Genomic DNA, 72,089 nt, shown 5'->3' with positions numbered 1-72,089 from the left:
TAAAAGGAAATTCCAATTTGCAATAGGCTTCAAGCGCTATATTAATTGATCTAAAGCAGGTACACATCAAGGGATGCAATATGTACTAATTTCTACAGCAAATACAAATGCCTTTAATTATTTAAGAAGATGAGTGTTAGGGATGTACGTATACCTTCAACCAAAGAACTGCCGTGGGGTTTGGATAACTTTATAATTAACCACTTAAACTTGTATATTAACTTAACAACGGCGTCATAGGGTGCGCTCAATGGCTGGTTCTTTTAACAATGCACTTAGTGTGTATAAATGTTTAAATATATTTATATCTGTGCATTTGAAGGATATTTTCTTACATTTAAGCAATTGAGTTGGTTTCTTACTCCATTGGAGTTAATATTATATAATAAGGCTGTTTTAGTTATTCTTTTGGTAAATAATATGTTATAATTAATAGAAAAATTAATTTTTGTTTCTCTGAACTATGATTTAGTAAACGTAAAATTTTAAATTTGAGCCAAAAGCCAAGAAAAATTATTAGTTTTTGGCCATTCTTTCGATTGGCATCATAAGAGTAGGGGTGTTTTTTTTTTACATTTAAGTCGGTTCGATTACCAGACGAGGCATGTCATTTTTAGAAAATCTTTGAATGCAGAAGTACTTACTTTTAAAAATAACATAAAGTCTTCTTTCAGTAAAATAGCCTATCTTCGATATTAAAGGTACTTTCCCTTCATGTCCCATAACTTTGGGACACCCTGTATATAACAAGTGTGGCCTTAATATTGTTACTACATAAAAACTTCTTTTAATTTCTTCTTTTAAATTCTTTTAATTTGGAACGCGTTATTTATTATAGAAACTTCGATCGTTTCTCACCTTTTCTCATATTTAGATGATAATAGAATAGGGTGTTATAGAAAACACAATTGCAGATTCGAACTGTCGGTCATTTTCAAGACTCTTCAAAATCTATCAATATGGTCGCACGTATTTAAAATATGTTTGTTACTAAAAAGAAAGATGTTATACGTCGATGAAGATGTCGTGTTCGAGTCAGGAGGTCTACTCGCAAAATCGACAACGATACATTCGGAACGATACGAGAATACTCCGAATATTTCGCAACTAACCTACTCTAACAAATGTTCGAATTCCTTATCGTTTATCGTTACCATAGACTAATATTTTGATTTTTTACGATGTTAGTGTGAATGTAATATGTTCAAACCTAAACAGTATCTGTGCTTTGTCGCTGTGAAGTGTCAAAAGTCAAAACATAGTTTAGGCGCTAAGGACCATGCCAGACTCCGCACCACCAATTTGGTATCATTTACACATAATGTAAATGTTAAAAAAATATGTAATGAATATAATATGACCATTTAAAATTCAATAAATAATACAAAACTCGCGGATAATAAAATGTAAAAAAAAGTAACTCAACCCTTCTCGTCGACTTCCTATTTCTCAGGCGGCCATTTGCATTATTTCTACGCATAAACGATCAACAAAACGATTTAAATAACTTAGTAGTAAACAAATCCTCTTGAATAGTAAATCACATATAATTATTTTAATAATATTTATTAACTCTGTATATTGTATGGCAAATATATCTATACAACTTGAAACTTGGTGTCGTTGAGATTATCGTAAAAGTGACGTTTGATTATTTGTGAAATTCAAATATTCGTCTCTGAAATTTTCAACTAAGAGTAGGGTTAGGACCGATAATATCGAATAATGTTTCGTTCGTTCAATCATCGTTTCGACATTGAACACGACGTAACTAAGAGTAGGATTCGACACGACTAATGCCACGATTTATCGAATATCGATTTCAGGAGTAGGCCCCCTGATTCGCACTTGTAAATCTATATTGAGACAATATTAACAGCTTATTAGTATTCATAATAATAATTATTATAATTCAATTCTTAATGGTAATTCAAGTAGCTACAATACAAAAAACTAATAATCAAATACAAAATACACGTTACTATTACTCCTAAGTAGACTTTTCTTTACAGGAATATTTTCTTTAGTGATCACGACAGTTCCAAATTGAAATTTTCTTAATATTTTATTCCTGTTCCAATTTCCTAAAAATAAAGTTGTATGTTCGTCATTTCAATTAGATTGAATGCGACCTTCTAATTGGATGCAGTTTACATGTCCACTATTATATTTGGTATCGTTAAATTGTTAATAATTACAAGTGGCTAACACATCGAACATCTGTTCATGTCCGGGATCGTGCATGTTCGTGGCGTGTAAGTGGTCGTGACATCTGATGGCACACGCCCCAACAGTCCCCTGACGCAAATCCAGTCATACTCGTACTGTAGGTACTTGCTGCAACTCACGGCCGCAACGCATTTGATACTTCTATCTATTCAATATATTCTTCACTGTATTCAATGTAGTCTGTAACAAAATGGTTTTATCTGTGATATTGAAGGATATATTTACTCAAAGCTATAATGACATTCCATACATATCTTAATCTTAATATATATAAATGACGTGACACGTTGTTTGTCCGCGATGGACTCCTAAACTAATGAACGGATTTTAATGGGGATTACTTCATGGAGAGCATTTTGGTCCAACTTGAGAGATAGGATAATTTTTATTTCGATTTGGGACCCATAATTATTTTTATTTTCAATATTTGTTTTGTATGGACATTTGATCTATGAGAGAATTTAGTGACGCATGGTTTGACAGTTCCGCTGTGAAAGAATTTCATAATAACAACAGGAGCATCTTTTACGAAATAATTCTTGATGTTTTGAAATATTATTGGCAAATTCCTATAAAACAGTATTTTTTTTATTATCTACAGAACAACGTCTGTCAAGTCAGCTAGTAGATATATAAAGCCGAAATATGGAATATGCCACAAATTACCCCAGTCCAGTTGCTGAAAATATTCTTTATCAATAAGCAGCAATGTATAACATTTGTTCAGTTCAGATTTGATTCGGACAGTGACATTTGATACAAGACTAACGAAAAAGGTGTGTATACAATGTCTTTAATTAAGCACACTTATGCCGTTCCGCTATCAGAATGCGAATTATATGTGCTTATATGTGTATAGAACGTTATTGGAAAGCTTATTTTTACGAAAATAACTTACTCATCTAATATTAAACGATTGTATAAAACATTGAAAATATTATGAAAAGTCGTAAACCTTACCAAACGACCTAAATTGGAATATACACCCCCGATCACATCTTACTGCGCTTGTCTGAAGCCTTTTAATCACACCAGTAACTACGACTTTCAAACTGGAACATTAGTACACCAGAACACCGTCGTTTCTTGACACAAACCGTTGTGGCTGAATGAATATGCACATTGCTAAGGTGCTAAATCTGTAATCAAAACAAATTCAGCTGCATACGCTCAGGGCTACCTACGCAATCGTAGTTTTTATCCTATTTTATGGAAAAGGAGGACAAACGAACTTACCCACCTGGTGTTAAGTGATCAATGTCAAGATCATTTTTGAAGGTACCATGTCGTCTCGGAAACACCGTACAAGAAAGCTCATTCCACAGCTATGAAGTACGTGGAAGAAAGCTACTTGAAAACGTGGGAATGATATCCTAATTTGTGAGGTGTCGTGCGAAGGTGGAATTCGGTTAGTTTTAGTTTTAGTTTCGCTACTTTATCGTTCGCTAAGCTTTCTATGTTCTAATTCCCCTTCCAATACTCCAGCGGTCGATGCTCTAGGGGATGCCTTTTGCAGATTGAATATCGCAGTAAATCTCGCAAAAACTGCGCCGATGTACGTTTGTACGCTAGCCCGAATGCACAAAACAGATTCGTGCAGTTAATATATTTCGCTATGCAACCCCTATTCTAGTGTGATAGTGCAAGTACCATTTATTCTCGGTTTTAAGGGTGCCGTCGATTATGAAATTCTTGGCTAATGAGACTTAACGACTTATGTCTCAAGGTAACGAGCGCGATTGTCCAAGATCCTGAGCGGCATTGCATCGTAATAGGCATATTGAATCAAAATCAATTTATTTATATTGGCCGAAGAAATTACACTTATGATTGTCAAAAGTTATTTTTTTATGACAAAAAGGGACGAGACGAGCAGGACGTTCAACTGATGGTAATTGCCCATTGCGTATACATACGGCCAGCCAGCATATAAAAAAATGGCTCTGTCGTAAATCCTATTACTCCACTGCTGAATATCTAAATGATTGGACAGCCTGGAACTAGATTGTGATTATTTTATAGCGTTAGAAATGACTGTACAATATTGTATATTTTTATTGCAAAGAGCGCAAAAAAAGAACGCTGGGAGAGTTTGCTCAGAGCGCCATTTGTTTCCGAAACGGTGGTAGTATCTAGTAGTATAAGAAATGACATCAAAAAGAATTCTAAAGGAATCAATTTTGAGAAAATAAATGCCTTTTATGCCTATACAATGCCGTGCAGTTGTAGTGGGCAAGGCATATCCCTTTTCATTATGTGTACATCTTGCAGTTTCAGTATAATATAATGTAGATATTAATTATATTAGTAATTAGACAAGTAATTTTTATCATTTATGTTCAAGTTGTATACATTAATACTTACCACTGACGACCACCTTGTCCTCGCGTCCTCTGCTGCCAATGTTGGCACGTTCTAGTAAGCAAACCTCATTATCAATGTCACTCTAACCTTTATGGAAATGTTTGAATCTGAATAGCTTTTGATCTTGACCACTGCTAAATAACCCAAGTTGCCTCTTGCATTGACAGTCTTGGTCCTGGGAATTACCTATTCTTTTTATGCCCCGGGAAAACACACGCTTGTGAAAGTGATAGTTTTAAGTTTTTTACTATTCGTCATTGTACTCCTGTTTCTTCCCTCTCTAAATAAATAATATACATAAAATATAATATTCTATACGTTAATGTGTGTCTAATAATATTTTAAATCAACTTCTGTTTACAGTTGTTATGTTTTGAGCACAAACATTTCCGACATTAATTTAGTCAAACTTGTCGCAAAATTGTTGCGGTTTGTTAAATAAAGTGACTAGTGAAGTTCGGTTATAAGTGAGGTGAGTCAACATTGAGAGAACTTGTAAAGTTTCCACTCGAAACTTTGATGGCATTGCTCTGATCAAATTATTACTCGAACTACCGCGTACTTCTACTCACAGAAATTTCAATCATTAGAGCGAGATGTTTGAGATACTTTGCTAGTTAAATTTTCTTTTTGTTACTATACATAGAGTTACGCAGGCCCAACACGGCTAAACCTGCATACGTTGCCACCCCGTACCCCGACGTAGTGCTGATCGAGCACCCATTGTCTTATAGATTTCTTCAGTGTAATTATAATATTGTTTAATCAGTCTTGTTCCAATTTTTCTGTGAGTAACATTAAATATTGTTAAATAAAGTGCTTTTTAAAAACTCAATTCCCGACGCCCGATACATAACTATAGTCATGTTTTTTTTATGAAAATAAAGGACGAGACGTAATAGGTGATTGATAGGCCCTGCCCATTACAATGCAGTGCCGCTCAGGATTCTTGAAAAACCCAAAAATTCTGAGCGGCTCTACAATTACTACATAAGATGTTAGGTCTCATTTGCCCAGTAATTTCACTAGCTACGGTACCCTTTAAACCGAAACATAGTTTACAAATTACTGTTTCACGGCATAAATCGGTGCAAAGAGATGTTTTCTAATTTGGGGGTTTTGCCATATTCGCCACGCTTGGCAGGCGGGTTGGCGATCTCAGTTGATGGTGGTGCTCTCTTAGAAAGATGCTGCTGCCTATCCTCCGTTCCTTGTATCCCTTATTCGCATTTTATGACACCCACGTTAGGAGCTGGGCTGGTGCTTTTCTAATGCCACACCACATGCACGGTCAAGATCGCCGGAATAGGTCGGATGAGGGCAGCGCAAGACCGATCGTGGTGGAGATCTTTGGGCTCCCCCAAGGACCAGCAGAGCGTCTGGTTGCATGAGAAATTTACGTCTTAGCACATAATACATATGGATATTTGCACGGTTTCATGCCAGAACATCAATTTTTAAATTTTAATGTCCGTGCGTCTGTAAATATTTTTGTTTGTGCTAACCGATCTCCAAAACTGATTTTGACAGGTCTTTTAATAATTTTTAAAAGAGTTACTCATACAGCTTTTATTTTAGAAAATAGATTAGCATTACGCACAAAAATGAAAGAATCCACAAAGCACACACGTTAACTATAGTGATTATTGAAAATGGATACAAGTATTAGCATTAGGTGGGACTTCGGTATTTCACGTGCGTGAACACACTCTATCATAACACTGTAAGACTAAAATCGCGACACAATATTCTAATATACAAACACAATATACAGCTGAAGATATGTTTCACCTGATTCCTGCCTCTGAATTCCACCTTCGCACAACACGCCACAAATTAGGATATCATTCCCACCACCCAGATGTGTGGCGTTTTCAAGGAACTTTCTATCACGTACAAGAAAGTTGTGCAATGAGCTTCCTTGTGCTTCCAGGACGATACGACCTGAGCACCGTCGTCAAAAAAAGCACATACACCTTCCTTAAGGGCCAGCAACGCTCCTGTGATACCTGTGATCACTTTACCAATCAGGTGACCCGTACGCTGGTATGTCCTCCACTTCCATAAAAAAAAACATAATAAATCTGACTGTATGTAGTTGTTATGAATAGACGTAAGTATAAGAATGTGTATAGGTTAATACATATTAATATCATATTCATGTATGACAGAATTTCATACAAATAAAATAAACCATTCTTATAATTTTCTAATCCCAACACACCTTTCATGACATTTGCTGAAATTGCCAATTACCAACACGTTTCTCCTCAAAAATATCTGATGGTGAATATTACTGAATTATATTATTTACTATAACCCTAAACATTCATAGAATAGAATATCGTTTCATTTTACTATAAATAAATTAGTTCAACTAAAACAAAGTTAACTGCAAAAATATTGACTAACAACATCAATAGAGTTTACTCAAAAGTTAATTTTAAGTCTGAAGCTACCTGGAGCTTAAAACCTGGACTTTATCTTACGTTTTTCATAATTTAATAAAATGAAAAACTGATATTCTAGTAAAACTTCTAAGTCCTATCTCGTATGAGGCTCCGCGAGCATATTCACCCGTCTTACCCAACTTCGTAAGAAATTTCCTATTTTAATATCAAAGCCGTCTATCGCCTTAAGCTTATCCGATATTAACGGTGACGGAAATGTCTTAATAAAACTGCGCTGTAACTAGACAGTGCAAAGCGAAACAATAAAACCAGTGCCTTTGAATTTCAAAGCTGTTAATAGTTCAAACAAGTCTAGTTGCGAGAAATAATCTTGTTAGGTAACAACCTGGAAAGGGCTCTCCGAGTGAAGTTAAGGCAATTCGCTTTACTTAGCAACTTTCGCACCCAGCGCCTTGCTACACGGAGAGCGCAATAGAATTAAGAACTGTCCTAATTGGCGCGCTTACAGTTTCTAAATCATTGAAATTTTACTGACCGTAATCTTATTGTTAATATTTATAAATAAACTTTAATATGACAAGACTGATATTGAAGATATGGGTTGAGCTGTATCAAAACTAGCTTTCGGTTCCTCCTGTATTTCGGCCCTAATTTTATTTTTCTGTTGCAGCTGCAATTAATGAATGAACTTTTAGCAAGCTTCTCTCATGATTAAAAGTCAAATGAGTGTACTCCGGTAAAAATATTAACTCATAATTTATAAGGATGATGTCTTTTCATTTAAGGCTAACATAGCTGGAGAATTTGAGCTTTTGTGCAAGGGTTATAGTTTGGGCGTCAAGCCGCTCCCTGTAACTATTCTTGACCTTAGTTATTTCTTCAAATCAAATCAAAAATATTTTATTTCGTAGGTAAATTGCATTACACTTGAAATATGTATTTTTTTTCATACAGCTTATTCGGAAGGCAGACTTCCTTAGAGAAGAACGAGCAAGAAACTCTAAGGTTCGCTCTTTTCACTTACTCTTCTTTCTTCTTCACTTCTCTCAATGTTAGCATTTCCAAACGTTTTGGAGATTTCAGCATAATAACATACCAAGATACAAAACTTGTCTTTCATGTAGATAAAATAATAATTAAAGTCAATCACATTATATTTACAAGGGACATTGTTTGGAGGATTGTGTTCTTTTGCATTTATATGATGCATTACAAGTGCCGCCCCATAGTTGAACACCGTACATCCATACAGTTCTCAGGACTGACTTGTACACTATAGTCTGACAACTTCGTGCGTGACCGTTCCACGGTGTGACAGACGGTAGCGGGGAAGGGGTACTAATGATGTCAGTGGATAGCGGATGGTGTTGCGGGGAAGGGCAATTTAAATCTGCCGTTGTCAGACTAAAGTAACTTGATATCTACTTACAAACTTGTCAGCAACCACTGGAAGCTTTTGTATTTTATATTTAGTTCATCTCGCTTCTTATTCCATGTCGTTTGCCCATCAAGATAGACCTATAGAGAAGACCAACGTATCTAAAGAAGATTTGGTGAGACGACCCTATTATGCATTTTTTTATGCTACTCGTACGAAATGCAGATATTCCTATCTATCTATGTAACTAACGTAAACATATAACAAAGACAATTAAAAAATATTCCACACCTTTGAAGATGGTGCCAAGTAAGTCGTGATGTTGCAGAGTTATTGTTGCATAATATATTATATTATATTAAAATAATTTCTGATATAATTGAGCTGTTTATTGTAATTTAAAAGAGGCAGTAAATTTATTTCTATGTATTTTCATTAAAGCAACTTTCTCCCAAGTGATGGTAATTGTCGTTATTTCACATAGATGAATAAATCAATTTTGATTTGGCTGATTTGATTTCACATAGTGAAGCTATGACAATATCAATGCTATTCGACATAATATGATAACATTGAACTGCATTCGTCAGTGGATTGAAAGATGGAATGTCTTAATTTACTGTAATAAGTATTCTATGTGTGACAACTATAAAATTGAAGAACTTCTCAGTATCAACTATAACATGTGCCAAATAGAAATAATAAGCATTGATGACATAAATAAACCAAATAAATCGAAGTGTAAGTCGACCAGTTTATTTATATAATTTATACAAAACTAAAACAGAACAATAAATTGATGAACTTTATGATACAAAAACCTTGTTTTGCCACATAAATGCGTACCGACATTTAAACGTAACATAAATTTAAATATGAGGTAACTTACTATTTGTAATGTAATGCATTCTATTATCTATACTTAATATTATAAAGCTGCAGTGTTTGTTTGTTTGTTTGTTTGAACGCGCTAATCTCTGGTACTACTGGTCCGATTTGAATGATTCTTTCAGTGTTGGGTAGTCCATTTATCGAGGAAGGCTATAGGCTATGTTTTTTTTTTCAAAATTAGGGATCCATAATAAAATTGCTATTTTGTAACACAAGGTGTAAAATCAAAAACCTATTTTTGCGTGCGCTGCAAAAACTATTGACAATAGAACAAAATGTAATATAGGCAATATTTTATTACTTATAAAACTATCGCGTGAATTATACTTTATATGGCAAAACAACGTTTGCCGGGTCAGCTAGTTTATCATATAAAGTTTTGAGCTCAATTGAAACAGTATTTTGTCAAAGATTGATGTCTTTGACAAAATACAAGACATCTTTTTTATTAGAAAGATTTTGGATTCCTCTTCTATTGTGTCTGTATACGTCTACTATTTCTGAAGTAAATACAATTTTGTTTTCAAAATTTAATTTATGTAATTAGTAATAGATGTTAGGATTCACTTTAAAAAATAACAAATTGTTTAGATTTGAACAAGATTTATGAACCTTAAGTCACTCGAACGGTTGGCTCAGTGGAAGAGCACTCGCACGGAACGCGAGAGGTTGGCGGTTTCGAGTCCCGTATGGTTCATAAATTTTGTTTTCAAATTAATTTGTGGGAAAAATATTCAGTTTCAAGTTTGAAAATGATGTTAGCTTACCAGGCATTCATACACAGGCAGGAGATAGATCTGCGAGAGGCGAGTGGGTCGTCAAACAAACAAACAAACAAAACTATATTAATTATTTCGTAGATGAATTGCATTACACTTGAAATATGACGTTTTTTTCTTACAGCTCGTTCGGAAGGCAGATTTCCTTAGAGAAGAACGAGCAAGAAACTCTAAACTTGCTCTTTTCAAAACGGAATGATATTACAGATTCTTATTTTCAAATTAATTTCAATTACAATATATGCAACAAAATATACAAACGTCAATTACTAAATGCCTTACACGAGTAAGTCAATAAAAAAAATGTAAATTAATAAGTTAAAACATAATTATGGTTATTGAGTACATACTTAAAGTACATTTCAGTAGATGCATTGATCCACACATACCGTTAATAAAATAAAGGCATTTTATTAGCTATTATATAAAAAAATATATAATAACTTTAAAAAAAAATATAGAAAAAATAAAAGAAAATGAAAAAACATAAAGGAGATTGATCCCTTACAAATAATAATTATTTCTCTCTAACTATATTGGACATAACTATGGATAGATAAGATCTTGTCATTAAACGGTGACAGCAATGTATCCGTAACTAGAGATACGTTATTGAAAGCCGTAAATTATTTATTTAAATATATTATATTTTTTCATTTTTTTTTTCATTTTTTTTTTCATTTTTTTTTTCATTTTTTTTTCAATTTTTTCATTTTCATTTTTCATTATCTCTCCTTTACCATCAAATTATGAAAAATATTTGTATATTGATTGATATATGTTTACATAATTTTTCTTGTCATTAATGTGTATTTAAACATTTTGCAGATTGGTTTCCATATTCAAATTGAAATTCAAATAGTTAATATTAATTCTCAAAATTAGTACAACTAGATCACTTATTTAAGTCACAATTTTAATCAGACACGAGTACGAGCTAGTAAATACAAAAATACTTTTCTTTTATAAAAATAAGGGATGAGACGAGCAGGACGTTCACCTGATGGTCATTGATACGCCCTGCCCATAACAATGCACTGCCGCTCAGGATTCTTGAAAAACCCCAAAAATTCTGAGCGGCTACAACTGCACTTGTCACCTTGAGACATAAGATGTTAAGTTTCATTTGTCCAGTAATTTCACTAGCTACGGCGCCCTTTAGACCAAAACACAGTAATGCTTACACATTACTGCTTCACGGCAGAAATAGGCGCCGTTGTGGTACCCATAATCTAATCGGCATCCTGTGATGCCACCTATGTCACCTTAAACATGTCACCAATTACAAAATAAGCCGTATGATTTTAAAACAACAGTTGTCTGGACTGAATTAATATCTTATTTAAATCAGATATCCATTGCGTACACATAACATATTATTATATACTAGTGCAGTATCTCACTGATAATAATGCTCAACAACTTTATAGGTTAGTGTAGGCACATAACATGAAATTTATTCAGCTCTACATCGGTTGGATAACAAATATTCGAATTGGTTCTACAATAATAATAGTAAAGTTAGTTAGAGTATTGTATTCCTGTTTGAAAAGCATTGAATTGAATGGTTACTACGGTTCAGATACTGCGACATAACAGTTATACAAAATTTATTAAGATTGTATAAGCGTGGATACTGACTATTGAAATCTTAACGGAACAATATGTTATGTTTTTAAAGTGATAACCCTCACTTCTACGATTAATACACAAACAAAATTTTATGAACGATGCGGGACTCGAACCCACGACCTCCGGCGTTCCGTGCCGGTGCTCTAACCAACTCAGCCAACCGTTCGAGTAACGTATCGTTATAAAATCCTGTTTGCTTTGTTCAACTCTCAGGTTGTGGCTTCATCTACAGGATCTACTTTACAGTTGATAACCTGCTTAACCCCAATATTTGCATATTAGGAAATTGACTTGAGATGTCGCTCTTGTACTTCTTATTGAAATCTGTAGATTGAGTAAATATGAAAAATAATAAAAAGAATGCTGGGAGAGTTTCTTGCGCCGCTTCTTCTCTCTCAGAGCGCCATTTGTTTCCGAAGCGGTAGTAGTATCTAGTAGTATAAGAAATGACATCAAAAAGAAATCTAAAGGAATCAATTTTGAGAAAATAAATGCCTTTTATGCCTTTTATGTTTTTGTAATTATTTTTCCTCTTTATTCAATAAGCGAGGAGCAAGAGGGAGGCTCGTTTGCACAGGATGCCAGCTAGATTATGGGTACCACAACGGCGCCGTATTTCTGCCGTGAAACAGTAATGTATAAGTATTATAGTGTGTCGGTCTGAAGGGCGCCGTAGCTAGTGGAATTACTGGGCAAATGAGACTTAACATCTTATGTCTCAAGGTGACGAGCGCAATTGTAGTGCCGCTCAGAATTTTTGGGTTCTTCATTAATCCTGAGAGGTATTTTATTGTAATTGGAAGGACGTATCAATAATCAGCTGAAAGTCCTGTTCGTCTCGTCTCTTATTGTCATAAAAAAAAATATAGTCTTTTTGATTGAATTTATTTCATGAGTGATTGATAGAATCTTCATTCTATAATTTGGTAATTGAGAACCTCTATATATTTTTAAGCTATTGCATAGCTTCTATCGCGGGCCCTGAGCGTGGAGACCGAATCCAGAAATTCCGTAACGAAAATAACCTAACACTTACTTACTGATGTATATAGATATTTCAGCACGGCCATTACAGTTGCAGTGGAACAGCGGTTATCACGTATGCTTTTTGTGCAGAAGATCCCAGGTTCGAGCCTGGGGTGCATCTTGATTTTTTTTAATTTATTTTTTTTTTTTATCACGTTTTTTTAATTTTAATTATTATGCCAAGCATTTTTATTTAGTTTCACCTGTCCCGTAGTCTCTCTGTAATCAAATCTTGCGAGTTAAATTATACTCACTTTCCGTTTGCTTTTTTTAAAATTAATTTTATCAAAAAAAAAGTATTTTTTATGCAGTACATAAAATAAAATAAATAAATAATAATAATTGCATTAATTGATAAAAAATGCTATGCGTTCATAAATAACAACTTACCACGGCAGTCCCCGAGTGCCACACATCTTTTTTTATATTACGTTGTGTGCCATATTAATACATTCAAAATTAACATTTTAAATCGCCGTGTTATTCTATAGTTATTCCATATAAATAGCCAAAAGTTGAAACTATTTCAATATTAAAGACATTGCATTAATGAGCTTGTTAGTATATTATTCGTAATGAATAACATGGAAATATTATTGGGTTTACTTGTAATGCTAGTTAGCTGTAACGTAAGTAACGAACGGCGGCGAAAGGAACCGAACTAACAAAAGAAAGAGTCTGTGTGGCGAGGCGAGTGAATGAGAATGGAGTCGACTCACCTGCGGTAAAGTTTATACTTAATACGTGAAACACATTAGAAACCACCAACTGAAAGTGACTTACAAAATGTTGGAAGGCCAAAAAGTCCTTGTGCAGATGACTTTGTACTTATAGCTGGAAAGGACTGGACTATTCACAGTAATGACAGAGAACTTTTTTTTATGAAACTAAGGGATGAGACGAGCAGGACCTTCAGTTGATGGTAATTGATATGAAGTTCCCATAACAATGAAATGCGCTCAGGATTCTTGAAAAACCCAAAAATTCTGAATGGCACCACAATTGCGCTCGTCACCTTAATACATAAGATGTTAAGTCTCATTTGCCCAGTAATTTCACTAGCTACGGTGCCCTAGTAATGTTTACACATTACTGCTTCACGGCAAAAATAGGCGCCATTATGTTACCCATAATCTAGCTGGCATCCTGTGCAAAGGAGCCTCCCACTGGTAACTGGAAGAGATTTAATATAATAGATAGTATAACATAAAAATATGTAGGATTAAAAGTAGAACATACGATAAAACTTAATCAAATAACGGAAAAATGTGTCAATAGTGATATGGAAAAAGATAAAAAAAGATTGTCATGAATCATAAAATTGCACTATCATTGTAACAGTCCGAATATATAAAAAGTTTACTCGGTAATCCAAGCAACAGTAATCCATTGTGTAAAAGTTTACCTAATAACCACAGCTACATAAAAATATTGTAATTTAAATAAAAGCTTCTAACAAACAAAGGTAAAGCCAACCACAGGCTATTTTTTTAAACAAGAACTATTAACCTTCACAAAAATAGTTCAACAAACGTTGAAAGACTCGTCAAATCAAATTAAAACACGTTTTTCTAACTCGTGCAGCGTTTTCTCTGTGGGAGCGGGTCATCAGTCAAGCTGAGAGCCACTCGAGCGTACTGACACAAGGGGATTGTGGTGCACTATGCACTTTTGCGACACACAATTCAAACAGAAAATTACATTCATACTGAAATATGCTAGATCTAGTTACGTGAGGTCATTCTCATAGAGAAGATAGTTGTAATGTATTGCAATGAAATTTATAACGCAGTTGTTATTTGAATTACTTTTACATTTTATATCTTTAAACGAGCAATTCTTGTATACGAGTATATACTAGCTGACCCAGCAAACGTTGTATTGCTGATATTAAAATCGCAATACAAAAGTAACTGTTGATCGTAGATGGGTGAAAATTTGAAGTTGTATGTATTTTTTAATGCTGACTCATAATCAAACAAAAATATCAAAAAAAAATAAAATTCGAGTGGACCACCCTTAACATTTAGGGGGATGAAAAATAGATGTTGTCCGATTCTCAGACCTACCCAATATGCATTCAAAATTTCATGAGAATCGGTCAAGCTGTTTCATGATGACACGAGAATTTTATATATTAGATTTTGTATATATATGTAATCTGAATCTCAGAGACGGCTCCAACGATTTTCATAAAATTTAGTATACAGGGGATTTCGGGGGCAAGAAATCGATCTAGCTAGGTTTGAATTAAAAAAAATGTAGTTTAATTCGTGTTTTAATAAGAAACAGCTACAATAACATTAGAATACAAAGGTAAATTTCGCCACTATACACAAGACTATAATAGCTCAGATGGGACATTGGGTGACCCTTAAAGCAGATGTCCTATTAGTTCTTTTTTTTATGTTACAGTTTTGTACATACTTAAAAAACCGAGCAAGGCGCGGTCGTCCGGATATTATATTATAAATTAGCAAGGTGTGTGATTTTAACGTGTATTAGAAATAAAGGATAGAGTCTATATACAAAAGCTTAACTTTGAAATTAGGACATTTAATACTGTAATACATAAAATGGCTAATGATATTTGTATACGAACAAATATCGGTTTCAGGTAGTAATTAATACTAATTTTTAGCAACAGAAATCTATACTAATAAATGGAGAGCTGTTTTTATTCTTCGTTTATGCTGTGAAAACTACTGAACCGATCGGAATAATACTCATATCATTAAATGCAACGTGTTTTTGAGAAGGTATATGTTTTAGTATATGTTATTATGTTATTGATTGCCCCTGCGTTATTACAGAAGATTACATTTAGGATACCTCGTATGTGTGAACGTAACATTAAAATAACCATTATTCTCAATTCCGATCAGTAGAATTTGCTTTACCCACAATATTTTCATAAGACGTGCCTGTCGACTTTATAATAATTCCTTTAATCATATTGATATATTTTGTAACTCCAAAAATAAGATACCTTAAAATGAAAACAAAAGTGATAAATTTAAATAAGTTACATACTTTCCTATAAGATATTATAGTATCTATACATATTTTATATACTTTATAAAATTCACCTTATTACACGTAAACTTTATGTATATAAATTCGCCATAACCTGTATATAACACAGGGAACTAAAGGTTTATATTAACTCATAGTTATTAAGATAGTTGTATGAAACTGTTTGTTCCTTATATAATTTTTTTTTTTTTTTTTATGGAATAGGAGGACAAACGAGCGTACGGGTCACCTGTTGTTAAGTGATCACCGCCGCCCATACTCTCTTGCAACACCAGAGGAATCACAGGAGCGTTGCCGGCCTTTAAGGAAGGTGTACGCGCTTTTTTTGAAGGTACCCATGTCGTATCGTCCCGGAAACACCGCACAAGGAAGTTCATTCCACAGCTTTGTAGTACGTGGAAGAAAGCTCCTTGTAAACCGCACTGTGGAGGGCCGCCACACATCCAGATGGTGAGGATGATATCCTAACTTGTGGCGTGTCGTGCGAAGGTGGAATTCGGCGGCAGGAATTAGGTAAAAATATATGTTTGTTGGTGATTAGTTGATCTAGATATTTTTTTACTTAGAAATATATTCGCAGTACATATAATTCAGTCAATGACATTTCATTACATATGACAATTCATACAATGAGCGGGTATTTAATTCATAAGGCAAAAATCGGATCAGCACTTGTTTAAAAGTATAGGTATACATATTATGTATATTCTCATAAATAGGTTAATGGAAAACTGGATCCCAAGCAATATGAGCAGCTCTACGTTGCAGGCAGTTAAATTCGGTTCGGACTAAAAATAATAGAACTGCAAATGAGAGAGAGAGAGAGCTTAGCTCTATTGATTCACTCTGATACGCAGTTTCTTCGAAACCAGTTTCACTATGCCTTCTAGATCCAGTATTTCGATTATTCACATATTATTTATTTATTTATTTCTTGGTGTAATGTATTAATGTTTATGATGAATGATTTAATAATTAACCAATTTTAAACATATCTTTTACCTATGCCAAGCTATATGCGAGAGGCACTGGCTATGGTATAGGGGCTCCTGTTTCCGCAATTAGACTACTAGCATGGGTCCAGCTACTCCAACCAGCCCAGCTCCTTCCAGAAGTTTAGAACATTCCTGGGGTGTTCGCAGACTTCAGGCACTGGCTGTATTTTTCTTAAAGTAAAGCAAGAGATCCTTACCAAAAGAACAATAATATTTAAAATATATACCAGCCAAAGTGATTTCTAATAATTAATAAATATATAAGCCTTGTGCTGAATTTCTAGCTGACATTCTCAAATAGATTATTCTCATATTGAAATTAATTTTCTAGAAATGTATTTTCCATATTCCCTCACTCCACCTAACGCGTCAACAACAAACAACTTATTATAATAATAATAACAGAAATATTCGAATTAAAATTAAAATATAATATAAATTATTGAAAGTCAAAAACTACCAACAATTCGAAAAAGTATGCATCAGACCTGAGAAGAACGGGCGCAAATATATTACAATAAAATTTATTTTTTAATAACATGAGGACAGTCGCTCCATTACCACTAAGAAAGTATCATTAAGAAAGTCATTTATGTTATTATTACATTTACCACACATTTTTTTTTAACAATTCTTTTGAATTTCGTTTTTTAAAGAAGTTTATGTCTGTTCTTGGTGCTAAGATTATGGTTATGACAGTTTCAACTTATGTGCCTGTATACATACATAAAATTATTAAAAATATATTGAGAGGCAATAGTTAAGATGTTTATTTCGTTAAATTTAGCTCTCAATGATTCTTACTGAATCTATGATAATTATTGAATCGTAAATATTTAAACTAAATATAAACACAGGAATATAACAATGCTTTGCTATCTCATTGTCGCTTCGTGTAACAAAAGAAATAAAAAAATATAATTTAACAGAAATTAAAACATCTCTCGAGGTGACCTAGTATCTCTTCTCTAAGAGATGTATTTAGAATATAATAAGAAGTGTATTTTAGTATTTCTGGGGATATCATTTGTCATGCTCTCGTGGCAGTGCCAAGAGGTCTGAATTTCGATTTAAATTCCACTTTATTTTTCAGTTTGCACCGACGATCCTGTATATGAATTGATAGTCAGAGAAGAATGAATGTAAATGAAATGCTTTCGATTTCATTTTTCTATATCTCTATGAATATTCAATAGAATTGAATCTTACTCCGACGTTGAGTGGTCGATTTTTTATCACACGAAATTACACTGGATACCTTGCAGTTTTTCCACATCAGGTCGATTCTTATGTTACTATATTTTTTCAATGGTTTACATTATGCTAAATGCCATGACGTGCGACTTTTACGTTACGGTCTTAGTTCTTCAACAACTTTATTTTAATATTTGATGGGAAAATCTTTAAATATAAAATTGTCGTGTTAAGTTCATTGCCCGCATTGAACTCCTAAACACTGAAACGATTTTAATAAGATTTTACAAATCGTGTGCAGTTTCATCCAACTTGAAATATCGGATAGTTTTTATTTCCATTTATCTTTTAAATATTTTTCTAATTTCCAATTTCATGAAATTCTGTTTAAATAAATTTCTGTCTAAATAAATTTATGAGATAAATTTTTGGAGCACGATTTGACAGTTCTGCCGTGGCATTATTTCATGACGAGAACAGAAAAAAGAAAATAATTATTATGATAATTGAACTTCTAAGATTTACGTAATCAACAAAAATATACATATTTTTTTTACGAAAATAAGTGGCGAGACGAGCGTGTCGTTCAGCTGGTGGTAATTGATACGCCCTGCCCATCACAATATAGTGCCGCTTAGGATTCTTGAAAAACCCAAAATTCTGAGCGGCACTACAATTGCGCTCGTCAACTTGAGACATAAGATGTTAATTCTCATTTGCCCAGAAATTTCCAAGCTACGGCGCACTCCAGACCGAACCACAATAATGTTTACACATTACTGCTTCACGGCAGGAATAGGCGCCGTTGTGGTACCAATAACCTAGCTGTCATCCAGTGCGTAGGAACCTCCCGTAACATTTCGTTACTGTAAACATAGAATTGTCTAGTGTGATTTGTTTTGTGTAGGAAACTTAACAAATTTCACATTATGTTTTAAATTTTGATATAAGATTTTGTATAATATATGCATTTTTGCACAGTTTAATATATTAACTTAGACTTAATTAAAAATAGACACACACACACACACACACGCACAAACACACACACGAATACACATACATCTTTTTCGTGAGTTTGCTAATAATCTATTAGCTTTCGGAAGGACCTAGCCTCTGCAACTCAAGGTATCCTACCGCAGAGAGTAGGGCACAAAACATTCTATACCATATATTTGTAGATTATTATTATTTGTTTAGTTGTGTCGAAGCACACCGGTCATCTGATATATGACCTATATTATGCCTATTAGATTTATGGAAGACGAGAACAAACGAACGTCAGGATTACAATCTCTTGCAACGTCAGAGGAAACACTAGAGCATTGCCGCCCTATTCATGTTCATTCACACATGTCGTATCGTCCGGGAGACACTACGCGAAGAAGCTCATTCCATAGTTCGGTTTTACGTGGAAGAATTAATGTCCATGAAAACCCCAAATTCAGGTGATGAGGACGATATAAGGGTTTCGTATAACTGAATTATAGCTATTCTCAGTTTAGCAAGAAGGTTCCTACGTAATAAGGGCCAATGGCACTTGTACAACGTTTCTAATGATTTTTATAATTTTTAGGTTCTAATAATAAAGATAATTAGATAGTCATGGTTAAAAAATGGATTACATTGCATTTTAATTCTAAAAAAAAAATGAAATAACCCGCAAAATATTTTGTTTTATTTTGGCAATTTTCAGTGGATCACAGAAATGAGTTGGTAGCTAAATCTATGAAAAATAAAAATAAAATGATTCAGAGATCCTTTCCAATAGAATATGGTACATGCTAGGTTTTAGTGGTAGTTTTTGGCTAATGTTGAATGAATGAATTGTGTCATTTAGGTTAGTCACATCGCTCTCGATTTAGCCTTAACTCTCTTCGCATAGCATTGAGAGTTGGTAGATATTATGTTTTATCGGAAAAATATCGAAGACTATATATGTATGTCGTAGTCAATAATGTCGAGCATACGAATCGAATATGAAGATGATTCGGTACTCGTCTTAGCTCGGGTGTAATCGGCTAGCGGTGCGAGTGCGGGCGAAAGCGGGCTTCAGGCGAGCGCTAAACAGGCAGTAAGGGAAGAACTGTCGAGCGAGGTGGTTGGGTCACATTCGCATGCCGGGAACACCACGTTCTTATTACATAATATTTTATTTTGTTATCATAGCTGTGAAGTTAGGTAAAAGCTTTATGAAGTAAAACGTTTCTTTCTGATTATTTTAAAACGTGTGTTTGTAAGACTGCGCCCTTTACTTGCTGTCATGTTAAATACCCACAACAATGGAAAACCACGATACTGAGCATGTGACCGGCCTTTCCCTCATGTTGATATTATTGTGTATAAATTACTTTGGTAAATTTTCCTCTCACTTGCTAGTCTACTCGAGCCAACTATCCAAGCGAGAGTTAAATATTTCAGCGACAGTTCAGTCTCATTTATGACCTAGTGCTCACCGAATATAAAGAAAAAAAATTGCTCATGTGAGATAAGATTGCATTTAAAAATTATCACGACAAGCTAAGATTATCAGATTACCTTTGCCAGAATAACAAAAAATACTACAGAGTGGAAATATTTGGAGAACTTTGCAATTAGAGCAAAGAGATAAAGATGTCTACGTCACGTCTCATAAAAAAATATGCTTACAAAGTAATTTTGTACAACTAAAATTAATTAAATAGACTTACAATATACAAGCGTATAAACAACCCAACAGCCTGATAATGCGTGTCAAGTCCTAGTCTAGTGTGCGTTAGGTAGTGGTTTTATATTTAAAAAACTAAGGAGGTAATGTCAAGTGTGGCTAACTGTATATTCGTATAACAGTAACAATATATTCTCTCACCTTTTATATCTTGCTGTATCTCCGTTAGAGATGATCTTCTGTATTGCACACTTTGTTTGACTATACGCTATATATATATATATATATATATATATATATATATAGCGTATAGTCAAACAAAAAAACAAATATATATATATATATAGTCAATTCATAACTCTCTAATTTAGTAAAGATAATGCTAATCAAAGTTATCTTTGTAAATTGTCTTTAATTTTATTCAAAATAGGATGTGATATCACTTATTGAAAGTTATAAACTACCACACATTCCAAAACGAATGCCTCAGACCTGAGAAGAATGGGCGCAACAAACTCAGCGCGCTTTTTTTTTTCATCATAAAAATATGTATACAATGTAATATCGTACAATTAAACTTATTATATAATAGCCTGAGGGCGGTCGCTCCATTCTCAATCTGTGGTATCATTAAGAAAGTCATTTATGTTATAGTAACATTTACCACACAAACGTTATTTAACAATTCTTTTGAATAACGTTATACTTTTGTTTTGAACATTTGCTCAAAGCTGAAGCTCACTGTTGGAAAGCGGGCAATGGAGAGGGCAATGTTCGGAGTATCCCTGCGAGATCGAATCAGAAATGTGGAGATCCGTAGGAGAACCAATGTCACTGACATAGCCCAGCTGATTGCGAAACTGTAGTGGCAGTGGGCAGGGCACATAGCTCGGCGTACAGATGGTCGTTGGGGCAGTAAGTTCCTCGAATGGCGACCACGTACCGGAAGGCGTAGTGTCGTAGTAGACCGACGATCTGGTCAAGATCGCCGGAGTAGGATGGATGAACGCAGCGCAGGACCGATCGTCATGGCGATATTTGTAGGCCTTTGTCCAGCAGTGGACGTCTTCCGACTGAAATGATGAGCAATTTCTGGGATCTTTTTGTAAAAGCATATTCATCGTCCCACAAAAGACTTAAACTCGACTTAGCCGAGTAGCACGCATTATAAGTTTATATCTGTTCCTGGTGTTAACATTAGAGTTATTAGAGTTTCTAGCAAAAAAAGGGCTTAAAAGTGAAGTAAAGTTTAGGTACAAACCTGCTACATGATTTAGAACTATTATAAAAATCACCCCTCATAAATAGCTATGAGAATGAAGATGGATCCGTTTGTCTAACAAAGCGCAGAGACCATCAGTCAGGCGTAGTGGAAAGCAAAGAAATGGATGGTGAAATTAATTACGGTGCTGGCGGCTGCCGATAAGATTCCTAACGTTAATATTACGTTAGAACAATTTTATTTTCTACTTATTGTTAAAGTAGTTATTATAAGTTTAGTTATTATAGAAGTTCGTAATGAAATTATTTATGTAAGGTGTATTTTTATGAAACAAATGAGAAAACTATAAAATAAATGACTTTCTGATACCACAGATTGGGAATGCAGCGACCGTAGGCTATTAAATGACAAATTTTATTGTACTATATTGAATTGTAACCATATTTTTATGAAAAAAAAAATAGCCCGCAGAGTTTTTGCGCCTGTTCTATTATTATATATAATGGGTGTTAGTTTTTGACTTTCAATAAGTGATATCATATCCTATTTTCAATAAAAATATTTGAAATTGATTTTAAAAAATGTGGTCGAATACGTTAATGCCCACCAAATTCAGCAAAAAATTTCATATTGTGTATTCGACTGGTATGTTAATTTTATCTTAAACGAATAAGTGCAATGCTTAAAAACGGTTTTTAATTCTATAATCAATGATCAAATGAACAACTTGAGATAGCATAATTATGTTTTGCATATTTTATTTGATATCAAATACTTTCATGTCTCAGTTATAAATGCTATAGTTCCGTAGCAAACTGAATTTACAGTTACCGTAATTCCTAACAAAAGTGCTAGTCTGATTTGCGCAGCAAGAGTACGGTATTGATGATAATATCAAAAACTAATACTGCTGTTTATTCGAAGTAAAATTATTTTAGCTTTTTTTATGTATGTAGGTAAAACTAAATGTAGGAAGAACGGTGGGATGATGGCTGAGAGTTTTGGATGAAGTTGGAGGAGGCCTTTACCCAATCTGGGCTCCATATTATCTCAAAATCGTAAAAAAATAAAAATTGTAATAACAACCTAGACTAAGCTAATAATAATAACAATAGTTATCTAAAATGAATATTTTTTAGAGATATGGCTATATTATTATTATGTATTAAGGTTTTGTTTCTTGCTGTTAATTTAGAATATCGTTCGTCTCCTGTATTTGTAATATTTAAAAAGTAATGATTTTCGTATTTCTTTTCTACAAAATGCCTTCATAGACTTTGTTGAGTAGAGTTTCACAAAATTTTACCTCAAGACAAAGGCATAAATTACCATCTTGTGAGGTAAACTTACTTCGTATAAATAAATATCGCACTTGGCTGATTTTCTATAGTCTATGCATAATCTGTTACTTAAGTCTGAGTTGTATTTTTGTTTACAATAAATTTTGAACAATAGTTTCTACAAGAATAGTTCGCTCTAACTGATACGATAGTCAAGATTAGGTTCCCTTGGGCCGTAATTTCGCAGCGATTTCAACCTTTTCAGACTTCATAGAGATAAGTTCTCCCTTGTTTCAAAGATATTCACTTTATTATTTTAACACCCAATACTGACGCCGGACGCATATAATATCATTTTTTAACATCAAATAATGTAAATAATTTGTTATTTTTTGAAGTGATAACCCTAACTTCTTAATATTTAATTTTTGTATTAATCCCAGAAGTGAGGGTTATCACTTTAAAACATAACAAATTGTTTAGAGAAAAAGGAATTTCCTAATATGCAAATATTGGGGTTGAGCAGGTTATCAACTGTAAAGTAGATCCTGTAGATGAAGCCACAACCTTAGAGCATTCGCACGGAACGCGAGAGGTCGTGGGTTCGAGACCCGTATCGTTCATAAAATTCTGTTTAAAAAAAAATATTTATGTATCAAATAATTTAATAACACCTGAATTCAATTAAATATTAAGCACTACAAGTTTAAATATTTTATTAATGTTAGTTTCGATAACACTTACAACTAACCTTGTTACAAACGCAAGAAAACTGCACTAAATTGATCGCTGAGCTAGTCTGAAGTTCATTCGCAAACTTCATCAAAAGAGTGATTGGGTCTCTGGTGTTGCAAGAGAATGTGGGCGGCGGAGATCACTTAATACCAGGTGACCCATACGCTCGTTTGTCCTCCTTTTTCATAAAAAAAGTGTGTGTGTACTTATGTATGCCAAAAACCATTAAAATTATTTATTCCTCGTGCTATTCTACGTTTTAGAAATAACAATTTTGTAAAAATATTGCAAAGCTTTGACAATTAATTATTAAATAATAAATACGGCTGTATGGGCGTGAACTCTTTGCCTGTCCTAATAATGGACGAAGATATAAACCAAAAAGAAATAACGAATTTTAGGAACCGACTTAAATCTCTTACTTTTGTGTTACAGTGATGCGCGCGTATTTTAAAATTTCACCATCATCATTTTTTCATAAATGTTTAAGCACGTATATTTAACGTGGTTGCAATGGTTGGAGCTTGAAAGCATAAAAATTGAAGTTAATATGCCTAACATTGTAAATGGTTCTGGCACGATATTATTACTGAGTCGGATGTCGTTTCATTCGCAAAGCAAATGTTCCAATTATCATAGCTAATGTGCCGAGATGAGCCCATGTACGTGGTCCCCGCAAATTCAACGGAACTTCTTAACATAATATCGTCTGCATACTGAATTCGAGCGGTTTAATTTTAGTAGATATTAGGCAGAGTTAAAACAATTTGATGTGTGTGTGATTTCTGTTTCGACCTGGATTACTTATACATTTTTCTTTTATGGAAAAGGAGAACAAAGGAGCGTATGTGGGTCACCTGGTGTTAAGTGATCACCACCTTCAACATAGTTCTTACAACACCAGGGGAATCACAGGAGCGTTGCCGGCCTTTAAGGAAGGTGTACGCGCTTTTTTTGAAGGTACCCTTATAGGTATAATAATAAGTACCCAGCTCCTTATAATGTATACAAATATGCTGAGTTTTCTTTTTTAATATATTTGAATTATTTAACCTTTATGGACACGCGTTCGTTATGGTAACGTTCCGTCATGCGTGGGGTCCACAAGTATCCCCATAAATATTTTATTTATATAAGGTATTTTTAAAAATTTCTAAAACGTATTTATTATTCGCAAAACAATCAGAATTTAGATGGATTGGGACATTTAAAAACAAACTTTTCGTACATATATAAATCTTGGGTACTTAACTAATGTATTAAAATATAACAAAAGTATCAACTTCTGACTAACATAATTATTAATTTCTTATAGAAATTGAATCAAAAATATGAAATTATAATAAAAATTAAGAATATTGAAAACACTAAAAAATAGACAATGTCTCAAATTACTCTAGTAATTTGATCTATAGATCATCTAGTACTATATATAATTGCAACGAAATAAGGCTTACATATAGTTTCTTTTTTGAATGATTTACAAACAATTGTATTCTTTTTAAGTACTCGTTTCATGGTCACTTAAATCACCTATCTCTTCCACGATGTTCTCTTTAGATATGTCTCGAATTTCTTCACTTTCAGAACCACTAACATCCTTCAGTATTTATGTGCAATGGCGTTGTCTTATAGATGGCGACTCATTATTCCAATTACACTACACTACTTCTGAAAAAGAAACAAATAAAAATAATAAAAAAGTAAACAAGTATCGAGTATCACGGGTGGGGTATACAGATAACCCCACATACGTGAAACAAGTACTTAGGTGCCTTAGCGAAAGCGCGATGCACGTCCATTTTTTTCTTACGTCGAGAGGATCTTTGGTGCACTGTGATGAGCTGCAAGTGCAAAATCGTAGCTAGTTAATTAAAAAAAATATTGATAAAAGCAACGTGTGGGGTCTGCTTAGACCCCGTCCGTGACGTTAAAAATAACAAATAAATTGGTTTGTATTGAATTTTAATAAAAGAGAGGTTTTTGTATTCAAAGCACAAGTGTTAATTTAATTTGTATATTGTATAGACTTAATAAAAATCCAAGAAGCGATGTCATCTCTAGCAAAGCAAATCTAATAAAATAACTTTGGCATCGTGACAAAATTCCTAAACAAGTATTTTCTGTAATCTCTTTATCTTAAATAAGAATTCGCGTATCTTAAAATTTCATGTTCAATTGAGTTTAAATACTGGCACGATATTTTATATCTTAACAATCCCGAGATAAAAATGTTAGGGGAAGGAAGAATTTCCCAGTTTCCGTCCAATAGTTTAGTAGGGTTGGACGTCGAGTGACAATAAAATTAGATAAGTGCAGGCTACTCCCGGCCTGTCGTCCGTCTTGCGGATGGAATCAATCCCAGTAAACATGCTACAAAGGAACTGGCACATCCAATAAAGGAGGAAAACATCTTCGAAAATAAGCCTTATGCTTTCGCAGTAAGATTTGAGTTATACACGAAATTGAGTTTGCTGATAGATAATATAAACTGATTTAGTTGCTGTTTTACATCTAAATTAATTCCAACATTGTAATAAAAAAGATGTGTGGCACTCGGGGACTGCCGCGGTAAAGCTATTGCATAGCATTTTTTATCAACTTATGCAATTATAATTATCTATTTATTTTATTTATGCGGTATTTTTTTTTGATAAAATTAATTTTAAAAAAATTTGCACGGGAAGTGAGTAAAATTTAACTTTCAAGATTTGATTACAGACAGACAACGGGACAGGTGAAAAATGCTTGTCATAATAATAAAAATTAAAAAAACGTGATAAAAAAAAATAAAGAAATTAAAAAAAATCAAGATGTACCCCAGGCTCGAACCTGGGACTTTCTGCACAAAAAGCACACGTGATAACCGCTGTTCCACGGCAACTGTAATGACCGTGCCGAAATATCTATATACATCAAGTAAGTAAGTGTTAGGTTATTTTCGTTACGGAATTTCTGGATTCGGTCTCCACGCTCAAGGCCCGCGATAAAAGCTATAATAGCTTAACAACATATCATTAGACAAATTCAATTTGTACCGAAATTCATGGACCACATACCAACTGAGCCAACCGTCCGAGAGACGCATCGATGAAACTTTTGTCTTTTTCAACTCTCAGGTTGTGGCTACATCTACAGGATCTACTTTACAGTGGATAACCTGCTCAACCCCAATAATTGCATAGTTGGAAATTCGCTTGAAATGTCGCTGGCAAATCTAAACAGTTTTTATTTTTACGTGATATTCCTCACTTCTGGGTCTAAATATACAAATTTAATACATATTATTCTTATATAAATATAAACATGCAACAATATCTGATTGCAGTATCTATAGAACAAACAAGTCAATACACATGAATGGTTTTGCACTTTTTAAATAATACCAATTTTAGTCGCGGATAAACGTCTGGAATGATATTGGTGGAACTCTATGGCAGATAAATTATATGTAACATATGCTCGTTATGTTTGAATAAATAGTTTTGGATAACGCAAAACATTCAATTCTGATATTGCCACATAAACAAATGTACGATTCAAAAACCGCAGGATATTCCATGTATTAAATAAGATTTCGTAGCAGGAAATCAATGCAATCAGTATTGCTGTCATCTCTGGTCTGGCGCACCCCAGTATCAGCTCGATCCATTTGACCGCGTGCAACGCAGAGCAGCTCGAATTGTCGGGGACTTGTGCTCTGCGAACGGCTGGATCACTTGGCGTTGCGTAGAGACGTCGCTTCATTGTGTGTCTTCTACCGCATTTATCACGGGGAGTGTTCCGAAGAGCTGTTTAACCTGATTCCAGCCGCCGAATTACACCTTCGCACGACACGCCACAAGTTAGGATATCATCCCCACCATCTGGATGTGTGGCGGTCCTCTACAGTGCGGTTTTCAAGGAGCTTTATTCCTCGTACTACAACGCTGTGGAATGAGCTTCCTTGTGCGGTGTTTCCGGGACGATACGACATGGGTACGTTCAAAAAAAGCGCGTACACCTTCCTTAAAGGCCGGCAACGCTCTTGTGATTGCTCTGGTGTTGCAAGAGAATGTGGGCGGCGGTGATCACTTAACACCAGGTGACCCGTACGCTCGTTTGTCCTCCTATTCCATAAAAAAAAAGATATCTGATGCCTGCCACCCTCCTATAAAAAAAGTACTAGATACAGCGTCTCTGACACCGATGGCACCTAGCACCGACCATGTCGGTCCCTCTCGGAAAACATTCGACCACTACCGTAAGGAAGAAACTTATATCTTCTATCAAGTCCTATTTGTAACTGGAATACTAAGTCTGGTTATCACGAGCCATTGCCGGAAGTCACCTGGAAGGTAAAGTCTAACTGCGCAAAAATAGAAAAAAAGCTTCAAGACGGATGTTCTAGCGCATTCGAGTGGACATGGAGTATTGTTGTCATCTCTGGTCAGGTACACCCCAGTACCAGCTCAAACCACGTAAAAGTACCACGTGCATCACAGAACTCCTCGCAGAAAAGAGACAAAATACGTTCACTAGACTACTAACTTCCGTATTTTGTTGGTATCGTAAGGGACGAGACGAGCAGGACGTTCAGCTGATGGTAATTGATACGACCTGCCCATTACACTGCAGTGCTGCTCAGGATTCTAGAACCCACAAATTCCGAGCGGCGCTACAATTGCGCTCGTCACCTGGAGACATAAGATGTTAAGTCTCATTTGCCCAGTCATATCACTAGCTATAGCACCCTTCAGACCGAAACACAATAATGCTCACACATTACTATAATGCTTATACTTTACTTCACGGCAAAAACAGGCGCCGTTGTGGTACCCATAGTCTAGCCAGCATCCTGTGTAAAGGAGCCTCCCACTGGGATTTAAGTTTGCATTAATATAAAATATCACGCGTGTGAAAAAGACAGGATATTTGCTTGTATTATGTTGAACATCGATCGAACAGCGATACATATTGGAGACTTAGAGGAAAAAGAACAATAAGAATTGAGGAAACTTGAGTTACTGTTCACACACAATGCATGAGGGAATTAGAACATTTAGGGTCCTACGACTGTTTGTTTTTGTGGATTATATTATGATCACACATAGCAGCTTTGACTTTGTTTGTTTATAATCAATCGTAATTTATTTAGCTGCACAACGGGCCTGTTAAGCGTATTTTTTTTATGAAAATCAGGGACGAGACGAGCAGGTTGCTCAGCTAATGGTAATTGATACGCCCTGCCCATTACAATGCAGGATTATTGAAACACCCAAAAATTGTGAGAGGCACTACAACTGCGCTGGTCAACTTGAGATAAAAGATGTCAAGTCTCATTTGCCCAGTAATTTCACTAGCTACGGCGCCCTTCAAACCGAAACACAGTAGTGACTGCTTCACAGCAGAAATATGCACCATTGTGGTACCCATAATCTAGCCGGCATCCGGTGCAAAGGAGCCTCACACTGTAAAATGTTATTATATTAGGGGTATTTTACTCTTAGCCAAGAATTGTTTGAAACTTAAAACTTTGAAATAAGGAGGTTTTTAGGAGTTAATAATCGTATTATTGCAAGAAAAATATTCAACACTCTTATTTATCTTTTAAGGATTTTTCTTCCATCCTAAAATCATTCAAACGGCGCGTATTGGTTGCATGTTTAGTTACTGTTACATGTCTTTGAAAGGTACAATATAATAATAATAATAATAATAATAATATTGACACACTTTTTACACAAATTATCTTGCCCCAAGTTAAGCATATAAGCCTGTGTTATGGTTTACAAGACAATGATATATTTAATACAATATACTTACTTAAACATACATAAATTCATATAACATACATATAAATATACATAATATAGAATGCTTACATGTTTTAATCCTTATTACATTATTATTTTTAATCAAAAAATTAATACATAATTGAAATAATAAATAATAATAATAAAATTAAAGGAAACAGAAAGGGGGAAGCAATGGTTTCTTTAAATTTAAAAATATAAATATATATTTAATTCTCCAAGTCTGGCTTCTACGGTGTCTATAAAATGACAGTGTTGAGAAGAAAAATTCCCAGCATAATGCTGACTAGACACCATTTTGGTTTCTTAAAGTCCATATTGTTATTAGTTATAAGATTTCTGTAAACTTATTGAACCAAATAAACCTCTTAATTATTATTATTATTACATTTTAGAGAAAAAAAAAACAATATTTTAATAATAGTAATATTGAAACACTTTTACACAAAATATCTTGCCCCAAACTAGGCATAGCCTGTAAACATACATAAATACATATAAACATCCATGACTCGGAAACAAACATTCATATTCATCGTATAAATGATTACACCTACCGGGATTCGAACCCGGGACTTCTAAGCTTAGTAGGCAGGGTCACTAACCACTGGGCTATAGGGATCGTCTACCATATAGCCTATATTAAAATACTGGCAAAACCAACATTTTCTAATAATTTTTATTGAGCTTGTAATGCTTGCAGTAACAATGGGTTTGTTAATAAGCGATTTCCAAAGAATCATAAAATAACTTCAATTTACTAAATAAACCTTAAAGAAATAATGAGAAGCCTCCCCTCTAATAACGTCAAACAAATTTCAGTTAACGCGAAAATCTTTCGGTTTCAATCGCCATAACATTAATGCACGTGTCGAAAAATGAAATTGATTTTGCTCTCGCTTCCGCCTGCGTGCCGTATCGCCCGACCTCAACGACTCGAGTGGTAGGGGTGCCTCCGCTAATAACTACCACAGAGATGTTTATTTAATGGTACCTATACAAGTAGAGACACTCTAATGGGGATCCTCCGCCGTATCTACCATCGACAACGCAAATTATTTTTCAGCAAAAGCTCTATAAGTGGAACAGACAGCGTATCGGCGTGGCTGTTCTATAATTTATGGCTATATGTTATCTTGTTTACTTATCATAATTATATTCAAGCACGCTTCTTAAGTCAACATTGTTAAACAATATTTGTCTTTAATCAAGCCATATATATATATATATATATACCTACCAATAAGTATATTATGTTCCAGTTAGTGTTTAATCATATGAATGAATATATTATTTGGTTAATAAACAGAATACTTCCACTGCTTGACAATGGTTCTTCTTTTTGGTTATATTAAAATTCAAAACCTTTTTACTGTAAGATACATTAATAAAAAGTCATGGTACAGTATAGATTAAGTAAAATAAATAAATAAAATGTATGTAATACGTAATAAGGGGTATCTATGGATAAGTCTACAAATATGATAATGAGGTTTCTTCTAATAAGTATCATTTTTTTCTTAACCCCTGTAACATCTAAAATAAGAGATTGATAAAACTAAATAACTTATATTCAAATTCAAATATTTTTTCTTTATTTATTCAAAATAGGATTTAAAATCACTTATGAACGGCAAAAACTACCACTCATTCAAAAGAGCCTGCCTCAGACCTGAGAATAATGGGCGCAAGAAACTCAGCGGGCTTTTTTTTTTCATATAAAATATGGATTACAATGTGATATCGTACAATAAACATTTATAATTAAAGAGCCTGAGGGTGTAGGCTTTATTCCCAGTACGTGGTGTCATTAAGAAAATCTATTATGCTATAATAATCTTTCCCACACAAACGTTTTTTAACAATTCTTTTAAATTTCGTAACACATTTGTTTTGTATATTTTCTGGGATCATATTGTAGAAGCATATACATCGCCCAACTGAAGACTTACTAACTCGACCCAACCGGATAGTAGGCAAAACAAGTTTGTTTGCTCCTCGTGTTAATATTATGAATGTCACAGTTTCTAGAAAATTCCTCAATGTGTGAACATACAAAACATTATCAAAAATGTATTGAGAAGCAACAGTCAAAATGTTTATTTCTTTAAATTTTTTTCTTAAATATTCTTTAGGACCTAATCGCGCGAATAGCCCGTAATCTTCTGCAGCACAAAGATGGTATTAATATCGGCCGATGCTGGTGTATGATTTACATACATTACCATGCAAACTTCCATTGAAAATTGGTTTGAACGAGATCTAGTAAGTAGTTTTTTATAATACGTATAAAATATTGTTTAAAAAAATTAGGTTTTTTTGCCTTTTATATTTGAATAATTTAATATCTTTTTCCTTTTATACTTTTATATTATGTTACTTTCTTGCTACGGAACCGTTATGGGCGAGTCCGACTCGCACTTGGCCGTTTTTTATTTCTCTTATATTATGTAGGATTGAATATAAGTCCGAATATTTTTAACAAACTTACATGCTTCTAAGCTGTAAATATAATAGTAAAATTAGTTAGTTTTTTGTTTTGTAAAAATAAAACTCACACATTACAATAAATATTATATCCATTAATGGAATATGGAATATTATATTCAGGAAATGGATTTAATTGATATTAATTTCAATCAACTAGCGTGAAAGATTAAGCGATATTTCGTTTGCACGTTTGAATTTTTCAAATAAATGTATATAAAATTTAAAATAATAAATCAATTTCAAATTATTAACGTTTAAATTGTTAAAATTTAACAACACAAGTCGCTTGACTTATATATTCAAATGGTTTTATTAGTCTTTATGTTGTGTTTTGGACTAATTATCTACTAGGAAGTTACTATCCATGAGTATTTTAAGTAATATTATCATTGTTTGTGGTTATATATATCATACTTATATACAAAAAAAAACAAGGGAACCGGATAGGTGCTGTTGAGCCAGAACGTTGAAGGAATAACAAAAAATTCAAATAAAAAAAATTCGTTGGAGTAAGATTTTAAAGTTAATGACATCCCAAATCATCCCTAGAACGGCATACGCCAAAAGTTTCATGAATTTTAGCCGTTTATGAGAAGTTATGTTGCGAACATTTACATATACCTGTATGAACATTTACATGTACCTACGTAAAGATTTGCATGTATAATTGTTTTAAAACAGACTAATTCAAAAGTAATATAACAGACGTAATTATTCTTAATAATACTGGTTTATTACTTGAGGAAATTAGATTTTTATCACAAGGTTTCATGTTATTCTTATCTCTGTAATTGTCTTTTGTGGCAATCTTTACATTTCTTCCCCCGCTGACGGCTGGTGTTTTAAAGTTAATGCATGTTATTCCTCAAATCGCTTTTTTCTCCCTTTTTGTTCTTTGTTCAGGGGTCGTAATCGCGATTATTATACTTAATACTTTAATTAAGAAGAGTCCCAAAGGACTGTTGCGTAAAGATTAAAAATTCGGGTAAATGTTGTTCTTGCTGGAACGAATTTTCGGAAGAATTATCAATATTAAAATCATAATTTTTTGATACAATCTACAGGATTCAACAAATTTATGTACAGTTATGGCTTTGATCGATTCTACGATTCGTCCCTTAGATTATATATTTCATATTCTTCTGAAAGACAAAAATCTCGATTACTTATTTTTAATAACTATAAATCTGTACAATCTCTCTCTGCGTATTTATCAGAAACATTTTCCTTTAATAATTCTATGAAAAATGGACATTGATAATGGAAAATAATGAAGTTTCTCCTAAAATATACCAAAATAAACATATCCAAACTACAACACAAATACAGGCTTATAACGAGATATTCATATTTTCTTTAATTGCTTTTTAATTCATATTTCTTGCATGCAGAAGGAAACCATTATAATAGTTTATTAATTGTCAAAATTTCTCAAAACAGATTGAGACAGCGAACTCACAACACTCGCTGTGATAATGGACTCCCGAATGGTCCTAAACTAGTCGAAACCATCTCAGACAAACCATAAAAGCTGTTTTAGACAAATAAAGTAAACTTTATAAATAAGTCTTATTTAATGTCTTAATACTTATAACATTATATAGAAACTTGTGCACCCACCTTCGTCTCGATAGCCCTCAAATTGAGTCCATGGCGATAAAAATAAATCATGCTAATACAGGTTTTGAATTTAGGACAAAATTGACCTATTTGACCACTCGTCCAGTCTAAATCTATTTAATCGGTAATATCCTTATCACTATAATTAATCTGTACACAATGAATACTTTTTAAGATTTACACTACCAAAAACATCGTTTTAGAGACGACTTAAAGACACAGAATCAATGTACAGAATGTTTTTTTGTTTTCATGTATATCTTTTATTTGTGACAATACCTAATGCTACTCGAACTTGATACAACACAAAAGCACGCCCAGAAAAACAGACAAACATACTTAAAACATTATGACTATTGATGAAAAATATTTTTTCCCAAAAAACTTCAATTATATTTATCAGTAAGTAATTAAAGTTTATAATATATTTAAAAGCATAAATAAAAATACAAAGACACAATTAGCATATTTTTTCAGTAGGTTTTAGAAGTCCGGGCACAAATAATGGTGTCGTTATATTAATCTACATAAAAGATGCTAAAACACAAACATTTTATGAGATCTTCCCAACCTACATCGTTCGTGCATACTTTTGTCAAACGGGCGACTTTTTATATTATCTCTATAAAACTATTTTATTAGCTTCTAACAAAGTTGCGCACATTTACTACATACTGAAAGCTACCAATATGTTTCATAAATACATTTAACACTGTGAATGTATTTATGAGTGTATATAATGGAAAGAGTCTTTTATAGTCACTCTTTTATTGCAAATAAGTAATTGTGAAAAAATAAAATTTTCGTTTACGAAACTGTTAATTTTGTCGTGTTCACCTTCAAAGAAGACTTGGATAGAAATACTGTTTTTTGTTTTCAGTATTTTGACAAGAATACTGTTGCAGGGATGACGAATTACCTCGCAACCCTTATGATGAATATACCGTAGATTATTGGCTTTACAATCAAAATAAATTCTTACGTGTCTCATAATAGATTTTAGCTATGTACTTACCAGCATTAACTTACTTCCGCTATCCTTAATTACGGTCGAGAAAGATTCATACGCGTCGCAATTTTATTAAATTTCTCATAAAATGTGCATCGTGTTACAACTTTAATAGTAGAAATAGCTAAATATTTGGCAATTTTGAAATGCGCATAAATTCCAACGTCATTTGTTAAAGGAATATGAGCCAATTGATTCGGGAACGGTTACTGCATTCGATTCCTACAGAGCATGTGTATGAAAGTTGCAAATACAATTTTGTGTACATCGAAGCAAAAGAGCTTTCTAAATTTTATCTTCCGGATTGCTGGTTGAGGAGAAATGAAAGTATCGAGAAAATGAGAATTGTGCTGAAATTGATTTTGCCTCTGGCTAAAGACGACGACCTTTCATTACCTTTATTTCAAATACAATATACCTTTATTTATATCCGAACCTAATAAACTAATTGCATGATAAACTACTAAATATAAATTGTTTATTTGATGTTTTGATAAATGAATCGAAGCGAACGTTCAATTTAGGATTTTGATTTGATAAATGAATTTCGCGCAAGTCCTCAGTTCTTACGCGCCGTTTGCGTAGATTATTATTTTCCGTTGTGATTAATTATTATATTCATAACCTTCCTTTGGAAACGATAACGTTGATTAAATAATGACAAAGTTTATAATTCTGTTAATGTTTTGTAGCTAAATTGGTAGAAACCATTTGATGAAAATTCATTTGTTACTAGAAATACAATAAACATATTGCGAGCGAATATTGTATTTCAAAACAAGTGGAATAAAAAGAGCTGCTATAATGAAATGTCACTTTTTGAGGCGAGTATATAATAAGTTAGCTTAGATAGAAAGTTATTAAATTTTTGTAGTAATACCAAAGAATATGTATTAGTACAAATACAGAAGGCTCACTCCGTAAAATCAAATAATGAAATAGGGATTCTTGCGGCGATATAATAAGGTGCAATTCACATCACACAGAGCTATTAACTTACTTTTTATTCACCTAGAAGTTGCCTCTCTTTTAATCGCGTGACTCTGTCCTCTTCTGACGTCGTTAGGGTTGTCTTATTTACCAAAAAACTGTACCTACGTACGTAAGGTTGTTTTATAAAAATAGCTCAGTTTTTTCCATTGTATAAATAGACACGTAATCGTACTTTGTAGTATAGTGTGAAGTGATATCTATATTCAAGATATTTATTCCGGTATTTCTATTCACATAACAGGTGTTTTATATGAATAACAATAAAAACTAAATATTTTTGTGATTATAAGTAATAAAACTCGTCTATATCAATTTTATATGATCGGGAATATCCGGAAATAAAGGGAACATGCAACGGCAGGATGTCCCCAAACGGTGACACATGGTAAAGGGTGAAAGGTTTGGAGTGTCACGTATCTCCTCAAAGAAGGAAAGGAAAATAATCGGGCTACCTTTTGGCTTGGCCAAATTGGCTGTCTCATATAACTTACGTCTTCATTATATGGTCGAACGAAGCTAGCCAGAATACAACTGTAGATGGTTTAAATACAGATTTGCCTGTATAGTAGTTATCGAGGCTATGGCGTTCAGGTAAAGAGATTCAGTTGCTGCATAGCCTATCACTTTTCCTACTGTTCATACAGAATGAGGTGAAGGGGACTATACGGTGGACATTATGGCACCTTAGAAGGCTAAGTATTGCTAGACAACCACAAATAATACTACGTAAAATCAATTACATCAAAGAATAAGTTGTGGAATTATCTTCTAGGGATGACTGTAGGACGAGTCTTCTTGAAGAATACGCCTCTAAATATTCACCAATGGGTTCAAAATGGAAAATCAATTAGCTGTGGAGTCTTTTGAGAACGCATTAGTTCTTATTTAAGTTCAGAACATACCTGGGGAGTTTTGCCTCTATCTTCCAGGGAGAGTTAAACTCCTATACAGAAAGTGCAGAAACAAATATCCAAAAAGGCTACTTTAAGCAATGTACATTCTCTCTGATCTGATTCACCCTGAGAAGACTGAGCATTTCTAGAACACATCATACTATTAGGTATGATATCTGATCAAATGAGCCTACAAATTACTCTATCTCAAATCAATTACATCAAATATTACGTTATTGTGGAACTACTTTCTAGGGATGACTGTAGGACCATAGAGTCTCCTGACGGGCGCCTCTTATGGCTTACCAATGGCTTCCAAATGGAAAATGAATCCATGGGATCTATGGAGACCGCCCCAGGTTTAGGTCTAGTACACACCTGGGGAGTATTGCCTCCATCATCGAGGCAGAGGTAGTTATTATTGCGTCATTACGGAATGTGCGGAAACCAATATCCAAAAAGACTACTTCAAACAATGGACATATACTCACAGTCAAGCTCCCTTTTGACGCAGATTTGACGGCTAATTAGTTAAAAACTGAATTGACAGTCTAAAGACTCTAGACCGCAAGTAATGTTTGCAGTACTCACGGCGAGAAGATCGTACTGCGGTTCGTGAATTCCACAGGGCTTGATGATGAGCTAAGAGGACGAGAGGCAATCACAATTATTCAATTTAAGACGCGGTGTTACTAGAAGTGTTTGTATTACTTTAAATAAACCTTTAATTATTAAATAAATGTAAAATTTGCACGGAGAATGATGTATTTTGCACTGCCAAAGAAGTATTTTTTCTTAGATGCGTACATACATAAATGAATACACACTTTTATGTTCTGAATTTTACTCTTAAAGTAAGTTGTATATATTATATTTGGATACTTAATTGAATATATCTTTATGCTTTATACAATCTGTATACTTACTTTACATTATATTGCATGTTATACTAACTAATTAGTCGTTCTCTCACTGCTGAGGATCTTGACTCACTTAGTCACATGGTCAACGAGGTGTCTCCATCTGTTTCGCTCCGTCCGCGTCGCCTGGTGGAGTGCGGGATTACAGGGATCTTCAGATTTTCAGCGATTTGGCCACCCACGGCTTGGGACTACGTTCCCCGTCACCATCAAACTCCCGTGGTTGTCTTCTCCTCTGCGTGCAACATGGCCAAAGTATCGCACAATGCGCTATAAGCAAACCTTGTACAGATACTGAGCATCCTTGAACTGCTTTAAGGCGAGGCATTCCCAACACTTTAGGCGAAAAGCGCTCGAACGTATGTCTATAACATTCAATAGATACGCATTGACGCGGGCATGGCGGAGACACGAACCGAGCGATGCGGGTCAACGACCCCCACCTCGGTAGCTCCACGTAATATTACGAATACTCTGATATATTTTATGCATTTTTGAAGCGAAACTTCTTTATCTACGTATGAGAGAAATTTTATAGCAAATCGTCACGGTTTTCGGTTACGCGCCATTTTGTATTTTTAAAAACAAATAAAAAAAGCTACCGCGCAAAATCATGATTTCCACAATATTGATATAGAATCGATGTAGATGTTTGTGCGACAACCTCTGCAATTCTGGAGCAAGTTTCAAATCAACTGTTCGGATCTTATTAACCTGTCTAGCGGGAATTCAAACATAAACCAAATGAAATTGTCATTTATTATTCTTATCACAGATCAATGCATTTTGATCTATGTATATTGAAATTGCGTCAATCAATTCAGGATAAATATTACAAAAAGTTTATATTATTTTTAATAGATTGTTAATTTGAATTGTTTTAAATTTAATAATATGTTTTAAAACGTTGATATTTTAACACTATTAACTAATACTATAAGACTTATTTTATCTTGTAAGTATACATAGTTAGTATACATTATATTGGACAACCCCTAATAGCCCAGTGGTTAGTGACCCTACTGAGCTAGAGGTCCCGGGTTCGAATCCCTGTGCGTGCAATCATTTATATGATGAATATGAATATTTGTTTCCGGGTCAATGATGTTTATTTATATTTATGTATGTTAAAATAAGTATATTGTATTAAATATATCGTTGTCTTGCACTCATATGCCTATGCCTAGTTTGGGGCAAGATACTTTGTGTAAGAGTGTGCCAATATTATAATTATTTATTATTTATCTACCAGAAAGGTAATATTATTTTATTTTTAATGTAGTTGCTGATTAGTACTGAATAGCTGATAGTACAATAACCCTTATAATCTGATTGAATCGTGATATTCTTCGGAAAGTTCAATTGAAGTTGTTCACGACCGCAATGGCCTTTACTTATGTAGGCCTAACAAATTCACCAGGTGATTGTATAAAGTAGTCTTTTAACCGTATGCGGCTCGCGTGTGCCTAGTTTATTCAGGTTACCTTTATTTCCAAACTGGGATAAAGACGTTTTGGAATTTGAACCTTACTACATATACTTAAAGATGTTTACAAATGAACCGACAGCGGGAGCGATTTCTTCGTCTCTTGTCACGACCCGTAACCCACAGCTTGTTGATTACAAAATGCTGAATCTTAAAGTAAGACACGTTTTTGAAGTATTTTGTTATATATTTTATTGTAAACTAATTTGCTTTTATAAAAATTCTATTTGTAACTAAAATTTGAATGTATAAATGAAAACTTTATTTGCTATTTGGTTCTACTGTTCAGAATATAGGTACATATATATTAAAATAATAGCAATATTAGAAATATTAGCAACAGAAACAAACTAAAAGTTTGATCCCATTATGTATTATTAATAAGATATATCTAAAAATATAAGAAATATAAGGACACAATTCGTCAGCATTTATGAACGATGCTGATCTCGAACCCGCGACCTCACGGGTTCCGTCCGAGCGCTCTTACCAACTGAGCCAACCTTTCGAGCGACGGTACCCGAGATGTTACTGTATAATTGATGATTAATTATACAAATTAAATTTGGGATTAATCCCAAAAGTGAGGGATATCACTTTAAAAATAACAAATTATTTTGCTTAAACCGGCAATCATATTTTCATTATGTATAACATTATATGTATGAAATTTTGTAATTATTATTTTTAACTAAGCACCACATCAAAATATTATAGAACAAAATATTATTTCATTTTATCTATCGTTAAATATATTCTTATTTGATAGTTTTGTCTATCTTCAATTTTCTATGGAGAAAAAGCATCTCGATGGCCATTTAAGATAGTATTTTATTCATCAATATAATACTCAGACGATAATATATTTCCTATTTTGTACTTTTTGATGCAAATACAATCTAATCAAATCAAATCAAAATCACTTTATTCATGTAGTTCAAGGGAATGACACTTATAAACGTCAAGTTTTCTTTTCTTATTACATATACCGCCACTTCGAGAAAACCTTTCTCGAAGCTTCTAACTTTAATGAGAAGAAGGGGCACGAAACTCATCGCCACTATTTGAAATCAACAATTACAGCTTCATCGGTTTACAAATAATTTTGACCACAATATAAGTTAAGTGACGCAACAAAAATATTTAAACGTAAATAGTCAATGCCTTACACTTCAAAAACTAAAATGTGAATCTATGTTCTATAATGTGTTGCAAGTTTTAAAATACACAGAGTAATATTTAACAGAGAACACCTTATGTAGACGTATTTTATGAGCGTTTTGTTTATCAGCCAGTATTTATGATGTTGAGTATTATCTCCGACACACTCACTATGTCACACCTCTGCAATTCTGGAGCAAGTTTCAAATCAACTGTTCGGATCTTATAAACCTGTCTAGCGGGAATTCAAACATTAACCAAATGAAATTCACATTTATTATTCTTATCACAGATCAATGCATTTTGATCTATGTATATTTAAATTGCGTCGATCAATTCAGGATACTTATAACAAGAAGTTTATATTATTTTAAATATATTGTTCCAAAGGGTTTTTTTTTAATTTAAAATACTGGGTTATTTATCTGCAATCAATTGTTTATTTTCAGAAATGAGTTACTGGTTTTTGTAAGAAAACCTTGAACATGTAAAAATAATAATACTTACCATAAGTATGTGAATTTCGTATTATATCGTTGTTTTGATTTTCTTTCTGCGCAAAATACCGAACTAAAACATATATTTTTTGATTAACTGTCTTTTTTTAACATCAAGTGACACCCAGGTTCGTTTGTTATTTTACTCTATTAAACAGGAAACTGTCGTTAGCGGTTATTTTGCTTTATCACTACATAATATTATAAAACAAAGTACTCAGTCGCATCTACCTGTCTGTCTGTTCGCGATAAACTAAAAACTACTGCACCGATTTTCATGCTGTTGTCACCAATATACATTTTTGTATGCATTAACGATATTTGTTAGAGGTGTCGGAAAAAATTTGCCATCTGGGAGCTTTCAATGAAAAGACTGTACACGTTGAGATATATTCTAACAAAATAATGTATGGTGGAATTGTGTACTTTACTTGAAGATTTGAAATCTACAGAAAAGTACGCGATGGCATATTATGTCTATCTCTTAAGGATAACATACTATATCCGATTTTAACCGACTTCGAAAAAGGAGGAGGTTCTCAAATCGTCGGTTTTATTTTGTTTGTTACCTCAAAAATTTCCACGGGGTGATTTTGATAATTCTTTTTTTATTTCATGGCTGGTGCTTCTCGTGTGGTCCCATTGTAATTTGGTCCAAATCTGATAATGGCATCCATGAGAAAACCATAAAAGTCTTAAATTTGCTATATGTAAGTGGTCGACAAATTTACGAATAACTCAATATCGAGCCAACTGATGACAATCTAATTAATTAATCTAATTCTCGTTACGATAACTTCTGGAGTTGGTGTCAGCCGAGGTGCGTGTGTAACTACATACATAGTTATGGGTGAGATGTGCTTGAGTCGCTCGCGCGACGTGAGGGGCGGGAGGCGAGAGCGGTCGCGGCGGAAGGACATAGACACCGTTCCAAAAATAACAATGATAATAAAAAACACGCATTAAGATTGTTAAGGCCTTAAATTATAAATTGTAATAACTATGCACTAATGTATATTATTTTAATACCTTTATTTATAGTTTACCACTTTTGTTAAATATTAGTATTTTTTTAAATTTTTTATTTCTTTCTTATTATTGTTGGAAAATGTGACCCCTGTAATAGTAATAGTAGTGTATATCTAATAATGTGTCTTTGTATAGATTTAGATATTATTTTTTTTGCATGAAACAACTTTTGGTAGTCCTTATTAAATATAAATAAATAAATAAATATAAATAATAGTCAATAGAATTATATTCATTAATCAGATTGTATAAAAATACGCAATTCTTTTTATACTTCTTAGTGCATATTATATTATCTATTGTTTTGGAATAGTGTTTTTGAAGTCGGTTGTTTTTGTGTAAATGTTTTAAATACATAAAAAAAATTGGTACAAATGATTTAAGTTTTCTTTAGTTTGTTTGAGTCTCGTGCCAGATTTTGGCGAGACAACACGTTCTGAGGATGCCTCGTGTAGAGGCGAAACACGTGTCGAATTGTTTAAAAACAAATATTGGCGGAATTAACACTAAAGAAAACTTAAATCATTTGTATAATTATGGATTTCCGCAAAATAACGCCTACTTCAATATTGTTTTTTTTTTATTTGCCTTAATAAGGCGGTTATATAAGAGCTGTTGACACAAAAACGATATTAATCCTGATATTTTTTTTACTACTATATACTTAATATAAATACATTCAGATATACGTTTTTGTGTCATTTATAACTCATCAACTAAGATAATACATTCCCGACGGCTTTAGACTACATTATTCCCAAATACTTACATGTTTTTTTATCTATTGACAGAACAGCGTCTGTCGGGTCAGCTAGTTTTGTAATAAAAGCTTGTATGTTTGAAGATTTGAAATTTTTGTCACTGTTTTATATTCGAGGGATGTATTAAAAGTAGTTTATTTAAGATATTTCTTGTAAGCCAGTAGAGACACGCCATGTTAGAGCTTAAGCAGCGTCATCTTCTTTTTTTTTATGAAAATAAGGGACGAGACGAGCAGGAAGTACAGCTGATGGAAATTGATACGCCCTACCCATTACAATGCAGTGCCGCTCAGGATTATTGAAAAACCCAAAAATTCTGAGCGGCACTACAATTGCGGTCGTCACCTTGAGACATAAGATGTTAAGTCTCATTTGCCCAGTAATTTCACTAGCTACGGCGCCCTTCAGACCGAAACACAGTAATGCTTACATATTACTGCTTCACGGCAGAAATAGGCGCCGTTGTGGTACCCATAATCTAGCCGCCATCCGGTGCAAATGAGCCTCCCACTGGTAAAAAAGTTAATAAAAATGTATTCTTCTAGAAATGATGTACAAATATCAAGCAAACGTATTATGTCTTAATCTCATTTGAAATTATATACTTGTCTTTGAAACAATAAAAACGACAAAAAAAATATTCATCGTACTATTTTACGTTTGTAGAAAAAACAATATTGTAATAAAATAGATATTAAATACAACCAATGAAAATATTATTATATCGCATAATCTAGTTAAGAAACATATTGTAATTACTTAAATATCATTAAATTATTTTATACAATTGGAGAGAAATATTTTTTTTAATTTAAAACTTGTATTTAAACTGAAATTGTATTGAAATTTATTTAATTTTCGTCTGTTATTTGTGGTTCAGTAGACAGGCATATTATGAGTTGAAAGACGCTTGTTAGCTGAAGTATGATATATATGGTCTAGTTGACCGGCTAACGTCAGGGTTTGGAATTTGCGTGACGGTGGTCGCATCGTAAAAAATACTGCGATATTTATTCCCTAACTCTCCAAAAGATATAATATTTCAATAAATTATTATATTATTTGATCCCAGTTCATCATGCAACGAAGCGCGCATTTTAATTCTGTAATATAAAGTTGAATTTATTTCAGTTCACAACGTAACATCAAAGAATACAAATGTACCTACATTTATTTATTCGCCAGATATGAGCAAGTACCCTGAATTTAGTGTCGCCGATCTAACGCCGCACCTTCCACGTGTAAACTATTTCTCAGCGTGATAAGATAGTAGCTCCCTCTATGAATAATTCCCGCTAGAGCTGCACACAAATACTTTCTGCAATATTACTATGTAATCTGCGAAAGTAAAAGGATCATGTCAGATTATTTGTGTTTGTTATGACAAGACACCCCTTGGCGCCTGCAGTTGTTCACTGGAATCTAGTTTACGTATACGCCAATAGCATTCCACGGCCGCCATTTTGTTTGTGCTGTGATTATGAATCATATTACTTTTATGATTATTAAATTAATTTTAGCTTTATTTAATCCGGTTATAGGGGTTGGGGCATAGAATTAGAATATGCTTAGGTTTAAAGATATTTATTTCTCATTAAAAACATAATATTGTCACTTACATGGGAACATAAAAATATGATGTAATAATTTATCCGCCGTTCTTTAGATGTTCAGTACATACATATTACACATTATAGTACTTATTCTTCTTCACAAAATTTAAGATTACACACTTTTACAGGGCACTGTCACATAACAAACAATTTCAGACATGTGTTTTATAAAAACTTTGAAACAATATAGTCTGATAGCTCAAGTTTAAATGTTTTTAGTGACTTAATCTTTTTGAGAGATGAAGGTAGACTATTAAAAAGTTGTGCGCCCTCGTAAACAAACATACGCTTGCCGTAATTTGTTCCTTTGCGTATGTCGACCTGACAGTTGGATTATGCGTGAAAAATTTTGGTTTTTTCGAAGCGTGTGTTAGCTAGTGTTTCATAATCATCATCATCAGCTGGAAGACGTCCTCTGCTGGAAAAAGGCCTCCCCCAAAGATTTTCACGACGATCGGTCCTGCGCTGGCCTCATCCAACGTATTCCGGCGATGTTGACCAAATCGTCGGTCCATCTTGTGTGGGACCTACCAACACTGCGTCTTCCGGTACGTGGTCGGCATTCTAGGACTTTACTGTCCCAACGCCCATCTGTCCGTCGAACTATGTGCCCCGCCCCTTCAGTTTCGCAATTATTTTGAATTTCATGTTTTTATTGCAGAAGATCGAGTTTATATTTCTGTAAGAAAACAGACACCAGGACTATGAAAGGCGGATATGTCTAATGAGTGAGAGAAGCAGTGGGAAGCACCTTTGCACAGGATGCCGCCTAAATTATGGGTACCACAACGGCGCCTATTTCTGCCGTGAAGGGGTAATGTGTAAACATTACTGTGTGTGAAGGGCGCCGTAGCTAGTGAAATTACTGGGCAAATGAGACTTAACATCTTATGTCTCAAGGTGTCGAGCGCAGTTGTAGTACTGCTCAGAATTTTTGGGTATTTCAAGAATCTTGAGCGGCACCATCAGCTTTACGTCCTGCTTGTCTCGTTCCTTATTGTCATTAAAAAAAACTAGCGAACTTTCACCTCACCATTACTTTGAATGGATTCTTCCTACCAAAACATCATGTTCAACTATGCCTTTAAGCAACATAAGGTTACGCAAAGATTTTGATCTCAAGCAAGAAGCAACTGATGAATGGGTAAGAAACGACACATTTGTTCTTGGTATAGACTACTTAACGAAGTGAAATACTATGCAAGAGCGTTTATAGAATTGATTACGCTATTGAAATTACAAGTATTTTTGTGCCAAAAAAAATATAACCGCTAATACTGCGAAAACTACTAAACCGAATGGAATAATACTTCTACCATAAGATGTAGCGTATTTCGGTGAAGGTTTTAGTATGTTTGTTGATGATTACTTATCCGGAACATTTTTATTACTTAGAAATAATTATATAATTCAGTCAATAATATTTCATTATAAATGACGTTTTGAAGTGAAACTTCTTTACGCGCATGAGGGTAATTTTCATATATGGATATCGAATCCGAGGTTCTCGAGTGTGCAGAGAACGAATTTGGGATCATATTTGAAATCCAAGATGGCCGCCGCGCAAATTTATGATTTCAACAATATATAATATCTACATACATACATACTGACAGCTCACCATTTCATCGCTATTGTCGTGTCGCTTAGGCAAGTCTTTTTTTATAAAAATACGGGACGAGACGAGCAGGACGTTCAGCTGTTGGTAATTGATACGCCCTGCCCATTACAATGCATTTCCATTCAGGATTCTTGAAAAGCCCAAAAATACTGACTAGAATCACCTTGAAGCATAAGGTGGAGAAGGGAAGAGAATACCAAACGCAGTTTTTATACCATCATCAGCAAACATCAATTATAATATAAATTCGTTAATCATTGATATCTAATACAAAATTATTTGTAAAGTTATACAACTTCGGCAAGACTGCTTAATATTCACTAACAACTAATTTAATGTAATAGTTTCTGAGGCACAATATCCAAACAATGGTTAATAGCATTGAAATTGACAGCGAAATAATGTTACACGGTAATATAGAGTAATTTAGTTTATGTATTATATTGTTTTGTAATTAGTGATTAGCGTTTGATTATTATTAATGTTTTAGACTTAATCAAGGCTCCTTTTTTGTTTTATGGAAGAAGAGGGCGAACAAGAGTACGGGTCATTTGGTGTTAAGGCGAAGAGTAAGCAGAAAACACGCAAACATGATTTTTTTTTTATGGAATAGGAGGACAAACGAGCGTACGGGTCACCTGTTGTTAAGTGATCACCGCCGCCCACAATCTCTTGCAACACCAGAGGAATCACAGGAGCGTTGCCGGCCTTTAAGGAAGCTGTACGCGCTTTTTTTGATGGTGTTGATGTTGTTTTTAGACAAGTTTTGTGGCGAAAATATAGCATTTCGAGCTATGAACACTATTTAATCCTGTTACACATATCCTTAAGTCTTATTTGTAGGTTGCTAATGCTTGCTGTTGGTTATAGTTAACACTGCCGAGCCTTTTAGAACTACCAGTTTTCTTTGAAGTTAAACAAGTTTTTTGGCATGGCGTGACGCATTTTTTGGTACTTCTCTCAGAAAAGTTATTCTTATAGCTTGTACTTTTTTGTGTAGGTTCATTTATTCAGATTAGTAGTGAATAACGAGGATTGTAAGCATATAAACTGGTTTCCACGCAAGAATTTTGAAAATATTGGCTTTGTTACATAGATGGCGGGCCGGCAGCCGTGAACTCATATCGCTCAAGGTCGCTGGCCTTTGTCACCTTAAGTGATCACCGCCGCCCACGTTCTCTTGCAACAACAGAGGATGTTTATTTGTATTTATGTATGTTTAAGTTAGTATATCGTATTAACTTAAACATTGTCTTGCAACCCGTATCACAGGCTATGCCCATTTTGGGGCAAGATAATTTGTGTAATAGTGTGTCAATATTATATTATTACTAGCTGACCCAGCAAACGTCGTATTGCCATATAACATATTAAAAAAATCAATTATTAAAATTTTGATGCAACCGATTCTCAGACCTACTACTACAATTATTGTATTCGATTGCCATCTTGCAACCCTATATCGGTTTGGTGGATGGAACAGAATAATATAAAAATCGTGATACAAAAATAGTTGTAGATCGTAGAAGGGCCAAAATTTAAATTTGTGTGTATTTTTCAATGCTGAATCATGATAAAATAAAAAAAAATTGTCAAAAATTAAAAAAACAATTTTTGGTTACCCTTAACATTTATTGGGATGAAAAATAGATAGTAGCCGATTCTCAGACCTACTGAATATGCATATAAAATTTAGTAACAATCTCTAAAGCCGTTTCGGAGGAGTAAGGTAACTAACATTGTGACACGCGAATTTTATATATAATTTATATATAAGATTAATAATTATTATTCTGTATTTTACTGTTTTTATCACGAACAATGTACCGAAGAGCTGTTCAAACTGTTACTTGACGTGGGATTTCGAATCTTTACCATCAGGATCTGCGGCTGGAGGCGTTTCTCCATAGCACGGCTTACAAAAAACATTCTTTGACATGTGACGTCATATCGTAGTCTTAACTTCATACTTTCGTACGCTTTTTTTAATGTAGATAAAAGTAGGATATATTCAAGCATTTGTATATATTCCATAAAAAAAGGGAGCGTTGCTGAGGTTAAAGGTATAGGCCAACCTTTAGGCTCGCTTTAGCTCAGCTTAGATACCACAAACATGAGACATAAAACGTTAAGTCTCATTTGCCCAGTAATTCCACTAGCTATGGCGCCGTTCAGACCTAAACACAATAATGTTTACACCATAATCTAGCTGGCATCCTCTGCAATGAAGCCTCCCACTGATCCTGGGACTTCCCTTTTCTTTTTATGCCCCAGGGAAGCACAGGCTGTACACCAGTGGGAGGCTCCTTTGCACAGGAAGCCGGCTAGATTATGGGATTATTACCACAACGGCGCCTATTTCAGCAGTGAAGCAGTAATGTGTAAGCATTACTGTGTTTCGGTCTGAAGGGCGCCGTAGCTAGTGAAATTACTGGCCTACAGCCTCATTTGGCTTAACAACTTATGTCTCAAGGTGACGAGCGCAATTCTAGTGCCGCTCAGAATTTTTGGGTTTTTTGAGAATCCTGAGCGGCACTGCATTGAAATGGGCATGGCATATCAATAACCATCAGCTGAACGTCCTGCTCGTCTCGTCCCTTATTATCCCTTATTATAAAAAAAAAAAGCAAAAGGTTTCCTGCAAAACGCGTGGGTACGGATTGTCAGACATTTATAATTATGATACAGGAAAATACTCTTTATTTTTTCTACACAAAACAACTATTATGTTACCTTCCAATATCAGAGTGTATTCAAGTCATTCTCATTGTTAAAATTCTGCAATGGTCTTGGATGTTGAGCTTTGTCTGTACAAGTGGAATATTCCCAAGACTCCTCTAAAAGAACTGCCAAGGAATGACTCGCATATCAAGTACTTGAGCTGTATTCGGTTTGATTCTGTTTGCAACTTGTCTTTTGGGAACTTCAAATAAGATTGTTATAAAACCCGGCCTTTGGAAAATAAATTGAACTAATAGCGAATATAGTCCATTCATCATTTCCGTGTTTTATTTTTATGTGGCTAGACTTCGTTCGTTTTATTTGTGAATTATTTAATACTGAATAAGATAGTTGGTTCAAAATCATAATATTATGTAATTTCTTGAAGGTAATTTGTTTAATTTTGATCTGTTTTTATTGTGATTCATTTATAAACATTAATCGTGAAATTATTGAATTCGTGTTACAAATTTTAAAGCTCATCTAATGTCGCTCTCGGATTATTTCATGGCGAAAATAAGAAAAAATGTTTGTTATATAATTAATATAAATCAAGTTATAAATAAAAAAAATATCTTGACAGCGCACCTACCGGGTACATAACAAAAACTTTTTCGCAAGACAAGACGCAGAACCACAAAAATACTAGTCTAAAAAAAAATTAGTAGTAATAATAATCTAGTATTATATAAATAACATTGATACGATATCAAAATTATATCGCTTATTAATCATACTTAACAATTCGATACAATATAATAACAATTATTATGTTAAGTGCAGACATGGGTATAATAACCTGTTATTGTCAATTAAATGAATATGAATTTAATTTTCAACGCTATTAGTATCGTTTCCGTGGTGTAGCGGTTATCACATCTGCCTAACACGCAGAAGGCCCCCGGTTCGATCCCGGGCGGAAACATACTTTTGAAGTTTTAAAATAAACCCTTTAATTTATTTATTTACTTGAAATTTATTATTACAAGCGGGCTCCCACGAGTTTTCTTGCTTAACTTTTGTCGTATTATGACTTACTCATATTTCTTATTTTTGTATAGTTTAGTATAACTTGTTGGTGTGTCCTATTATAAATAATTTTGTTTCCAGTAATGGGTAAATTAATTTATTTGGATAAAAAAATATATTTCGTTGGTAGCTTGGTAGGTACCTCCTACGTCAGCATTGCAATTTTATCATCTTTCTAATGCGGCCATGTTTCGTAATTTTGTTCTGCTTTTCACCCTGATTAGTGGGATTTGATGATGAATTGAAAATATTACAATAATAGTATCTTTTTATTCAGATCCGATTATCAATATTACAATATAAACAATTTGTTTTTTTTTAATAACAAATTGTTTAAATTTTGAAGAGCGACATTTTAAGTCAATTTCCTAATATCAACTATAAAGTAGATCCTGTAGAATGTAGATAAAAGGCATAAAAGGCATTTATTTTCTCAGAGGCATTTATTATCTCAAAATTGATTCCTTTAGAATTCTTTTTGATGTCATTTCTTATACTACTATATACTACTACCGCTTTGGAAACAAATGACGCTCTGAGAGAGAAGAAGCGGCGCAAGAAACTCTTCCAGCATTCTTTTTTTTTGCGCTCTTTTCAATAAAAATATACAATATTGTACAGTCATTTCTATCGCTATAAAATAATCACAATCTAGTCCCAATGAAGCCACAGCGAGAGTGAGAGTCGATCAAGAGATACAAGATTTATGAACGATATGTCACTCGGACGGTTGGCTCTGTGGCAGAGTGCTCGCATGGAACGCGAGAAGTCGCTGGTTCGAGTTCCGCATAGTTCATAAATTTTGTTTTCAACCCCAGAAACCCTCACGATTATCACTTTAAAAAATTACAAATTAATTATTCTGAAATATTATTTTTTTTTCAGATGTGTTTGCCAGTCGGCGAAGGCCTCCTCTAACCTCTTCCATTCCTGCCTTTCATTTACGACTGTATTCCACGTTACCCATGCCTCTTGCCTGATATAATACTCATCCCATCTTTTTTGTGTTCTTACCTTTCCGTTTACTTCTCTTGGGTACCTACCATCTTGTACTAATTTTGCTCTATTTATCTTGTCCTCTTACCATGTGCCTTTAAGTTTTCTGATTTTAGAGGTTATATTATCCTGTATATGTCCCAGACATTTGATATTCTTCTCTGTACTGCTTTGCGTACAGGATCCTAAGTAAAAATTGAAAATATTAATAATTTTATAAGATGAACGTAGAACAGTCTGGGCTAGTCATAGTTATTGTTTGATCTACTTGATTAAACAATAACTGGCGCTGTTATAGAATAACACTTTTTTTTTAATTCTATCAGTACTTGGGCGCTTATTTGCATGCGATGACGGCTAGGTGAGCACCTCAGTGCAGCAGTGGCGCCTTTTTCTGCATTAGTGTATTAACTGTTTTAATCAATGACGTTCTATACATATATATACTTAAGGACATATCATTCGCAAGCTGATAGTGGAAAGGAAAAAGTTTGGTTAAGGACAATGTAAGCACACTTTTCTCTTTAGTCCTGTGTCAACAATCATTGCAAGAATTAAATTTGAACTGAATAAATGTTTTACATTGCTGCTTATTGATCAAGAATATTTTAAACAACTGGAGTAAATGTGGCAATGTATAGATATAGCAGTCGAAGCTTATTATGGTGTCATTTGTGGCATGTTTCATATTTTACATTTTTATAATATAATAATAATAAAACCTATTTATTTCCAATCTACTATTAAATTATTTTACATTCATTACAGTTATATTATAGTTATATTTATGATTACATCTATTATAATAAATATTTCTTATTGGTACCATTATTTACATAGACAAGAAAAAAATATATATATAATTTTCATTTGTATAATTGACTATTGTTATGTACTGTCTTCATCATTATTGATTGGAACCCCTTCTTGGGTATAGGCCTCCTCCAGCTTGTTCCATGCCCCTCTGTCCATTGCTATCTTCTTCCATAAGTATCCTGCTGTCGCTTGAATGTCTTCTATCCACCTTTCCCTAGGACGTCCTATTCTCCTTTTTCCTACTGGCCCTTCCCACATAGATGCCTCTGAGGTCCATCTATTGTCTCTACATCTTGCTATATGTCCAGCCCACTTACACTTCTGTTTCAGAGCGTAATGTGGCACAGTTCGATTCAGGCAGGCAACGCGAGCACACGTGCCGCGTTATCTGTCCTCCTTCGAATATTTTTATTACCTGCGTTATCGCACTATCTGCTCAGGCCACCTGGGCTAGCTATTGTTATCGCGCGCTATTGTTCGGGACTCTTTGAGTCTCGCACCTGTTACGTTCCTTCGCGGAACGTAGCTTAGTGATTATAAGTGTTAATTACCCGGTTTTACGATCGTGTTAGTTAGCACCTGTGCTGTGTTTCGTGATTCTGCACGCTAATCGTGTGTGTTGTGAGTGTTGCAGATCGTGCCGTGTGTGTCTTCTCCGTGGGGGCCTGCACAGCGTACATCGGGGTTCCGGCCCGGCCAGTCTACATCCAGCAAAGCTAAGTCTTAGGCTTAATTATTATTATTAATTTCTTTTAATTTTTGTATATTTCATTATTATTAATAGTATTTTATTAATGTGCAAGTGTACAACAAAAGTATAGTTGTCCACTTTATCATTATATTCCCCCTCTGCCTGACTCGGGCAGCGGGGGTTGTCACCCGCTTAACTTATAATAACAACCATGGCTTCACCAATGGTTCCCGACGAGGGCTTCTTCAGCGCTCTCTTAGATAGATTATTCACGGAGAAGATCGCTCCGTTAATGAAGGAATCTATAAATGAGACAGTGGATGCCGCTATTAAAGCGAAATCCAAAAAATACAAATCGACAACTGACGTTTCGAGTTCCGACGGGGAATCCGAAATGGAGATAGGCAATGCGTCCGACGCAAGCTCCGTGGCCTCGGTCAAACCGAGGAAAGTGATCACCCGATCAGCCCGTCCGCCTGTCCTTCAGGCGTACTTTGACTCGCAGGCGACCCCTAAGGTCCCCGCGGTCAGTCCTGACCGCACGGTAGCCCCTCAGGCTTCCAGTGCTTCACCGGCCCGGCCGGAAACCGCTCTACCGTCGAGAGCGGAGAGTGTCGCGTCGGATGCTGACGGCTTCATCACCGTCAGTCGCAAGAAGAAGCGCGGTCGTGAATCGCCTTCTCTGGATAGCACACCCGCGAAGAAAGCCGCGGCCACGACTGGCTCCGCTCCCGCGTCCGCGCCCGCGCCCGCTAAAGCCCGCGTACCGCCTCCGACCAAGCGCCCGCCTCCTATTTTTATAGGGGACCGAGGCCGATGGTTAACCGTCAAAGACAGGATCCCGAAGACGCTCTCCTTCCAGGCGAGGGCGTACCAATCTCTAATCAAACTAGAGACCAGAGAGGTAGCGGACCACCGCGCCCTGACATCTCTTCTTAGAGAGCTGAGTGTGGGTTTCCACACGTACGCCCTGCCTGAGGAGAAGCGTCTGAGGGTCGTTATTAGAAACGTCCCCAAAGAGCTAGACGAGGCCGACATTCTGTCGGACCTCAAAGAACAGGGTTACCCTGCACACGAGGTGCACCGTATGCGCGGAACCAACAATAAACAACCATTTAACATGGTTCTCGTAGTCCTCGACCTCACGCAAGAGGGAAAGGAAATCTTCAACATAAAATCGGTTTGTTCCCTTCAGGGCATCCGTACCGAAGCTCCTCGCAACCGCGGGGGGCCCGGTCAGTGCCACAGATGCCAACTATACGGGCACTCGGCACGAAATTGCGAACACACCCCGAGGTGTGTGAAGTGCCTCGGGAAACACGGCACGCCAGAGTGCCCTCGACCAGCGCAATGCGCGGAGCCCCCGGCCTGCGTCTTGTGCGGGGAGAAGGGGCACCCCGCGAGCTATCGCGGGTGTCCCAAGGCACCCAAACACAAGCGTCACCCAGGGCGCCGCCAGCCGCAAGGCAGAGCAGAGAAGGTGGAGTTCACTCCAACCTTCAAACCTGCGCCGCCTCCGAAGGTAAACGCCTGGGCGAGGTCTCCTCCGGCTGCCAACACTGCCACAGAGGCCACTCTCGCGGCCCCCGCGCCCCTCCGGCCTCCGCTAGCGTCCCGCCCGGCGGCGTCGGTCCCGCGACCGAGGCCACCGGCGCCCGCGTCCGCGGCAACAGGTAGTAAAGGCGGCAGCACCTTTGCGTTCATGTTCGAACTGTCAGAGATGTTCGACATTGACGAAATAACAGCCCTGGCCAGCAGGCTCGATACTGTCCGGGAAGACCCGCCGTCGCTCCTGCAAGTTATGGCAGACAACGGCAAAATATTCCGTGCCCTCACCGATATAGGGCTTAAGTATAAAAACAACATTCGCGATGCCTAATTACGTAAGCGGACGGGTAAAACCACATACGCTCCGTATAGCGTATTTTAACGCCCAAGGCCTTAAGCCTCAACTAGACTTGGTGAAGGAGTTCGCTCACGAACATCAATTAGACCTATTCTTAGTGCAAGAGACATTTTTAAAACCACGTATACGCGATCCGCGTATCGCTAATTATAACTTAGTTAGGAATGATCGCACCACCCGTATGGGCGGCACCCTCATTTATTTTAAAAGGTCTCTACACTGTATACCTATAGATCCTCCAGTCCTCACTAACATCGAGGCCTCTGCCATCCGGGTCAGTATGGCGAATCACCAGCCGATCACTGTTATTTCAGCTTATCTTCCGCCGAACAAACAAATATTAGACACAGATATAGAAGCATTACTCGGCCACGGGGCCGCAGTCATAGTGGGCGGCGATCTTAACGCTAAACACTCTAGCTGGAACAGTAGAGCCACAAATAGAAACGGAATTTTATTAGACTCTCTCACAGACACGCGGAACTTTTCAGTAATAGCACCCGACGAACCAACACGTTATCCGGATAACGTCGCGCACCGACCCGACATTCTAGACGTTGCGTTACTTAAAAACGTAACGCTCAATGTAAATTCAATCGAGGTTCTTCACGAATTAGAGTCAGACCACCGGCCCGTCGTCCTAAATCTAGGCCCACCGGTTAACTTTCAACCACCGACGAAAACAGTGATCGACTGGCAACGGCTGGAAAAGGATCTCGAGTCTATCAAGTCCGACGACCTTGACCGTATACCGGACGTCATCGACTCGGTCGATACGGCTCACAGTGCTATCTCTCATGTGACGTCACACATACAGAGTAGGATCAAGGCCTGCTCCAGGCAGGTTCCGACGATGCAACCGCATCGCCTAAACCTGCCTCCAGAGGTCAGGAACTTACTCACACAGAAGCACAGAGCCACTAGACTCTACGACAGGTATCCGTCGGTCGAGAATAGGCGCCACCTCCGCTACCTACAGCGGGTGGTACGGGAACGTATCGCGGAACTCCGCGGCGAACGTTGGGACCGCTTGCTCGGCAACCTTAAGCCATCACATGTGGCTTTCTGGAAGCTGCCTCGCGCGTTCAAACAGGAGCCGCCCACTGTCATGCCTCCTTTGGACAGACCGGGACTGCAGCCGGCGCTCGATGACGATGAGAAGGCTGAATGCCTCGCCGATAGTCTCGAGAGTCAGTGCTCTCCAAATGCAGCAGCCGACCCGACACACGTTGACGAAGTTGATCGTGAAGTTGAACGTCGCTCCGCTCTGAGCCCTTCAGGCGACGTAATAAAACCCACCTCTTACGAAGAGGTGAAACTAATCATTAAGGAGCTTCACTCCAAGAAGGCCCCGGGGCCCGACACTATAAACAATAGGGTTCTTAAAATCCTACCCTCGACCCTTATTACTTTATTGGTTACCATTTTTAATATTCTATTGTCTAATAGCGCGTTCCCCGAACAATGGAAGGATTCCATTGTTATTGGTATCCCAAAACCCAATAAACCTAAAGCTAATCCGAGTAGCTATAGGCCTATTAGTTTAATTAACTCGATCGGGAAACTTTACGAAAGATTAATTCTCGCGCGTCTTAATCATTACATCGCGGAGCTTAACCTGATACCCGACATACAGTTCGGATTCAGAACCGCTCACTCGTGTCCCCAGCAGGCTCACCGACTCACCGAGTACATTCTCATACGGCGTCAATTTCACGCTACCACGGCAGCCGTGTTTTTCGATGTCGCGAAGGCCTTCGACAAGGTATGGCACAACGGCTTAGTATTCAAGCTGTATCAACTGGGAGTGCCAGACAGGCTCGTGCGCATCATTCGAGCCTACCTTACCGATCGCTCCTTCCAATATCGAGTAGAGGGCACCCTATCCTCACCCAGACCCATCAGGTCTGGCGTGCCACAGGGCTCGGTCCTCTCTCCCACTCTTTTCTCGCTCTTCACGAGCGACATTCCCAAGTTTCCGAGTGTCCAGCTCGCTCAGTACGCTGACGACACGGCACTCTACTTCGGCTCCAACCGCTCAACCTTGAGCAAGAACATTAAAGTGCTTCAAGCCGCCGTCGATGAACTAGGCAACTGGTTCAGAAAATGGCGGATTGAAGTGAACCCCACCAAGAGTGCAGCGGTACTCTTCGGTAACGCGAATAGCATCCGCGCTAAAAAACAACCGACTGACGTTATTAAACTGTATGAAACACCCATACCGTGGGTGAAGGATTACAAATACTTAGGAGTCACGTTCAACAGCAATATGAACTTCAAGAAACATATTGATACGGTATGCAATAGAGCCAGATTTGTCCTCAGTCGCCTTTATCCACTTGTGTGTGGGCGAAGCAAACTTCCGCTCAAACACAAAGTGACGCTGTACAAAACCATCGTACGGCCCATACTGTCATACGCAAGCGTCGTTTTCGCGCACACCCGACCGAGCTACTTACGTCGTTTGCAAGTAGTTCAAAATAAATTCACGCGCATGGCAACCGGAGCCCCGTGGTTCATCCGAAACGTTGACCTTCACCGCGACCTAGAGCTTCCGACAATAGCTCAACACTTTAAAGAGATCTCGCGACGCTTCTTTGACAAGGCGCCTAACCATCCCAACATCTTGGTTAGGAAGGCATGCGGGTACACCCCCCTTCACCATAGTCTCAACCCAATAAGACGTCCCAGACACGTAACGGTAGACCCGGATGACGACATCACCATCGCGAACGCGACACCCACACAAACACCGACACAGACACGCACACACCGCCTTCGCAGGCGTAGGCGCGGTCAACCACCGCAAACCACTGGCACTCGTCACTCTGACGATGGCCAGCGGCCCGCACCCTAGATACACCACACATTCCTTTGATACCCGACGAGACGTTAGTCCTCGTCCTGTAATCGCTTCACTACACTCACTCACACACGGAATGACTGACGGACTGACATACACCACTTACACAATCACAAACACACTCAACAAACAGACACAAACACAAACATACATGCACACAAACATTTACACTACGTACATACATACAAACACACATACTTGCAATCATAAACACATACATACACACTTACATACATTACACAAAACATCACCACACTCGCCGGCGAGTGTGCTCTTATCACCTTTTCATCTTTCATCTTCATTTCATCTTCATGTTCATTCTCTCTCCTTCCCACAAGCACACAGCCGGTCTGAGGTTCGAGTCTCCTTAGACGCCCCGCGACTGTTATTGCATAGTCTTTGCGGCCTCCACGGCCCACGTCCTACTTCGCTGTGAAAGCCAGAGCTGCTAACAGCACAGAGGAGGTTTTAGTCGGTATGGGGTGTCCGCTTACGCGGACACTCGAGTCCGACATATTACGCCCCGTTGCGGGGCGTAAATACGTAACAGTATTTCCTCCTCTCAAAAAAAAAAAAAAAAAAAAAAAAAAAAAAAAAAAAAAAAAAAAAAAAAAAAAAAAAAAAAAAAAAAAAAAAAAAAAAAAAAAAAAAGAGCGTAATGTAAGGCATCTACAACCTTTGTTTTTCTTCATATCCCTTCACTATTTATTTTATGTATTCTTTTTATTTTTAGTACGCTCCTTTCCATTGCTTTCTGGCATGAAACAACAATTTCGATAATATGCAACAAATTAATTGGATACATTGGACTGCCTTTGTGTGTAATTGTTGTTGCAATCTAATTTATAATTTAAGATATTATAATTCATTAGTAAACTTTGTACTGAGCTTACTCAAACAAAAATACCACAATATAGCCACGCTAACAAAATACATAACAAATTCAAATCACCAACATTTTTGCGAATGCAAACTCAATTCATTACTAATGAGCGCTGAAACGGACTAAAATCGAATTATTTGCACGAACACAAATTATTCACAATAGACGTGCTTCAGCAAACTGTAGCTCGTTGCGATTTCAAATAAATGTAACATTACCTTTACGTTAATTCGATTAATTGTGATAAATCAATGGTAAAAGTAAACTTCAATTTGTGGCTCACAGCTTCCTATAGTGATGTGACGTGCAAACAGACGCTACTAACGAACCTGCCGCGCCCTGCGAATTTGCAATTACGATTGGCATGCCTTATACCAGTATATAGCTTCAGAGTAGACTTAGTAATTACTAAGAACATCAAATTTCAACGAATAATCGCAAATTTTAACGAAAATTATAATTATTGTGTAGCCAGATAGTAGGACAGTTATTGAAAAAATTGCAGGAAAATTGTTATTTTTTTATTTGTTTTCTTGATTACAGTTACTTTTTATCTAATTTATAAATCACAAATTTATTAGTTTTAGTAAGTTAATTAATATCTACCTTAAAAAATTAAATAAAAGCTGAGATATAGCGAGAGAAAGAGTGAGCAAAGGAAAAAGTAGCATGGAAATGTCATAAAGTTTTTCCCTTAATCACGAAAATTAATGAATTTACCATCAACCCATGCATATTAATTTACATTCGAAGTTGATGAAAACTTGACACTCATTCCTGACAGGGATCCCTCTATAGCAATATTATTTACGGGATTGGATGACAAAGATCTGCTGGTCATTTCAACTCGAAGATCCGCGGGAAGAAGTTAATTCCATTGTTCGGTTTCATCTGGAAGAAAGTTTATTGAGATACGATGCGAAATCCTTCCAAAAGTAATGATGATAATCTACAAATAATTTTAAAATTTTAATTTATATAAGTATCCAAATCTTTCCAAATTTACGACTATTCATCACTTAGATTGGTTTTAATTAACTGACTTAAAAAAAGGAGGAGGTTCTCAATTCGTCGGTATTTACAGAAATTTCGACTGGGTGAACCGATTTTGATAATTCTTTTTTTATTTGCTTCCCGTGTAGTCACATTGTAATTTCTGATCTGACTATGGCATCTATGAAAATACCATAAAAGTCTTATATTTGCTATAAGAATGTGCGCGACAAATTAATAACTCTTAATAATAATAATTAACTCAATATCGCGCAAACCGATATAACTATTTTATTGGAAAAAATATTCTTCAAAGGTAGGTTGGTGAGAGTTTGATTCGATTCTAATTATGGGATCTATGAGAAAGTAACGGAACTCTTCAGCTCTTAGGAGCAAATTAACGATACTCGGCCGAATCTATTATATGCTATCCGGATATTTGAGTCACATACCGTAACGTCGTTATGGTCAAGTAATTGTCGTAGTCAAATATGATGCTCAATGGAACTCCTTAACGACTTACAGTAAGGGTGCGATCTGTGGCAGAAGTTTTAAATGTAAATTTATTGAGTTAGGCTTTATTTTGCGGAAATCCGTAATGATCCAAGTACTGTGACTTTTCTCGAGTGTAAATTCCGCTAAGATTTGTCTTTAATCAATTCAACACTATATTTGGATATTATAAGTGAATAATATTGTCTATCTTAGAAAATTTATTGAAGCAGGCGTTAGTTTGCGGAAATCCATTATCCAAATGATTTGAGTTTTCTTTAGTGTTAATTCCACCAAAATTTGTCTTTAAACAATTCGACACGTGTTTCGCCTCTACACGAGGCATCCTCAGGACGTGTTGTCTCGCCAAAATCTGGCACGAGACTCGAGCGAGTAGAGGCGAAAAAAGTGTCGAATTGTTTAAAGACAAATATTGGCAGAATTAACACTAAAGAAAACTCAAATCATTTGAATTGTCTATCTTAGTAGTTAGTATTAAGTTTAATGGCCAACAGCGATCCAATTTTCTATTATTACCTCCTTGTCTAAGTGTGACGTGTAGGTACTCCTGTAACTATAATAGATTGGTACGGTCGATTAATCAAAATACTTACTTTTGTTTCTTTTCGTGATTATCATATTATTGATTCAAATTCAAAAAAATCTTTTTTTCACCGTAAAACTTTATATGTTATTTAGTGCAAGTCAGGATGAAGTACAAAAGTTACGATAGTATTCAAAGTAGTGTAACAATATTCATTAACAATAACTTTTGAAACATTAATCCCAACTATCTTTATCATTCAAATAATCTTTCAAGTAATAAAGCTAGCCTGTTGTCATGCAATACCTAACAACTAGAGGCTCTATCTAGACGTATAAATTATCTAAGTAATTATCATAGTCACAATTTATCTATAGTACCTATGCATTTAAAAAAATCGTAACTAGAAAAACGGCAATATTATATTAACATTATTCAAATTGAATCCTGTAAAACCATTTAATCTCATCAAAAATGAATACTATTTTTAGTAACATTCACCTACTAACCACTCTCCGAATTTATCGTATCGATAGCCTCGATATTATGATATTAAATTCAGTTTTAGATTCCAATTTACAATCTAATAATAAGGTTATTATAAACATAAATATAGCGATTATTACTATAATTTACACTCCGTATAAAGTCACAGGAAATGTCTAATAATATTTTACAATCAGTTTTACGTGTATTTTATTCATAAACAAGTCTTCGACGCTTGGATTTCATGGAATAATAAAATCATTTTTATGCTGTCTCACTGAGCACTGCTTCATTCCCTTCTGGAGTACTCCCATAGGATTTTTGTCACAATGTTGTTTTTACGAGGTGAATTTTAAATTGGTTAAGGTGCGACCGACTTATGTTTGGCTTCACAATGACTTGTCGGAATGTGTAGCTGTGGCGCCGACTCTTTCATTTGAAACCTTTTTTTAATCTGTACGTGTTTTATGAAACTCAATTTAGCGTTTGGGTTTTTAAAGGCATGAGGAATCCGATACCCTGTGATATCGACTGACGAAAGAAAGTGTAGTAAGTTATAATATCAACACATACCTGCAAACAATGTATTTATAACTACGAGTAACTCGTAACTCCCTCATATTTTGATGTAAGTATTAGTCTTTGAGAAGTGGGTGTTTGTATTTTGTCGTAAATATTCAGGTGATCCAAGAAATTTGGCTTTTTAGTTTGTTTTGAATCCCGGTTCAATTTTCAATTAATTAGAACCTTATTAGATTTTTTTTTTCAAAAACTCATCAATATCATAGCATCATATCAAATTCGGGCTTTTTTTTCACCGAAAAAATATGTTTGCAAAATAATATTGTATAATGAAACTTATTATTTAATAGCCTGAGGGCGGTCACTCCATTCCCAATCTGTGGTATCATTAAGAAAGTCATTTATGTTATAGTAACCTTTACCACACAAACGTTTTTTAACAATTCTTTTGAATAACATAATACTTTTGTTTTGAACATTTTCTGGAGTCTTGTTGTAAGAGCATATACATCGCCCCACAAAAGACTTACTAACTCGACTTAGCCGAGTAGTAGGCATTATAAGTTTATGTCTGTTCCTGGTGTTAACATTATGGTTATCACAGTTTCTAGCAAATTCACTTATATGCCTATGAACATACATTACATTATCAAGAATATATTGATAAGCAACAGTCAAGATGTTATTATCAGCCGGAAGACGTCCACTGCTGGACAAAGGCCTCCCCGAAAGATTTCCAAGACGATTGGTCCTGCGCTGCCTTCATCCAACCTATTCGGGCGATCTTGACCAGATCGTCGGCTCATCTTATAGGGGGCCTACCAATACTAAGTCTTCTAATACGTGGTCACCATTCGAAGACTTTACTGCCACACCGACCATGTGTCCGTCGAACTATGTGCCCTGCCCACTGCCACTTCAATTTCGCAATCATTTGGGCTATGTCGGCTGTGGTTCTCTTACAGTCTATGAAAGGTTGCCTCACCAATACCTATCACGTGAGCCTCTCGCCCGTTTACCCCCTATTATAAAAAAAACTAGATACATTGATAAATATTAGAAACGAATATTCAAATTCAAATAATTTTATTCAAAATATGACATGAAATCACTTATTGAAACCATTCTTTAATGTTCCCAGACCTGAGAAGAACGGGCGCAAGAAACTTTTTTAAATAAAATGTCGATACAATCAAATTTATAATTAAATTAGCCTGACGGCGGCCACTACATTCCCAATCTATGGTATCATTAAGAAAGTTATTTTTGTTAAAGTAACCTTTACCGTAAACATATTTTTATAATAACAACTTTCTATCACTTATACTTATACAAAGGGACTGGAAGCTGTGTAAGTCCTTATCTTTTTAGAAATCACATATCACATGTCATTTCTCTCTCTTCTTTCATTCTTCTCAGGTCTGAGGCAGTCTCTTTTGAATGGGTGGTAGTTTTTGACTTTCAATAAGTGATTTTAAATCCTATTTTGAATAAAAATATTTAAATTTGAATTTAAAAAGTATTGTGTCGGTTTCAATATTTATTTTACTAAAGGATTTTGCAGTAAACTTTACCGCATACATATTCTTGCCTTGTTACAAGGAACGGTAGTTGTAGTGGATCATTCAGAAATACGTTTTTGTTTCATTTTTATCTAATTAAATAAGATTACACATTTCCAATGGCTGAAGAGTACATTATTTGACTACAATCTTTTTATAAAACTACTTAATTTACTTATGAATATACAAAGTGACTGAAAGCTGTGTAAATCCTTTTTCGTATTTATAGAAGTCACGTATCACATGTCAATTAAAAATAATTGTATCAGTTTCAATAAATATTTCATTTTTATTATTTTACTAAAGGATTTTGCAGTTCTAAAAAAAGTTCGTTTAGTTTTATAGAGCACAGTTCGTTTTACAAGTTTAACAATATTTCAGTTAGCCGACGTATAAACCAGTTTCATTAATCGCTGGTACGATGCACGATGGACTGTCAAACTTTTATTTTTCATAATGCTTTGAATATTCCCATGTTTTGTATAAAAGCATTTTGAATACGTTTTATATATTATTGATTTTCAATTACGGAATGGGTTGTTTAGAATAGTTTATGAATTAAATAAATATCTAAAAAGAATTTATTATTTATTACTTGTATTGTTTTTGGGTAAAAAGTTTTTATATTGCTTGGATTTATATATGGTCTGCTAGTATAAGTCGTGAGGTCTTAAGGCTATAGAACAGAAGTGATAGGTTCATTAAGGTAAAGGTTTAAGTACAAAATACAATTTTTTAACATTGTACATTAACACATTACTAACATTTACAATTGTCAGCTTGATGTGTAAACATGCGCTACCAACGTCATGAACTGTCATAAGATATCCCAATTAATAATTACATTTATTTAACTAACTCATTACTGTGTTAGTAATGTTACTTTATATAACTATCACTGATTAGAAATAACTATAATTACATATAATATTCAGATCTTTAGTTAACTTGATTTGTGTAAGTTAGTTGGCACTACAGTAGCGCCAACTAACAGTTGGTAGCTTCATCACGGTTGACGGTCGTGCCCTGTGCCAGAACGCTAAGTTCGAGTGGGCGACCTACCACCCTGCTGCACTCCGCAGATCGCAAGCGACACCACGCGGGCATATGATATCATGGACCAACCGGTCCCACCCAGAGCCCCACCTGTAGTTGCAGGCGGCGTTTATACAACGGAAAGGGGCCATCACCCCGAACAGTTACCCTGAGGCCCGTGAGGGCGTACGCGGAAGACCCAGGTCGAGTGGGCATTACTTATTGTGAATGGTAAGGGGACACGATGCCCGTCACTATAATTGTCAGTGATTATTGTAATTCTAAGTGGAAACTTTAAAATACACATATAAAAGTTTTATTATGTGCGTTTAAATTACCAACCCCTTCTACATAATATACTATAGTATAAATTGACTTAGAGTTCGAGCATATAGACGACCGGATAGTCCGATAATGCGAGCTAATATCAAACGTGGCTGACTGTTTACGAGTTGTCATTCAAAATTGGTTACAATAACAATACATTTGCTTACCTTTCCTATCTGGCTGTATTTATGTATGTAGATGTGCTTCTCTCGCACACATTGTCTATTGGCTAGTACATTGTAAGTCTATAATACACACATCAAAAAAGTCTAAGCAACATGTATTAATTTAAATTTTAGGATGGTTGTCTCTGAAGCATGTCCCATGCGTGCCCGATGGGGTTGAGGTCTGGCGATTGTGCAGGCCAGGGCAATACCCGGACGATCTCCGTTGCCAAGTATTGAATGGTTCGCCGAGCTGTATGTGAACACGCATTGTCATGCATGAACGTAAAATCGGTGCAAATGGATGAACATAGGGCCTGAGAATATCCTCAACGTAATTTTCAGCGTTCATGTTTCCATTTACAAAAACGAGCTCAGTTCGGCTGTTCTTCATAATACCTTTATTTAAATGGTTGGTAAAATTATAAATGGTAAATTTGTAATATTATGAATGTTGCTTAGACTTTTTTGATGTGTGTAATATTGTTACTTTGATTCATCGCGCTCCCTTTGTTAATTCAAGCAGACTTTACTCCGTCACATAAAAAGTAGCGCATCAGAACATCAAAGCCCTCTAATACAAAGTTTTAATTTAAAAGCCTTTAAATGTATAGTTGACGAGTTTAAGGATGATTGCACAGCAGGACCGATCGTCGTAGAGATCTTTAGGTGAGGCCTTTGTCCAGTAGTGGACGTCTTCCGGCTGATGATGAGTTTAAAAATGAAGACACTCACCTTATTGTCTTTAGTGAGGTGAAGGTAATACAATTTCAGAATGACTTCATTAACTCTTCAATCGCTGACGTACAACGTGAATACTTGAATGATGTTACAATAATTGAAGCACACGTTTTTTAATTAGCAGATTCTGTTATCGCGGGAATTACGCGCCTAAATGGAAAAGATATTGGCTGTTAGAGGTAAGTAAGACGCAACTTATTAGTTAAACCACATCCTTTTAAACCCATATAGTGAACCCTTCTTGAAATTCCAGTTAAATGTTTTTTTATTGCCGTCTCCTGCCAAGCTGCTGCGTGCTGTCACTTTTCTGTGGTGATCTTTAAAGGCCGGTCGAGGAGAAGAAGATAAATTCATTTTAAAACGACCTTTGAACTCCCTCCTCTTAAAAAATTGAAATTTAAATTAAAAATAATAATATTCATTCTTGAAATTTTGATTCACGCGAGGGTAACACATTTAAATAAAATACTTTTTTAAAGGATTGAAACGCGGGCAATCGTAACTGTATGTTTGAGAAAAAACGCTACTTCAGAAATATCGTATTCTGCAAAAGTCACGGATCTTTGGGTTAAATAAAATAATAATTGTAAAATAAACGCAAAAACCTAATGTCAACATTCAATTACTCGCGTTTTAAATCTTTTAAAAAGTATTTTATTTAAATATTCGTTCTATTGTTAAATAACACAAAGATTTTACAACGTCATAATATACACACTTGATTATATTAAACCTAATTCCTGATAGTACTACTTTTAATCTCTTGGGATAAAGAAAACTTTGTAATGAAGTTAAGAGCATGAATAAATCATTACAGCCGACAATCAGATGCCTTTCTATTCAATGCAAAACTATTTAGCTATCACAAAAGAGGTTTCCCAATAAAGCTAACTATTTTAATTAACAATGTGTTCAATATGGTTTCAATATCGTTTGTTGACATGGCTCCTTGTAACGTTACAAATAGCAGTTTGTTTAGCAAGTGCCCTCCAAGCTTTGTTCACGTCGTGAAGGCAGATTAAAACCGATAGAACGTTGCCGTGGTTGTAACTGATCAATTTCGGTTAGACAATATTGGATTTTAATTAACAGTGCCGTAGCGATGCTTCTTAGAAGACAGCTATTGCTTATATTTTTAATGGAATAAATATTTAAAAGAGATTGTCTTTTATTCTTGTGTAAAACAATTTTGATTGAACTGCTTTTCACATACCGAATAGACAATTTGTTTACATTTTTACGGTAAATTTATTTTGAAAACAAAATTTTATGAAAGATGCGGGACTCGAAATCAAGATTACTTTAGATTTGCAAGAGCGGCATCTCAAGTAAATTTCCTAATATGCAAATATTAGGGTTGAGCAGGTTATCAAGTATAAAGTAAGTCCTGTAGATGAAGCCACAACCTTAGATTTGAATAAAGCGTACAAGATTTTATGACGATACGTCTTTCGAACGGTTGGCTCAGTTGGAAGAGCACTCGCACGGAACGCGAGAGGTCGTGAGTTCAAGTCCAGCATCGTTCATAAAATTAGCAATTAATCATTAAATGAATAATTTTTAACGTTTTATTATAGTAATAGCTGACCCGACAGACGTTGTTCTGTTCAAAATAAAAAAAAAAATCTTGCGGGTGGAATTTCGTAAAATCCATTCTTATATAGCATATTCCTACCAAATTTCAAGTCTCTAGCTCTAATGGTTCCAGAGATATCGTGATGAGTGACTATATGTCCCGGGTTCGAATCCCGGTAGGGGCAAGCATTTATATGATGAATATGGATGTTTGTTTCCGAGTCATGGATGTTTAAATGTATTTATGTATGTTTATATGAAATTATGTATGTTTAAGTAAGTATATTGTATTAAATATATTATTGTCTTGTAACCAATAACACAGGCTATAAGTATATGCTTAACTTGGGGCAAGATAATTTATGTAAAAAGTGTGTCAATATTAGTATATGTGGAAATCTCTTATATATATATATAGAAGACTAGGCTGACCCGATTACTTCTAGTGGCGCGGAAAAATTATCAGTGTGAACGCAAATTTGGCGTGACGTTGTTAGCTGGTCAACTAGACCATTTGTATCATACTTCAGCTAACAAGGCTCTTGTAACACATATTATGTCTGCTGAACCACAACCAATGGACGAGAACGAAATCTATGAACATCCGCAACGCCAGGGATAAAGAAATGCTTTGCCGGCCTTTAAGAATGATGGTCTAAGATTGAATGTCCCTAAGTAGTAAAGGTAATCTTATAATGACCGTCTGTTAAGAACATATATGAGCGATGCGGAACTTGATCCACGCCTCTCGGGTTCCATCCGAGCGCTTTTACCAACCGGGCCAACTGTTCGAGTTGGCGCATGGATCGTTAATCTTGGTATGTCTTGTTCAACTCAAATAACTCAACTAGATACCGAACTGCAACTATTAGGTGCTTGAGTGAGTGGCATCTTAATAAAATACAAAATTCTTACTGATGATTAATTTTGATCTCAGTGTCATTCTTATTTCTTGTAGTATTATTTTTACAAAGTTTAACAATGCAACCCGGCATTTTAGTTTCAATTATTAGCAAAGTTTAGCGCGTACCTTCCTTAAAGGCTGGCAACGCTTCCGTGATTCATCTGGTGTTGCAACAGAAAGTGGGCGGCGGTAATCACTTAACATCAGATGAACCGTACGCTATGTAGTTTTCATCTATATAAAAAGACATTTAAGCAACTTCACGAGTCTGTCAATGCATAAAACATTATAAATTTTCCAAAACCAAGGTACTTTCAAGACGAAACGTATCTTAAACGTGTTAAGATACGTTTATTCAAAAAGTTCATTAACTTAATCGTTTTGGGAAAATGTAAGAAGCATTTCATTAAAATTACTTTTAATGGATTACATTGCGTTCTATTTAGGGAATGGAATCCAATTGAGTCTTTTATTCCTTCCTGAATGAAATATAGTATGCGTAGAATGTAGAATTACTTTTGTAAACTTAAAAATAAATATATAATTTTACCCATGAAAATAAAATGAATATAAGTTTAATTTATTCACAATGCATACCTCGTAGAAATTACATCATGTCCGATAGTATTATTTCGGTCATTTAAATTGAAAACGAATTTCGGAAACCGAAGCGAAGTGAACAATAGCAAAATTCAATTTTGTCCATTTGTATTAATCTTTCAGTAACAGGGGTTGGTATTCTTTGATTCCACTGCCATGCGAAATGGAACCAGCGGACAATGACGACCCTGGCAATACGTTGCTCAGACAATAATAACAAATTATTCATTTTCGATGATGGAATGTAAACAGAGCATGATTGCCTATTAGCATATAGGCTCGCGCGGACACCCAAGGGACTCTCCCCGCCACGCCGACAGATCATCCCCACATCACTTACAACTCGCTACTATCCGCTGCTAACTTTCCACCTAAAGTATTCCAAGCTTAATTTAATTACGAACCCTCTCTGAGTCTATTTCACTAAATATTATTTCGAGGCTCGAAGATCAAACAATGTTATTGTAATGCATTTTATTTTTTCTATACTTCTATGTTCTATGTTTCATCTGCTTTATATGTATATGTCATGGATGTTTATATGTATTTATGTATGTTTATGTGTATGTATATATGTATTTATGTATGTTTAAGTAAGTATATTGTATTTAATATATCGTTGTCTTGTAACCCATAACACAGGCTATATGCTTAATTTGGGGCAAGATAATTTGTGTGTAAAGGTGTATCTGCAATTTTAGTATGGACAAAATTTATATATAATTTGGGCACTCAAAAAGTTTTGAGGAATTTAAAAATCACATTATATGGATAGTTTAATTTGATTAAATATTCAAATTTAAATTGTACCAACATTTATGAACGATGCGAGGCTCAAACCTGCGACTCTCGGGTTCCGTCCGAGCGCTCTTACTAGCTGAGTGACTCACTCGGACTGTTAGCTCACAATCGACAGAAATTTTGATATGTCTTGTTCAACTCTCACATTGTGGCTCCATCTACAGGATGTACTTAACAGTCGATAACCTGTTCAAGCCCAACAATTGAATATTAGAAAATTGACTTGATATGTCGCACTTACAAATCTAAACATTTTTTTTTATTTTTAATGATATCCCTCACTTCTTGATTAAATTGCTAATAAGACGTCGCTTCATTGTGTGTCTTTTACCGCATTTATCACGGGGAGTGTTCCTAAGAGCTGTTTAACCTGATTCCTGCCGCCGAATTCCACCCTCGCACGACATGCCGCAAGTTAGGATATCATCCCCACCATCTGGATGTGTGGCGGTCCTCCACAGTGCGGTTTTCAAGGAGCTTTCTTCCTCGTTCTACAACGCTGTGGAATGAGCTTCCTTGTGCGGTGTTTCCGGGACGATACGACATGGGTACCTTCAAAAAAAGCGCGTACACCTTCCTTAAAGGCCGGCAACGATTTTGTGATTCCTCTGGTGTTGCAAACGAATATGGGCGGCGATGATCACTTAACACCAGGTGACCCGTACGCTCGTTTGTCCTCCAATTCCATAAAAAAAATATATACAAATTTAATTTGTACCAAAAATAATTTTAACTAAATCTTTTCATAGGACTCTCCATCAGCCTCTTTGCAAAGTCTCATGCATCTAAACCTGTTTTTGAAGCACATTTTTCAGTCTGCCGCAGACGCCTCTTCTACGGCCTTCTCGAACGCTGTTAGCGCATCATCCTGAGGCCCTGAACCCTTGCGAAACTGGACCCCTTACAGTTAATTTTTTATTTTGGGAATAAAAAGAAGTCCGCTAGATCAGGACTGTAAAGAGATTACCCGTGAGTTTCACCAATGTGATGTCTAAGTTGTCTTGTATTCTATAAGTTCTACTAATATGTTTCTATAAGTTTTTGTCTATCTTTTAACTCAAGAACGTGCGATACTAATGCGAAATTTAAGCTAATCGTCGGCATAGACCTTAACATCGAGTTCGTTGACAAAATTATACAAAAATATGCTAAAGCTCATCAAAATGGACTTCAATCTTGATAACACTAATACCTATAGTATGGAGACTAAAACTAACAAAGCAGTTTTGAGTTATTGTTAAGTTTAAAACAATATAAAAATAGTGATATTATAAGAGACACATGAACCAAGTAACTTCCCCTTAATAGAGACATTAAGAAAAGTGTTCATGGACACATTCTTAACTTATTCTATAAGGCAGCTTAAACAAGAATAAAGTTGAGGCTAGATTTGAATAAAAGCGTGGCAGTACATTAATCATATTTTAATATTGCCTAGAGGAGAAATATAAAAGAACTCAGTTTGGAAGTCCAGCCGGTTGAAGTAACAGGAATAAGCTTGCCAAAATTAATTCGTGTCATGTGTTGTCCAGTGAACTGTTTAATTGCATATTAAAAATATTTCTCGCCAATAACCGGTTTTATTATTCATTATTCATTATAAGCGTCGACCGCCTCGTTATATAAAGCTGTTAAAAGGCTTATGAAAAAATGTAATCTTTTATTTTACGCAGTTAAAGCGATTACAGTACAATATGGCAACCGCTTAGAGGCTTTTGTGGGTGGGTGTACAGAAGAATTCTGAAGATATCGTGGACGGATAGAATATCGAATGAAACAGTTTAAATTTTTCTAGCAGCGTATGTGGTGAAGTTGTTCCGCGGGAAGGAGCACAACCCGGGAGTTCTGTGCTGCTTGAGTCTTCGTGTGCTGGACCGGTACGTGTGGAGGCGCCTCCATCCGCCACTACTATCCATTTCGATGGCGAGAACAAATGTGTTGGCAAAGTCGCCTTTAACTAGAGCCCTTCGCCATATGAATGAACTCCACGACAAAGTGGACATTTTTGAGTGTACGTAGAGTGAACTCACAAGGGTATTGTTATATGTAGTATGTTATGGTAAATAGTAGTATGTTTAAGTTTTTTATATTTTCTGGTGTGATATATTATTTGTAATGTAATGTTTGATTGTATGATTAGTTTTAGTTTGATTTGTTTGTTGTTTGCTGTGTTTGTTATTCTTGTTTGTTTGTAACTGTCGCATTAGATAATACCTGTAATGATAGTTGCTATGTGTGTGAAATAAATAAATAAAGTTTTGCAGATGATGAACAAAAAGGTGGAGATCTTGAAAACTGTCAAGAAACGCAAGCTGCAGTACTTTGGTCACATAATGCGTACTGTTAAATAGGACCTGCTGCAACTCATCAGGCAAGGGAAAATCCAGGGAAAGCGTCCGCCTGGAAGAAGACGTACTTCGTGGCCAGATATGGTTCAACAATAACACAGGATCCCTGTTACGAGCTGGTGTGTCAAAGATAAAAATAGCACTAATGACAGCTGACCTCCGGTATTCTTGTAACCTCAAGATGAAGAAAATAATAATAACTTAAATTCTATATAAGTACTTTATGAAATTATTTTATGACTTTATTATGTACATGATAACTATATCCTTTTTTTATACTTATATTATAAATTCATGAACCGATTTGAAAAAATCTTTCATTGCTGGGAAGCTACACTATCCCCGGATGCAAAATCTATATTGAATTTAAAAAAAAATAGGGATCATTACTAGAACTCCAATAATGTAATCCAACGTGTTAAAATATTACTTGAAATTTTCTTTACATCGCGTGTGCTGTGAAAACTATTGATGATAGAATAAAATAATGTACAACGAATTTTCAGAACACATCATTATTTATAAAAAGTGTCGCGACAGCATATGTTAGAAGTGTTCTTTTATTTTAAAATTTTATTGGAATGTCGCTATAACGTGTATGCACAAGTTAGGATATCATCCCACCATCTGGATGTGTGGCGTTCCTCCACAGTGCGGTTTTCAAGGCTGTGGAATGAGCTTCCTTGTGCGGTGTTTCCGGGACAATACGATATTGGTACCTTCAAAAAAAGCGCGTACACCTTCCTTAAATGTCAGCAACGCTCCTTTGATTCCTCTGGTGTTGCAAGAGAATGTGGGCGGCGGTGATCACTTAACACCAGGTGACCCGTACGCTCGTCTGTCCTCCTTTCCCATAAAAAAAATCCCGTGTGAACGCGGACGAAGTCGCGGGATATCAGTTTGTGATGAATATGTGCAGAATAAATATAAGTTAAATAGGATTTATTATACGTGGTTTCAAAGTTTGTGTTGGAAAGGGGCGACCTAGGCGTGCGGTCCTCGATAACAATCAGAAATAAGTGCCAGATCAAGATTACAAAGAATAACAATCAAAATCGTTTTTAAATTACAAAAACTTATTTTAATATCAGAAATCCTAATTTCATAATTTCAAACTAAGAGCACGCGAAGCCACAAATATATTATAAATTATTTCTTATTTAATCTTATAGTATTGCGTCGTCGGGGGCATTGTTTAGCCATAGTAAAAAGCATTAATCTTGATGAACTTGATGTTCTTATATTATAGTTTTAAAATAATACTTAATTCAACAAGAGAAAACAGTAGTGTCGTTTCAGAGGCGCCCTGGTATGGCAAAAACGAAATTCATACAAGAAATGCAAGCTAATATTCACTATGTTACTTCTTAATATTATTTTATA

General features: G+C 35.4%; 1 non-coding gene across 1 annotated transcript; it reads left to right on the top strand.

Annotated features, from left to right (window-relative positions):
* Positions 1-49,280: 49,280 nt before the first annotated feature.
* Positions 49,281-49,353, top strand: Trnav-aac (transfer RNA valine (anticodon AAC)). Its single transcript has one exon. It is a non-coding gene; the product is annotated as a tRNA-Val (tRNA).
* The last annotated feature ends 22,736 nt before the right edge of the window (positions 49,354-72,089 follow it).

This window comes from Leptidea sinapis, chromosome 18 (assembly GCF_905404315.1).
Source record: "Leptidea sinapis chromosome 18, ilLepSina1.1, whole genome shotgun sequence".
NCBI classification, from domain to species: Eukaryota; Metazoa; Arthropoda; class Insecta; order Lepidoptera; family Pieridae; genus Leptidea; species Leptidea sinapis.
The sequence above is the reverse complement of the archived record's forward strand: the minus strand, read 5'-3'. Positions and strand labels throughout refer to the sequence as shown.